The sequence below is a fragment of the Canis lupus genome, chromosome 6, assembly GCF_011100685.1.
Source record: "Canis lupus familiaris isolate Mischka breed German Shepherd chromosome 6, alternate assembly UU_Cfam_GSD_1.0, whole genome shotgun sequence".
Lineage (NCBI taxonomy): Eukaryota > Metazoa > Chordata > Mammalia > Carnivora > Canidae > Canis > Canis lupus.
The window spans coordinates 17,190,411-17,259,963 of NC_049227.1; the positions used below are offsets into that span (position 1 = coordinate 17,190,411).

At 47.1% G+C, this 69,553-nt stretch overlaps 3 protein-coding genes, 2 long non-coding RNA genes and 1 pseudogene across 9 annotated transcripts; 3 read left to right on the forward strand and 3 right to left on the reverse strand.

Moving 5' to 3' along the window:
* Positions 1 to 2,933: 2,933 nt before the first annotated feature.
* Positions 2,934 to 11,443, reverse strand: TRIM72 (tripartite motif containing 72). Of its 2 annotated transcripts, none has more exons than XM_038539741.1 (7): positions 11,297 to 11,443; positions 10,363 to 10,759; positions 7,036 to 7,131; positions 6,715 to 6,945; positions 6,206 to 6,228; positions 5,161 to 5,279; positions 2,934 to 4,245 (listed from the first exon to the last, which is right to left on the reverse strand). In XM_038539741.1, exons 2-7 carry the CDS (start codon positions 10,750 to 10,752, stop codon positions 3,671 to 3,673), a joined length of 1,434 nt encoding a protein of 477 aa, XP_038395669.1. In that variant the 5' UTR covers positions 10,753 to 10,759; positions 11,297 to 11,443; the 3' UTR covers positions 2,934 to 3,670. The 2 variants fall into 2 exon arrangements, with proteins under 2 accessions (XP_038395669.1, XP_038395668.1); XM_038539740.1 differs by having other exon boundaries at positions 11,174 to 11,391.
* LOC119872173 lies at positions 4,048 to 5,578 on the forward strand. The gene is made up of 2 exons (XR_005360717.1): positions 4,048 to 4,456; positions 4,864 to 5,578. It is a non-coding gene; the product is annotated as an uncharacterized LOC119872173 (long non-coding RNA).
* A 2,091-nt stretch (positions 11,444 to 13,534) lies between the features above and the next one.
* Positions 13,535 to 22,633, reverse strand: LOC119872172. The gene is made up of 3 exons (XR_005360716.1): positions 22,481 to 22,633; positions 14,183 to 14,342; positions 13,535 to 13,925 (listed from the first exon to the last, which is right to left on the reverse strand). It is a non-coding gene; the product is annotated as an uncharacterized LOC119872172 (long non-coding RNA).
* Positions 19,217 to 19,927, forward strand: LOC100856327 (annotated as a pseudogene).
* PYCARD (PYD and CARD domain containing) lies at positions 21,299 to 23,062 on the forward strand. Of its 2 annotated transcripts, XM_038539742.1 has the most exons (3): positions 21,398 to 21,736; positions 22,020 to 22,073; positions 22,598 to 23,061. In XM_038539742.1, exons 1-3 carry the CDS (start codon positions 21,463 to 21,465, stop codon positions 22,855 to 22,857), a joined length of 588 nt encoding a protein of 195 aa, XP_038395670.1. In that variant the 5' UTR covers positions 21,398 to 21,462; the 3' UTR covers positions 22,858 to 23,061. The 2 variants fall into 2 exon arrangements, with proteins under 2 accessions (XP_038395671.1, XP_038395670.1); XM_038539743.1 differs by lacking the exon at positions 22,020 to 22,073 and having other exon boundaries at positions 21,299 to 21,736; positions 22,598 to 23,062.
* Positions 23,063 to 31,686: 8,624 nt separating this feature from the next.
* Positions 31,687 to 43,003, reverse strand: FUS (FUS RNA binding protein). 3 transcript variants are annotated; one of them, XM_038539738.1, is made up of 15 exons: positions 42,869 to 43,003; positions 41,278 to 41,302; positions 41,030 to 41,184; positions 39,754 to 39,895; positions 39,370 to 39,560; positions 38,964 to 39,171; positions 37,320 to 37,354; positions 35,817 to 35,849; positions 34,651 to 34,754; positions 34,007 to 34,136; positions 33,429 to 33,530; positions 33,168 to 33,291; positions 32,763 to 32,863; positions 32,301 to 32,448; positions 31,687 to 32,042 (listed from the first exon to the last, which is right to left on the reverse strand). In XM_038539738.1, exons 1-15 carry the CDS (start codon positions 42,879 to 42,881, stop codon positions 32,003 to 32,005), a joined length of 1,551 nt encoding a protein of 516 aa, XP_038395666.1. In that variant the 5' UTR covers positions 42,882 to 43,003; the 3' UTR covers positions 31,687 to 32,002. The 3 variants fall into 3 exon arrangements, with proteins under 3 accessions (XP_038395666.1, XP_038395667.1, XP_038395665.1); XM_038539739.1 differs by having other exon boundaries at positions 39,394 to 39,560; positions 39,754 to 39,898; XM_038539737.1 differs by having other exon boundaries at positions 39,754 to 39,898.
* Positions 43,004 to 69,553: the final 26,550 nt, after the last annotated feature.

Sequence of the window (69,553 nt, forward strand, 5' to 3'; positions counted from 1 at the left end):
AAATAATTTTAGGAATCCATATCCCTGGGGGTCCAGAAGTCTAGATCCAAACAGCTAGTACAAATGCAAAAGTTTGTGGACATCTCTGGTTTAAACTCAAAAATTCATGCAAATTCTATACTCCATAATGTGTTTGTTTTAATATGAGTGTTTGCAATGTTTACTTATTGGTTAAATTATACAACTTTCTCACCACCAAGAATAATAATAATCTTGGTGTAAAGCTGATACTCCAAGATGCATCATGTACCTGTGGATTTGGTCATTCACAGCCATACCATCATGTTCCCAGGGATTCCTTGAACCTCAGGGAAAGAGGCAACAGAGCCAGGACACCTGGGTAGCTCAGTTGGTTAAGGGTCTGCCTTCAGCTCAGGTCATGATCTCAGGGTCCTAGGATCACCCCACTTTGGGGCTCCCTGCTCAGAGGGGAGTCTGCTTCTCCCTCTCCCTCTGCCCACCCCCATACCCTGCTCATGTGCTTAAGCACTCTCTCTCTTTCTGTTCCCCTCTCTCTCTCTTTCTCCCCCTCTCCCTCTCTCTCTCTCTCTCTCTCGCTCTCTCGCTCTCTCTCTCTCTCCCTCAAATAAAGAAATAAATATTTTTTTTTTAAATAGGCAACATAGCCTCATAGTGGCATTAGTCATTGTGAGGCCTAGCTCTATGAGGACAAATGAGATCAAATAACAAGCTCTTAACAAAGAATTTTGCTGGCAGTGTAGCACAACCCTGGCAGGTGCCAGTGTGTTCTTGTATACAAGAAAGTCAGAAGGCATAGGAAACCTCTCAGCAGCCAGTTGCTCTGGGTTCCCAGAGTCTCCATGAGGGGAAAGTACTAAAGGAGAAGATTGTGGTCTTTGGAGACACAAGTGCTGGAGGGACCCAGTTCTGTGTTCCCATTTCAGCTTCCTACATCAACAGGGAGATTCAGATGGGCCTATCTGTGGGCCTCATAAGCCTCGGAAGGGTCAGGCGGCCACCATCCAACAAGGAACACTCTGACTAGACAAATTTGCCCCATCATGACAGCCTTTGCCTCAGGGACTCCCCTCTCACTCTGTCAGCCAGAGGTCAGCTCACAGAGTTGTTTCCCTCAGGGCACACAGCTCGAGCCAAGGTAAACTTCTGTTGAAAGAACCTGCAGCGGTAGCCCTGGAAAGAAATCTTCCTGATAGAAATCCAACAAAGCGGGGCAAAGACAGGGCAGCAGCTGAAGAACCATGAGATCTACCCCCACGTCGGTGCAAGCAAGCTGCCATGGGTGGATGGGGACACAAAGGTAGGCCCACGCTGGGGACACACAGTGCTCCCTGCACGGGCAGCTGGTAAAAAAAGTCCCCACCACAAATAAAGTGGAAAGGAGAAAAAAATGAGTGGGAAATATCAGAAAGGGAGACAGGACATGAGAGACTCCTAACTCTGGGAAACGAACTAGGGGTGGTGGAAGGGGAGGTGGGCAGGGGGTGGGGGTGACTGGGTGATGGGGACTGAGGGGGGCATTTGATGGGATGAGCACTGGGTGTTATTCTATATGTTGGCAAATTGAACACCAATAAAAATAAATGTAATAAATAAATAAATAAATAAATAAATAAATAAATAAATATCCCCACCACTGTCAAGATCACTTGCCCCCAACCTTCCCTCCCTCCCTCCCTCCTCACTTGGGGTCAGACTGACATCACAATGTGACAGCCCCATTTGCTCCCACATGGGCATCTTCTGTCACAAAACCCTCACACACATAGCGCTGCCTTGGCACCTGTTTCTCAGAGTATGCAGTTCCTCAGGAAGGGGTGCTGGGCCCTCGGACACCGCAAGGCCCTTACAAGGAGTGCATTGGGATGCCCCTTGTAAGGATGCTCTGAGATCTAGAGAGGACAGGAGACAGCGGTGCTTAGGGAAACTCCTGTGGGATGAGCCGGAAGCAAAAAAAAAAAAAAAATCTGTGACAGAGACTTCTGTGGCAGCGGTGCAGGAAGCCCAAGAGTTAAGTGGGTCCAGAGTGTACATGGATGCAGGGCAGGGCCACAGGAAGAGGCTGGGGAAGAGAAGGGGATCTCAAATGCTGAACCAAAGATCTAGGGCTTTCTCCTGCAGGCAACCAGGAGTTGGGTTGCAAGTTTTGAGCAGTTGGATCCCATGAGCACATTCATGTTTTTGGAAAGATGGGATGAGTCAAGACTGAAAACCAGGTGGACAAGAAGGAGGTTACGAGGCCCACGGATAGGTGATTTGTCCCTTCACACGGATTTAATAGAATAATCTCTATATATAATTGTCTCTATCAATGCTGCTGGATTTTACATCCAATCAACCCTTTTACTTTACTTTCTAGCATAAAACAGCTTCTCAAATTAATCCTCTTTTGGGTGTCCCAGAGCTATTCTTCAGGAAACACAGCAAGGAATGTCCCCCAGCCAGATCTTGAGGCCTTTCTACCCCACCCATGCCTTCTTTTCATTCTATCTCCCAAGAAGATTCCCATATAGGCATCTGTTTCCAGGAGTCTCCAGGCCCTTGCACACATCAGCAGCTGCATCCCCTACAAGGGAGAGCTAATAGCCCCACACCATCATCTTCTCCCAGGATAGGAGGGGCAACAGCCTCCAGTCCCACCTCCCTGAGTTCCCAAAGGCCTCTCCTGCTAATGAAGAGGGACTCTCAATCTGGGCCTCAGTGGTTACTCCAGAGCCCAAGAAATGCGTCTTTGAGCTAAAACCAAAGAAGGTGTGAACCAGTGAGTAGGCAGTGAGGGGCCATCCCCAGAGAGCAAGAGGAGCTGGTTGGGCAGGGGGGGGAGCCTTCTATTCTCCACAAGCAGCAGGGCCCATCCTGGGATTAGCATCAGGCTCTTTCTCTTGGTTGGCAACTTGGGGGATTTCTTCGATGTCCAAGACACTCAGTAAACATATACTCCAGAGGCAAAGGGAAGTAGTTGGAGGTCAGTTTATTCACTCAGCATGGGCTCTGGCAGTTTTTAAATGGGTGTTGAATCTCCAGAGGAAGATAGTGTGGGTTTTCTACTCCTGAGAGCTGATAGCTATCTGATAAGTGAGTCTATGTAACAGAGAGCCCCCAGAGCAGACTGTGGTGCCTTAAGGCCATGGTTCTCCAGGTGATCTCACTTGTAACCCACAGCAACAGCATGTCCCCAGGAACTTGTTAGGAAAGCAAACATTTTGGTCTGCCCCCAGACCCAGTGAACCAGAAATTAGCACTCTGCTTTAACAAGTCACCATGACATGCTTTGAAAAAGCTGTGTTGATGCACGCCCAGGTTGGAGAACCGCTAAGGGAAAGATCTTTCCATATGGTTGAGTCTGGACCCCCTCTTCCAAGGCCGCCAAGAAGGAGGGGATGTGAGGCTGAAGGGTCTCCTTGCTCGACAGAGTTCTTCCCCCCTAGACCCCTGACCCTTTTCATTCCTTCCCTCAACTTCAATTTCTTCCTGGAACCCTTGGGCCTCCTGGTTTCCAGACTGGGACTATCTCACTGACCTGACCTTAGAGCTCTGTTCCCCACAAACTCCACCCCCAACTTCTCAGAACTCTTGAGAGTCTCCAGTCCCCAACCCCTTGGCCCTGTCTTCAACTCTGGCAACCCATGCCTGCCCCCATCTCCTTCCAGGCCTGCAGGACCCTGCACCCCTCCCCAGCCCAGCCTGCGGCTCAGGCCTCCTCGCCATCAGGCCCCACCAACAGCAGCGGCTGAGCATTTTTGCCCTTGTCGTGCCAGCATACGTCGAAGAAGGGGTACACGGGCCCGGGCAGGCGCTCGTGGAAGGCAAAGAGCAGCTCGAGGGCGTCGGGGTCACTGGCATCATAAAAGGAGAGGACTCCGTCGCCGAAGCTTAGGTAGATCCCGATGCGCGTGGGCCGCCTCTCCGGGGTGCGCAGCGCGCGCGGCTCCTTGGCTTCGACGTGCGCCTCCAGGATCTTGCCGTCCCGCAGCCCGAGCAGCCAGAGGCCCTGCGAGGGGACGGCGTGCAGCCGGCCGCGGCGGCTGGCCTGGGCCGCGATCACGCCGAGGGCCCAGCGCGGCTTCTCGCCCACCTGCACCTCCCAGTAGTGCTCGCCGTCGGACAGCACCTGCTGCGCCACCACCGCCACGGCCTTGTCGAACTGGCACGGATCCTCCCCGGCCGGCGGCGCCTTCTGGTCCGAGCACTCCACGCGGCGACCGGAGGGAGACAGCACCAGGCTCGGGTGCGCAGAGCTCGGGTCAAAGGTCAGCTCCTTTGTAACTGCCAGGAGGGGAAGTGGTCAGGCCCTGCGTGGCTACACCCGTGCAAGCTTCTCCCAACCGAGGGGCCTGCGGGTCTGCTCTAACCACCCCCCCACACACAGCCCTAGGAGGTGAATCCCTCTCTGCTTACTGGCTTGGCCCAAAGCCTGTACCTCTCCGAGCTTCAGCCGACTCAGCGGGAAAACGAGGCCATAACTGCCTCCTTCCAAGTAAGGAGGATTAGGGCCATATGAGCATTTAAGTCCGTAGCTGAGGCCCCGGTCACAAAGCAGGAGACAGGAAGCCCAGTCCTAGGCAGGCCCCTGCCTCACGCTGCTGTATGACTTCAGCGGTCTCGAGCCCATCTCTCGCTGGGGTTAGTCCTGCCTTGGAAAACAGAGCCCCCTCCCCCCACACCTCCCCCCAGGCAGGGCTATACCAGCCATGTGCCCCTGTCCTAGAGTTCTGTAACCTGTGGCTCCTCACTGTGACCTAGCTCTCAGGGAGCAGAGGCAGAGTTCTCAGGGGCCTCCCCAGAGCCGGGCCACCAGAGTCAGTGCCTGGCCTCGGCCCGTCCCCAAGGTGCCAGCTCTGCAGATCCTCGGCCTCCAATTCCATTATCACCTCTGCTGTCCAGATGGGGCAGGAACTGACCAAGGATCACACAAGGCTCAACCCCAGACCCCAGCCTCCCCTGCTTGCCAGCAGCAGCAGCAGCTTTCCTTTCAGGAAGCAGAGTCATCACCACATCAGTCACCCACCTGTAAGCCCCATGCCCTCCAAGGTCCTTCTCTGAGCCCAGATGACAAGGGTAAAGGGGCAATGGGCACCTTCTCTGATAACTTCTGGGACTGAGAGGCTCCATTACGTCGCTGGGACCTGCCTTCAACCACACAGTTACAAACGTGAACCCAGAGGTGGCCTCTCCCAGTACCTGGCATCAGAGCCCGGAACATCTTCCTCCACACCTGGAATTTGAAGTCATCTGAGATGACAGGCAGCTGGATGTCCAAACGGGCAGGCGGTGGTGATTCTGCCAGGATCTTCTGTAGCCTGGGGGCAGGGAGTGGGAAGTGGGAGCTGTCTGTGGATGGACTTCCTGGAGGAGGCATAGGGTAGGGGCAGGGCAGGAGGTTACCCCAAAGAGAGGAGGACAGGGGTCATGGTAGGGTTCCAGGCTCTCTCCTGCATCACAACCTGGCTTACAACTCTGTTGGAGTTTCAGTTCAGAAAGATGAAAATGTTCTGGAGGGAGATGGCAATGATGGTGGCAAACCAGCATGAATGTACTTAATACCATCGAATTTAAAATGTACACTTAAAAAATGGTTAAAAAGGCAAATTTTACATCATGTATGTTTTACCACAATTTTTTTAATGTATTTACTTATTAAGTCATCTCTACATCCAACATGAGGCTCAAACTCACAACCCCAAGACCAAGAGTCGCTCACTCCACCAACTGAGCCAGCCAAGTGCCCTAACTTTTTTTTTTTTTTTAAGAAGAACATTCTGTGGGGATAAGATTCAAGCTCCATAGCCCTCTGTCTGCCCTCACCCACCACACCGGCTTCATCTTCCCTCCCTCTTGCCAGTCTTGGCATTGGTTCTTCCCTCTGCCTACAGGGCCTCTTCCCCCAACTTTTCACCTCACCAATTCCCATCATTCCTCCAGCGCCCCACACAAATGTTCACTCCTCTAGGAAGCCTGCCCAGTACACCCTGCCCTTCATGACTGCACCCGCACAGAGCACATACTCATGCCTGTGTCCCCACCCACATCCATCCCCAGCATCAGTCTGGGAGATCCCTGAGGAGGAGGACCAGCTCAGGTTCATTTCTGTGCTCAACACAAATGCAGGGAGATTGTGGTGGACAGAATAGGGGTGTACAGGCTGTCTGGGATTAGAGGGTGAGCCAGCCAGTGTCCCTGAAGACTACAGAAAGTTGGGAAAAGGGGTAGACCACGTTGATCTCACCTGCTGGTCACCAGGCAGTATTTCTGGAAAGAGAGAGAAAGAAATGGAGGTGAGGCAGGGAGGGGAGACAGTGAGAACTTCTGAGGATGGGTGGACCACAGGGGATGCTAAGTGTGGGGCCAGAAAGAATCAGAAAAGCAAAAATAAACCCAGAATGTAAAGCCAACCCTAGCCCTTTATCTCTGTGTGAACTATATAAATGTACCCCCTTTCCTCAAGAGACCAATTCCACCTGGTAGAAGGACTGTCCGAATAAACATACAAACCTACAACGTCTGTGACATGAATGGTGCCACTTAGATTCAGTGTCCTTGTGCACTGTCCTAAACTGCACAACCTAAACAACCATAACAGCAGTCATGGGGCCCAGTCTCCCTCGATGTGCGACCTGGCCTAGTCCCTGTCCCTCTCTGGATGTCAAAGTCCATGTCTGACAATGGGATGGGGTCTCTAGAGACCCCCTGAACCCTGGCTGAGAAGCAGAGAGGGAAGGTCATCCAAGTGCTCACCATGAGGAACTCAGTCTGTGGCTTGTCGGCCACCTCCTCCAGCACCTTCTCCATCTGACGCAACTGCTCCAGGTAAGAGTTCAGGCTCCCCAGCTCCCGCCGCAGGGCAACCCCTGCCTCTCCCCGCACGCGCTCTGCCTCACGGTCCAAGGAGCCCTCCAGTGCAGCCAGGAACACCCGCATCTTGCCCAGCTGCTCCCCTACAGCCCCCCGGAACTGACGCACCATCTCCTGTGGGAGCAGACAGGCAAAAGGACTGAGCTGAGCGAGCCCCCCAGCCCCATGCCCAGTACCCAGGCCCTGCTGTGCTGAGCCCCTCACCTCCACTTCCATGAGCTGATGCTCCAGCAGAGCCACACTCTTCTCCTTGCGCATACATGCCTCCTGCAGCTGCAGTTTCTGCTGTGGCAGCTGTGTCTGGGGGGGTGAGGTACAAAAAGGTGATGGGGCTGATCCTTCCCCACACCTCCCACCCCAAACTTACCCTCTCTGGCTCAGCCTCAATGCCAGCTCCCCCTACAGCCAGGTGAGCATCTCAGCATTCCCCAAACTCATGTGCAGATCTCCAGGCCCTTGCTCACACTAGTCCTAATGTCTAGCATGCCTTACCCTCCCATTGTCTATTTAGGGAAGTCCTCCCTGGCTTCCCTTCCCAGTCCCATGCCCTCAGCAGTTAGCACCCCTGGCACAGGTCTTTGTGACAGTGACAAACACAAATGTGCTTTGGTGTCCTCCAGCAGAGAGGTACAGCACTGGCACACAGCAGGCCTCTCTGGGTGAGTGTAGAATGTATGAAGAAGAAATGCAACCTCCTCCTCTCCCTGGGCTTTACCCCATCCTTAAAAGCAGAACCATAGAGTGCCTGGGTGGTTAAGTCTGCCTCCGGCTCAGGTTAGGGTCAGGGTCCTGGGATCCAAGTCCCACACTGGGATCCCTGCTCAGCAGAAAGTCTGCTTCTCCCTCTGCCCTTCCCCCTCTGTTCATAATCTCTCTCTCTCTCTCTTTCTCCTTCTCTCTCTCTCTCTCTCAAAATCTTAAAAAAAAGAAAAAGGCAGAACCATAGCAAAACACCCCAGTCAACCTTCCTGCACACCCAAGGGCTGTGGGGGCAGGCCATTTAATAATGTCTGCTGTGTTGGGGCACCTGGCTGGCTCAGTCCATAGAGCGCGCGATTCTTGAACTCTGGGTGGTGAGTTCCAGCCCAGGTTGGAGGTAAAGCTTACAAAAAAAGAAAAGAAAGAAAAGAAGAAAGGAAAGAAGAAAGAAGGAAGGGAAGGGAAGGGAAGGGAAGGGAAGGGAAGGGAAGGGAAGGGAAGGGAAGGGAAGGGAAGGGAAGGGAAGGGAAGGGAAGGGAAGGGAAGGGAAGGGAAGGGAAGGGAAGGGATGTCTGCTATGTCACCAAACACACTTGTGGGCTGGATCCTACCCTGGGCCTGTCAGTTTGTGAATCCTGAAATGCAGGTGTAGGGAGACTCCTAAGAGCTCTTGACAAAGCCACCCCTTTGCAGGGGAAAGGGATCGGAGGGTTCCAGTCCCGCCCCTGTGCCTTCCAACCTCAGCTTCCTCTTTTGCAGGATGGGAGCAGTCTGCCTCACTTCATTGGTGGTGTGACAAATCCGCGGCCTCCCCCCCACTCCCCTAAGGGAAACTGAGAGACCCTCTAGGCTCTGGGGATGAGCGGAAGCCCCAGGATTGCACCACTGGGCTCATGGCCCCCTGGCCAGCCCCCAGGTCACGCTCCTTCCTGGGACGTTCTCCGGGGCCACGCCCGGCCTGCTGCAGAACAGGGCAGACCTGGTGGTTCTCAGCATGGAGCCGTCAGAGGTTCTGGGGCGACAGGACTAAGCCATGAGGAAGAAGCGTGACGCCTTCCTGGCTGCGCGGGGGCTGGGGAAGGGGGCGCGGCGGGGAACGACTTGACCACAGATGAGCTCCAGAAGTTCAAACTGAAGCTGGGGGGGAGCCGCTGCACAAAGGCTCTCAGAATGTTGCGCGGGGGCCGCTACGGCAGCCCCCAACCCACTATGCCTGGGACCCCAAAGCAGTCTGCTGCGCGTCATTGGCATGCAGGTTTCAGGCGGTCACGTCCGTCCCCCGCCCCCGGCAGATCCCGTTCGACCACTCTTGCTTGAGTCCTGGTGCACAGTCTCTGGACCCAGCCCCCTTCTTCGTGGCCAAGGACCCAGGCATTCAGCCGCGCCCCAGCCTTCCTGTCTCCTCCTTCAGATCCTTCCTTGGGTCCCTTCTTCAGAATTCCTGCCGGCGCCTCCCTGCGGTTTAGGATTGGACTAATGCAGATCCTGGCAGAAAGTATCCCGCCCCACCTGCCCCCTCAAGGCTCCTGGGTCACCTGGTGCTCTGTTCCATGTCATAGACTCTATTCCCTCTTCGCAGATCTCTCTCTCTCTCTCTCTCTCTCTCTCATTCTCTCTCTCTCTCTCGGGACCAGATTGGGAGTTCTGGGGTTACCAGCATAGGTGAGCCTGGGTTGGGAAAGCTCCTGGGAAGAGGAAGCTCCTACACTGGTCTAGGAGACCACCAACTGGCCTAGGCAGGACTGGGCAAGGCAGGAGGGGGAGGGTCGCTGAGGCTGTGTCCCTGTGGGGGGAGTCCGGTCCGGGGGCCTCAAATACCAGCTTGAGGACAGGGACATGCCCTCTTTAGAGGGGAGGGGGGCAAGCAGAAGAGCAGGGCAACGCTGATGTTCCTGGGTAAAGATAACCCGCTGAAGCACAACCCACCTATTCGCGAGAAGAGGGGGGCAGCTCCACCCCGGGGGCTAGTCCTCAGCCCCCCCCCCCTCTAGAGCCCGCCTCCTCCCGCCCCCACACCTGTCGTTTATTGTTCCGAAGCCCAACAAATTTTCCCTGATGGACCTTCCTGGGCCTGTGTTAGACTCATACTCTCCTGCAGCAACTGCGTGTGATTTGCCACACGTCTGACCTGGGCGAGCCGGCGTGTGTCTGCGTCTCTATTTGCTAATGCCTGGGTGTCTCTTCTGGGCCCCCGTGGGAACCACGAACCTTGGGGTGCGCACAACTGTGTGTGGGCTCTGGAAGCGTTCCAGACTTCCAGCCCCATCCAGAAAAGCAGCCTGGCTCTGGGTCGCGGTGCCAACCTGGGCATGCTCACGGAGGTGCGTCGCCAGGCCGGCCTTGCCCTCCCCGCTGGACGTGCCCCTCGGGCCTACACAAGCAAGTTCTGCGGCTCGGAGCAGAACGTGGACCTCAGCGAAGCAGCCTGGCGGCCGCCCGACCCCAAACGCCACCCCTCTAGTCCCAGCCTCCGGAGCCTCCGCCCAGCTGCCCGCCCGCGCCCCGGCCGCAGGCACGCGTTCTCCTCCCGGCTCAGCGCGCTCTGCCCGGAGGCCGCGGCCCCCGCATCCCCGGCCGCTCGGGTTCCCCAGCGCCCGCCCCTGAGTGCCGGTTCCAGGCTCGCCTCTCCGCCAGACTCCGCCTTCCGGGGCCAGTCCCCATTCCCGAGCGGCCTCGCCCCGCCCCCTGGAGTTCCCCGCTCCTCCAGGCGCCCCGGGCCCAGAAGCTCCGAATCCAGGTCAACGCGGCGACCCCAAGAGCGGCCCGACCCCGCTGCGGCCAACAATCCGGTCCCACCGCCCCCCGCTCCGCCGGAGGCCGCGATCCCCGCACCTTGAGGCGCGCGTGGGCTTCGGCGGCGGGCAGCAGGCGGTGGCCGCGGTGCGAGCCGAGCGAGGCGCACACGCCGCACACGAGCGCTCGATCCTGCTCGCAGTAGATGCTGAGCGGGTCTAGGTGCTCCTCGCAGTGGCCCTGCGGCACCTGCGCCAGCCCCTCCACCAGGCGCGCCAGCTGCTGGTTGGTGCTGAGCGCCTGTGGCCGCGTGAGTGCCTGGCAGCACGGGCAGGGCACGGTGCCGTCCGCCGCCGGCTCCCCAGCCACGCGGCTCAGGCAGGCGCGGCAGAAACTGTGGCCGCACTCGGCGGTCACCGGCGCGTCAAACAGCTGCAGGCAGAGCGGGCAGGACAGCTCCTGGTGCAGGAGGCCCGGCGCGGCCGACATGATGGACCTGGGTGGAGGAGAGGCCCGTCAGGGAGGCTCAGCGGAGCCACGAACTAGCCCCGGGCCAGACCAGATTGGGAGGATCCCCAGCCTATAAAGACGTCAAGTCTCAGACAGAAAGGGGCTCTGGTTCTGGCCAAGAGGAAAGGGGGACTCGGTTTCCATCCCCAAAGAAGTATCAGCTGCATTTCTCAGCCCCAGCCCCCAAAATAGTGGCTAACGGGGACCTTGTCTCATACCCAGTTCCTAAACACGAGTCCAGGGTGTGGTCTTAACCACTGACTTTCCCTTAGCTCAGCCTCAGGCCGCAGCCCCTGCCCCAAATTCCCCAGAGCCCCCACCAGCTACCCTCCTACCTCTCCAGGATCCCCAGGCCTCCCCTCCCCCACATCTCCAGGGCCACAGGACCCACAGGACTCACAGGGCTGTTTGGAGATCTTGGGCAAAAAGAGACTCCCAGGAGGCCCACTCAAGGTCAAGCCTAGCCTTAGGGAAGACAGGCAAAGGACAAGCAGCAAGCTCAGAGCAAGGGCAGGGGACTCACAGGCGAAGCCAGCAGTGGACACCACGGGTGGAAGCACAGAGTGAATAGTAGATAGACCCTCCCAGACTGAGCCCTGGCCCCAGGACTATATTTAGTTGTCCTGCCCACACTTTGCCATCACTTCTGGAAACCGTTCTAAAAGTGAAGACTGAGTGGTCAGCGGGCAAGCATCACATGTCAAGGCCACCTGTCCTGGCCCATCGCACTGTCCCCTCCCTTGCTCAGCCTGGAGCCAGAAATCACAACAAGCGGGAAGACAGGGCCTCCCATACCACAGAAAAGACAGAAACGTTTAGGAAGAGTCTCTCCTTTCTCCCTCACCCCACCTCCACGGATTCCCCAGCCTCCCCCTTCCCTGCCTGTGGCCCTTCCCCAGCTTGTCACCCACTTATTCCCCAAGTTTATGGCTCTCCCAGGTCACACTGACAGTACCAGCTCCACCTGCAGGCGGACAGGACCTCAGCCCACTCTGAAAGGTTTTCTGCCTCCCAAAGTTGAGGGGAAGGTCTCTCCAGTGCCCAGCACAGGCCCTGGGGCAAAGTGGGCCTCCCTAAGTGCTTGGGAAATGAGTGATAGAGGGACAGACGAATAAATGAAGGGACTGAACCCATAGCCTGTAGCCCAGAAGCTGATTCTGCCCTGAGAGCTTTGGGCTTTTACACGCTTAGACTTCAAATCTCAGTTTAAACTGTATTCAGGATGAAAACCAAAGTCCTCAGCACTGTGGCCTACGAGTCCCTGCTGAAGCTGAGCTCATTCTCCTCTCAGCCCTCCCCACCTGCTCACTCCAACTCCAGCCTTGGCCTTCAGACTTGTCCTCCCCCCCCATCACCACCCCCCCCCCCAGCACCTGGAACACTCCTTCAAACATGGTTCCCATCCTATTCTCCCTCCAATCTTTACCCGGGGTCACCTTTTCAGTGAGGCTTTTCCTAACTCCCTGATTTTAACTCTCACATCTCCTTTCCCTGCTCTATTTTCCCTATAACATTTATTAACATCTGACAAGCAATATTTTACTTATTGCTTTTTTTTTTTTACTGATCTCTCCTACCAGAATATAAATTTTGTACACTGCTTGTCTCCAATTTAGAATAAAGCATGAGCACACTGCAGGTGCCCAAAAAATACTCAGTGAATGAATAAACACACAAGCTCACTGGGTTCTTCTCTTTTGGCCTCTCAGACACATTTTCTTAGCCTTTCACTGGATTTGTCCATTTCTCCCTCCCTCCATCACATTCTGAGGTTCTGCTTAGGTTTCAGTGATAATCTCCCTCTTTGGACTCTTTTTTTGCCTCTCTTGGGTTTTGATGTTCACTTTTATTAATTTTATCCCAAATGTGCACACGAGGTGTTCTGGATCAAAGACAGACTTATTCCATCTCTCCTAGCAAATAGTAAACATCTGGCTCCCTGTGCCCTAGGATGATAGGATGAGAGCCAAGTTAACTGCCCCATGAGGGTAGCCAGACACCCTAGAGGTGAGCAACAAGGGAGACTTCCTTTCCCTGCTTATCAAAGAGAAGAAAGCACCTGTTCCACTCCCCTGCTTAAAGATCTTCTCACTCCAACTCTTTGGCAAATAACTAAATCTCCGCAGGAGCCAGGTAGCTCCCTACACACCTCAGCTCAAATCTTTGGGTTTTTCCTTTTGTTTTTGTTTTCTATTTCAAGAATATATTTCATTTAACCCAATGTATCCAAAATATTATCATTTGACATGTAACCAATATGAAAATTATTAATGCGGGGTGCCTGGCTGGCTCAGTGGGTAAACCATACGACTCTGGATCTCGGAGTCATAAATTCAAGCACCATGTTGGGCGTAGAGCTTACTTTTAAAAAATTATTAATGAAATATTTTACATTCTTTCATACTAAGTCTTTGAAAACAGGTATGTATATTATACTTAGAGTACATCTCATTTTAGACTAGCCTCATTGCACGTGCTCAAGAGCTGCATATTTATAGTAGCTATCAAATAGGACAGTGGGGACTCCTGGGTGGCTCAGCGGTTGGGCACCTGCCTTTGCCTCAGGTCGTGATCCCGGGATCCAGGATCAAGTCCCCCATCAGGCTCCCTGCATGGAGTCTGCTTCTCCCTCTGCCTGTGTCTCTGCCTCTCTCAGTCTGTGTCTCTCATGAATAAATAAATAAATAAGTCTTAAAAAAAAAAAACATAGGACAGCACAGCTCTATCATCTTGATGATCTTATAATTGATTAATATGAAAGATGGTCTTATTAAGTCTCGTTGATGAAATATAGATTAACTCTCATGTGCTTGATCAAAATCCTAGGAAAATGCAGACTTTGGGGAGAAAAAGCAGAGCATTCTTGTATTTACATACAAAAGTTGTATTTATGAACTGAACCTCCCATTCCTTCTAATAATGTTAAATCCCAAAGCAGTGTCTAGATAAACAATGAATTGCATTTCAAAAGCATGAGTAAACTCTAAATATGACAAGTCTTTGGGCTTGTCTCCAGGTTCTGAAGCTCATTTCTTCTTAAACACGAGGCTCTTACATGTTGCCTGTTGGCCCATTTAGGAAGCTACCCCAGGCTTCCTGGCACCTTTGGGCTTAACCTAGGAACCTTGTACAGGCTATCATCATTTAGGCCCCTGAGGAAGAGATAAGTTTTATTATTCTTTTGGATCAGAGCAACTGACAACACAAATGACTACAGATTTTACCCTCAGGATATTGAAAGTCTCAGGAAGCTACTAGAGCTTTTTACCAGAACCCTGAGAAACCCAGGGGAGTTTGATTTCCCCAAACAGGAGAGGGTAGGGATTAGAGTGTATCTGGAGCTCATCTCTGAAACCACAAACCACTTTACTTCCACTCAAAAAGTCAACATCCTGAATGTCGATCTCACCTGGAGTTTCCATCACTGGCAGGCTGAGGCTGAGGGTTATGGTCAATAGGATGTGGGTGCCCAGGACAGAAGATGACATCTCTCGCTGTAGATGGGCCAGATCTGATCTCTGACCCATGGAGGGACATTGCATGTCTACAGCCAGTTGGAGGAACCATATCTGGGAGAGGAGGAAATAAAGACTTGTGTTGCTAACTGTAAGATGGAACTCTATGAAGTCCCTGGGGCCCAGAGGCTCAAAGGGGGCAGCTTGTCCTTGTCCTATCATGCAGATCTTCCCAATGGCTGAAGTCAGAAATGCCATAGAAGGTGAAAGCTCCTTGTATTGGATAAATGCTGAAAGAAGGTGGAAATCCCCCAATCAGGACCAGAGCAAAAGCAGGTCCTGAATGCTGATGTCACAAACTCATGCTGGCTACTCTCAGGAAGATCACCTACCTTTCTGAATTCCAGGATCTTCAGCTACAATATGAAGATAAATAGGATAATAATACCATCCCTGTAGGGTTGTTATGAGGATTAAACTAGATATTATATTAAATAAATACCAGAGGGCAGCCCGGGTGGCTCAGTGGTTTAGCGCCACCTTCAGCCCAGGGTGTGATCCTGGAGACCTGGGATCAAGTCCCGCACTGAGCTCCCTGCACGGAGCCTGTTTCTCTCTCTGCCGGTGTCTCTCATGAATAAATAAACACATACATACATACATACATACATACATACATACATACATACATGCCAGAGACAGTGTGCTGGCACCCAAGGGCCTATAAGGTAGTGACTGCCACCACCAGGCTCAAATCTTGACTCCACTCTTTCCTCATGTGACTTTGGGCAAGTCACTTAACCTGATTTTTTCATTTGTAAAATGGGAATCATGTAAGGATTTTTATTAAGACTCTTAGAGGCAGGGTACCTGGATGGTTCAGTGTTTGAGCGTCTGCCTTTGGCTCAGATCGTGATCCCAGGGTCCTGGGATCAAGTTCTGCATCAGGCTCCCTGCAGGAAGCCTGCTTCTCCCTCTGTGCCTCTGCCTCTCTCTCTCTCTCTCTCTCTCTCTCTCATGAACTAATAAATAAAATCTTTTAAAAAAAGACTTAGATTGGGGCACCTGGGTGGCTCAATCAGCTGAGTATCCAACTCAAGGTTTTATCTCATCAGGGTCATGAAATCAAGCCCCATGTCAGGCTGTGCATTCAGTAGGGAGTCTGCTGGAGATTCTCCATCTCCTTCTACCTCCCCCATCCCCTACCCACCCTGCCCATTGGCGAGTGTGCTCTCTCAAATAAATCTTTTTAATTTATTCATCCATGAGAATCACAGAGAGACAGAAACACAGGCAGAGGGAGAAGCAGGCTCCATGAAAGGAGCCCGATGTGGGACTCCAGGATCATGCCCTGAGCCAAAGGCAGACGCCCAACCGCTGAGCCACCCAGGCATCCCTCAAATAAATAAATCTTAAAAAAAGAAAAAAGTCTCTTGGATTGTTATGCAGATTCAACAAGCTAATTCATATAAAGCTCTTAGAACAATGCCAAGCCCATAGAAAAATTCAATAAATATTGGCTATTGATATTATAACAATTTTTATTAATAAGTATTCCAAGGAATCTTCCCTACAACTCTGTAAGGTCAATAACATCATTCCTACTTTAGGGACTGGGAAACTGAAACTCAAAAACTTTAAAATGACCAAATCACTTACCATATGCCAGGCCTATTCCAAGCATTTAAATGTTCTTAATCTATTTATAACCTCATAATCTCATTTATAACCTCATGTAATAACCCAGCATTGTTCCTATTTTACATAGAGGCCATGAGGCGTGAGATTAAGTGGCTTGCCCAATCCTCTGGCAGTCTGTGGTCCTGGCCACAGAAGAAGCAATCTGGTTCCAGCTATCAAGGGTTACTTTTGTTGGGTGGGGAAAATCACACCCAGGAAGCATCTTACCACCACCAACAGCTCTGGCTCTAGTCCAGGGGGCAAAGGTGGGCCTAAAGTACCACCTGAAAGTTCTTTCCTTGCCAGGGATCAAAGTTTAAATCTCTTAGTACTCCCCCCAGAAATGGAGGTGTTGAGGGAGAAGGAATTATCATGGTTTCCCAAAGAGCTGCCCAAAGTTCCTACTCCCTACCTCCCCAAATGGAAATCACACTGGCAGTGTCCAGGAACAAGTAGGCTCTGCCCCTACCTCCCTAGGGGATCTTGCCCAAATCATTGCCCTTCTTGGGGTCCTGCTTCTCTCTGGGCTGATGAGGTGAATGAATTAATGTTATAGAATGTGGACCCCAGAAAGGGGCTGTGACCTCCCTAAGTCACACAACCAAGAGGATCTGGGAATCAAATCTGGCTGGGTCTGACACACTCATTTCCTGCTTTTCCCATTATTCCACAATCTTCTGAATGTACTTTGTAAGTTCTAGAGCTTTCTGCAAAGAGGAGGCAATATTATCATTACTATCATTGTAACATCAACCTTTCTAAGATGTTTGTGGACAGTCTGGAGGAGGCATGAATTTCCATATACATAATCTCTCCAAGCCATTTGTCAATGTTTGAGGAGAGTGGGAACATTTAAGATGGTGGTTGGAATTTGGGCCTAGGAGTCAGATGGTTCAATCTGTTCAATGTGTTTCCTCATTTACTACCACTGTTGGCTTCCAAAGCAACTTCTGAAAACCTCAGTTTTCTCCTTTGTAAGGTGGGATAAATACACACACCTCACAGGGATGTTGGGAGGTTTATTTTTTTTTTAAGATTTTATTTATTTATTCATGAGAGAGAAAGAGAGAGAGAGGCAGAGACACAGGCAGAGAGAGAAGCAGCCTCCATGCAGGGAGCCTGACGTGAGACTTGATCCTGGGACTCCAGGATCATGCCCTGGGCTGAAGGGAGGCACTCAACTACTCAGCCATCCAGGCATCCCAATGTTGGGAGGTTTAAATGAGATTATGCATGTTAAGTGCTTATAGTACAGTGCCTAGAACAGTAAATTCTAAAGAATGAAAGCTATTATTACTATCTCCCACCAGCACTTATCATGCAGACAGGTCTCTAGAAGATCCTTAATACATCTATTTAGAACAAAATAGGGGCACCTGGGTGGCTCAGTTGGTTAAGCCTCTGACTCTTGATTTCAGCTCAGATCATGATCTCGGAGTCATGAGATTGGGCTCCGTGCTGGGCATGAAGCCTGCTTCAGACTCTCTCCCTCTCACTCTGCTCTCCCCAACCCACTCATACACTCTCTCTAAAAAAAAAAAAAAAAAAAAAAGTGATTTATTTTTTAAACAGAATAAAATAGATTCTCGAAAGCCTTTCTTCCCTTCTGAGTTCAGAGTCTACAATATGTTCATAGAGCACATCCACCTGCCAAAAAGTGTCACTTGTTCTCACTGGGGTCCACTGGCTAGTGAAGCTTCTGTTTCTATGAAAGGAATAGCTGTCCTTCCAGCCCCTTGTCCCTTGGCTCCCTATGACATCCCACCAAAGGGATAGCTCTTGCTCTGAGATGTCAGACGAAAATCACAGCCTGATCTTCCGTGTCCCAGTCTGAATGTGTGAGCAGAAATGTGACTGGAGTTGGATGCCAGTGACAAGCTAGGCCCAGAAGGGTCCTGAGTGATGATATGCAAGGACGAGGGAAGATACAGTGTCACACCACCATGGCACACATTCTCAGTGCCATCACCCCCAGAACACCAGCTGTAAAAAGCCCATCCTCAAGGCCACGGCCATCTCATCCAAACATGGATTTAAGAGTTATAGAAAAATGGCCATGTAGCTAAGGGGTCCGTCCCTGCTCGATACGGGGGTTAAGTCAGGCAGTCGTTTTTAAAATTCCATGGTTCAAAAATCCAAAGCACTGGGATGCTCTGACAGGTCAGTCAGTTAAGCATCTAACTCTTGGTTTCGGCTCACGTCATTATCTCAGGGCCGGGAGAGAGAGCTCCACGTGGTCTTGAGTCTACTTGAGATTCTTTCCCCTCCCTCTCCCTCTGCACCTCCCCCCACCCCCTGCTGGTGTACACTCGCTCTAAAATTAAGATGGGGCACCTGGGTAGCTCAGTGGTTGAGCATCTGCCTTCGGCTCAGGATGTGATCCCAAGTCCAGGAATCAAGTCCCACATCATCGGGCTCTCCACAGGGAGCCTGCTTCTCCCTCTGCCTATGTCTCTGCCTCTCTGTGTGTCTCATGAATAAATAAGTAAATCTTTAAAAAAAATAAAAAAATCTTTTTTAAAAAAGCATTTAATATTCTACCAATGTGAAAAGAGCAGGTTTCTATGATTCTAGATGCTAGGATTCTTTCGTCATTCCATAAAGGCTGGATCTATGCCAAGCCCTGTGGTAGTTGCTATGGACCACAGTGGGTGCTCAAGGAGCTCTGAGTCTGGTGGGAAAACAGAGTGAACAGACACTGTAAGATAAAGGCCTCGTAAAGGCATCCTCCAGACATGTGAAGGAATAATTCGTTTTGCATAGAGGACAGAAAAGTCAACAAGGAGTAGACAGAGAACAAATTCAAAAGCTAGACAAACAACCTATATGACCCTCTTGGCTATATGACCTTGGGCAAGTCCTTTAATCTCTCTGAGCCTGTCTTCTCACTGGTAAAATGGGGTTACTATTTACAAAAAGGACTGTTGCCAGGCTTCAAAATAATGCATGTAAAAGATCACAGTCTAAAGAGGGAGCTCAAATTTTTATTATTTCAATGAAGTGACTCCTGATGTTGGGACAAGCAGTACCTCATCAAGTAGGCCAGAAAGGAAAAGAGGCCAAGCAGAGAACAGGTGGCACGTGTGGAAAGAAGTCCAGAGGCCAATGAGCTTAAAGGTGTACCCAAGGAGCTTGGACTTGATTCTGAGGGCACTGGGGAGTCAAAGGTTTCTGAACAGGGGTGGGATGAGATCAGTATGTGGGCTAGAAAGATGTAGCCTTTTGGCCACTGTGTACAAAATGAGCTGGAGATTCTAAAAGGATAAAGACCAGTGAAGAGGCACAAGAATAAACAACCATAACTGGGGAAGCCGCAGGATGAATGTGGGGGTGGCACACAGCGAAGTAAACCCCAACACTCGCGTGATGAATAGCCAGGGCATCTGGCTGGCCTACATCATCTTGGTAGGACTGCTGCATGTGGTTCTACTCAGCATCCCCTTCTTCAGCATACCTGTTGTCAGGACCCTGACCAACGTCATCCATAGTTTGGCTATGTATGTCTTCTTACATACAGTGAAAGGGCCACCCCTTGAGACCCCTGACCAAGGGAAGGCTCAGCTACTGACACTGGGAACAGATGGACTACGGGCTCCAATTTACCTCTTCCCACCAATTCCTCAGCAGCTCTCCTATTATACTCTACCACCTCCTGGCCAGCTTCTACACCAAGTATGATGCTGCTCACTTCATCAACACAGCCTCATTGCTTAGTGTACTGCTGCCTAAGTTACCCCAATTCCACGGGGTTCGTCTCTTTGGCATCAACAAATACTGAGGGATAGGGCTGGGGATAACACTGGACCAAAGGGCTAGAACATCCTTTCCTTCTCCGTATTGTCTTCTGTATCTTGAAAGCCTGAGAACCATATAACCTTTCCCAAACTCCAGGAAGAGAACAGATTGGAAAATGGGGCTCCCGGGGCCCAGCCCTAAGAGCAGATTTTTTTGAATCAGGAAAGGTGGGAAAGATAAGGGTTAAATCACTCTCCTTCACAGCAGGAAGCCATGTTTAAACAGCTTATTTGGTAACTGAGCAGCTTGTTTTGTGATTTTTTTCTTTCTACCCATACCACTTTCCAGCTCTGTTTTGCTGTGTATTTTCCTTATAATACTTTTTTTTCCAAAAAAAAAAAAAAAAAAGAACAAACAGCCATAAGCCAAGGAACACTGGCTGTCGGACCACAGGTGCCACCCATGGTAATACACCCGGACCATGTGCGGCAACATGCACAAGGATGGGGACTAGGTCCTGCTACCCTGCTGGAAGCTCTCCAATATAACATGCTGCGGGTAACACGGCCTTATTTATTCCTTCATTTAGCGAATCTTCACTGAGTACCTCCTGGGTATCAAGTACTCTCTTGATGCTGGGGATTCAGCAATGAACAAGACAGACAAGGTCACTGCCCTCACCAACCTCACATTCTAATAGGGGATGCCTGGAAGTGACATTTAACTGGAGACCTAAAGTCTCAAGAATATATCAGGCAAAGAGAAGAGATTTCCAGATCAAGGGGACAGCATGTTGAAAGGAGTCTACTCCTTTGCTGTGTGGCACATTTGAGGAGTGTGACACATTTGAGGAAATGAGAGGCCAGAGTGGTTGGAACTCCCTCAGATAGAGGGAGAACAGGGTGTGGCACCAGACAAGCCCAACGAGGCCCACAGGGACCAGACCAACAGGGCCTTCCCAGCCATGTCAAAGGCAAGTTAAGGATTTCAAGCACAGCTTGGGCTCCAATACCTACTCGTGCCACCTTTCACTTGCTCTTCTAGATCAAATCTCTTGGGCCCAGAGTGGCTCTCCACTCATGACTTTCCCTCAAGAAGTTTCTCAACCATTCATTACAAGTGTCTCATCATCACTTCCCTAGAAATTCAGCTCCTGGGACCCAAATCTGGCTGTCCCAGGTGCTAAGTATCTGGCAAGGTTTCAGAGGCCATCAGGTAGCCAATGCTATGCTGAAGTATTTACTAAGAAGAATTAGTGACTGTTAATGATCCCATTTTACAGATAAGGAAACTGAGGAACAGAAAAAGCACAGTTACTTTCCATCCTTTTTTTACACCTTTTCTGTCCACTATGTGGAATTTGGTAAGCTACAAGGTTCTAGCTGTTAGGATTCTAAGATTCTATGATGTGTGAGAGAGGATGCTAAGGCTCAGGGAAAATGTGTGTTAGCATTCTAGAATTCTAAGGTTCTAAACCTTGGTACTTCAATAAACCAGGTTCCTGGTCTGTGCCAGTTACTAGAAGTCTGGAAATGCAGGTGCTGCCCCACAAGCCCTTCTCTGCCCAGTCTCCCAGGTCCCACCTCACACATCAGCTGAGGATGCAATCCTGGCGCCCCCCAATGGCTGGACTATTCAGTCTGGAGACCTTGGTGGGTGGAAACCAATGGGGTAGTTGGGGCCCCTTTGCCACCGGGCAATGGGCTGGGGCAAAGGCGGGAATCGGGAGAAGGCGGGGAGTTCCAGGTCCCGCCCCGGAGCAGACTTCCTGCTCCACAGACATCCCGGGTGAACAACAGCAGCAGGGGACCCCAGAGCCATGGGGCGCATTCGCGACGCCATCCTGGATGCACTGGAGAACCTAACTGCAGAGGAGTTCAAGAAATTCAAGATGAAGCTACTTTCAGTGCCCCTGCGTGAAGGCTACGGGCGCATCCCTCGGGGGACGCTGCTGCCTATGGACGCCATGGATCTCACAGACAAGCTCGTCTCTTTCTATCTGGAAGAGTACGGTGCAGAGCTCACTGCGGTCGTGCTGCGGGACATTGGCATGCAGGAGACAGCAGAGCGGCTGCAGGAGACCTCACACAAAGGTAAGCACAACCCCTCCACACCCTGCAGGGGCCCAGATCCCTGTGCCTCCTCCTATACCCTCTCACTATACTAGCCCCCATGCCCCCACCTCAACGTTTGTCCCTAGGGTTCTTTCACTTTCTGTTCCTCATACCCTCCAAAATTAAAAAAGCTCCTCCTGCTAGGAAGGGAAGTTTCCCCTGCTCTGCCCAGACCTTGGCTTCCGGACCAAGGGGCCCCTGACCCCAGAGACTGGAGACACAGCAGTAAGGGCAAGGGATCACTTGACTAATTTCCTTACAGGCCACACTCCAGGGCCTGCTGGGATCCAGGATTACCAGACAGCAGCCAAGCCAGGTGAGGCCTTCACTCCCAGCCTCTCCAGCCACACCCCACCACACCCCAGCACTACCTGGAGCTATGTCCCACAGCCAGTAACACTGGAAGAGCAAAGCTGGGCCTAATCTTCCTACCCACCTACACACCTGTTGGGCCACACCGGGGGGGGGGGGGGGGGGGGGGGGGGCACCTGCTGAGCTCCAGGCTTAACAGATGGTAGGTAAACCAGGTGAGACCTTCACTCCCAATCTCTCCAGCCACACCCCATCACATACACACACCCACACACAGACAGCAACACTGGGAGAGCAAGGTTGGGCATACCCTTCCTACCCACTTGGGCCACACCTGGGGGGGGGGGGTTGAAAGGGAAAGAGAAAGTTATACTCAACCCACTGTATCTGTAGCACCTATGGACTGCCCACCTTGAGCCCCACCCTTTAGAGTTACAGAGCCAATTTCCGAAGAAAGCAGTGCTCAGCAGGACTGGGCCCCAGTATCCACCCTGGAACTGGCTCAGCTGCCCTCTTCCATTCTACCAGGAGCATCACACTTTGTGGACCAGCACCGGGCCGCCCTCATCACACGTGTCACAGAGGTGGATGAGGTGCTGGATGCCCTGTATGGGAAAGTCCTGTCAGAGCAACAGTACCAGGCAGTGCGGGCAGAGTCTACCAATCCAGGGAAAATGAGGAAGCTCTTCAGCTTTGCTCCAGCCTGGAACACCACCTGCAAAGATCTTCTCCTTACGGCCCTGAGGAACACCCAGCCCTACCTGGTGGCCGACCTGGAGAAAAGCTGAGGTGTTTTCCCCAGCAGCAGCCCTGCATACAATCCCTGGCAGTTCCAGCCGACTCACCCCGAATCTCTTTATATATACACAGTACATGAAAATCCACCTTGGGGAGCACCTGGGTGCCTCAGTTGGTCGACTGCCTTCCACTTGGGTCACGATCCCAGGGTCTCAGCAGAGAGCCTGCTTCTCCCTCTCCTACTCCCCCTGCTTATGCACTCCTCTCTCAAATAAGTAAATAAATCATCTTCAAGAAAAAAAAAAAAGCCCACTCATATTTGTGTATTTTTTCCAATTCTAGCCTGGAAGCACATGCAGAGCTATGCTATGTATGTAAATGCTGCCGAGGCCAAGTGAAGCTGTACTTCACTGCCTGTTCCTAGGCAGCAGGCCCCCAAACACTTCATCCTTTCTGCCTCAGTCACCATGGATTATCCCCTCATTTACCATTTGGAAGCTCCTCCAGTGCTACCCCAGAGTCTGCCTTTGAGACCATAGTTAGCCAAAATAAAGAGGTATGTACAAAGGGTCTGGAACTGTAACAGGCCAGCTATGTCAGAGACATTTGACAACAAACGAAGTCTACATATCTTCTTTCACTTTTTCCTTTAGGGAAAAAAAAAGTAAAATTAGAGTACTGAAATTTTCAAGGAGAGACAGTATCCTCTAAACATAGAAGAGCACAAGAAATCAAGCATAACTCTAGGATTCGTTGTGGCACTGACTTCAGCTGGCTTAATTGTTCTCTCTGCTCCCTGCCACCCCCTAGAGGAGTTACAGGTTATACTTTGCCCAGAAAACAAGCCAACCACAAAACTAAAACTTTGGGAATGAGTCTAGGAGCAGTTTCTTCTCGATTTAATTTTTGCCTAAAGGGAAATAGTATTTTTCTCCAAGAAACAGCACTTAAGGAGCCTTGCAAAAGCTGTTGGGGAACCAGGATCCCAGGATCACATTCTACATACCTTTCGCACCCAGATTCTTTCTGGCTTTGAAGCAGGATGGAGGTAGGTAGGGAAAGCAACAAGCAGGTACACCAGACCAGTATTCTATTCTTAGGGGTTAGATCATCAGATAGAGGGGATCCAGGCATACAGGTGCACCATGAGTGGTTCTGCACCACTCACAATGATGCACCAGCTCACAATGAACTGTGCAGACTTCACTTTGAATCTCTCACCTAGAGGACACAAGAACTAGCAAATGCAGTGTTATGCCCCACACACACGCCCTTCTAAGTCAGTGTAACACATCCCTATCCTGATTTACTGGGTCACCAGTGCAACATGAGAAGACAGGGAGTTTGCTACAAGAGGAAGCTACTAAGGTAAGATGTGGCCACCATGAAGGCCACCCTGCCATCACATGGGACTAACTACTCCTAATGCTACTTGGAAAAGCAGAGCTTTCCAAAAAGAGCAATCAGTCAAACCACTGTTTCCTGTAGGCTTGTCCTTTAGCCAGCCTCCCCATAAAATGCTGAAATGCGTTCACTTATATGTTCTGCAAGGACTTTGCCATGTCCAAAAGAGGTCACCCTTCGTCATCCCTGTATCTTGACGTAAGGCGGTATCATCTTAACTAGAAAATAAATAATAAATCCTAACACATTCCACAAAGCCCCGATTTAATCAGTCTTGCGGATACTAGCTCTTCCAACTAACTTCCAAGACTATCATCCAGAGGTGTCTGGCTGGCTCAGTCAGTGGAGCATGTGATTCTTGATCTCGGGGTTTTGAGTTCAAGCCCCATGTTGGGCATGGATCCTACTTTAAAAAAAAAAAGAAAAGAAAAAAGAACGACTAATATCCAAGACTAATAACGTTTGTGCTAGCTAGCTCATCCAACTTACATCTAACCACCTTTTCTCAAGCTCACTGCTGCCACCTGGCTTATGCCTAATGTCTTACCTGCAACAAGCTTTTTATCTGTAGTCTACCTTAAAGGGCTGGTGTGATCAAAATTGATCGCGGAAGAACACTCATTTCTAACATTAGGACATCCGAACAGTTCTTTCAGCCTGATCTTTAAGGATTCCAACCTCTATCTTCCTTTCACATCTCCCAGGATTCCAGCAATATTTGCTCATATCCTATTTCCTAGGACATGCTGTCCCCTAACTCTGGACACCTTGAAACATACATGTCCTAACATGCCCACAGGCTGATCTTTGTCTGGACTCCAGTGATCCTTCCCAGGACCGTTGTCGTAAAGCAAACCATGTTGGGTCTATTTTACACAGGACTGAGCCCTCATAAAAAGGCAAGCTTTTCAAGATCTGTACAAGTGTTTTGCATGCAAAAAGTAATCAATTGATAGCTACTGTGTATCTCTAGCGTCTAACAATTAAAAAAAAAACTCCACATGAAGATGCTCCTGGGTGACTGAGTCTCCCTTCAGCTCGTCATGATCCTGGGGTCCAGGGACTGAGCCCCACGTTGGGCTCCCTACTCAGCCAGGAGTCTGCTGCTCCTCCCTCTGCCCCTCTCCCCTGCTAGGGCTCTCACTTTCAATAAAATTCTTAGGGGAAGAAAAAAAACACGTGAAACTTTCTCAGATGATAGGACCAAGCTAACACTTTTCTTACACAACAGATATCCTAAGAGCAGTTACAGGGACACCTGGGTGGCTCAGCAGTTGACTGTCTGCCTTTGGCTCAACGCTGTGGTCCCAGGGTCCTGAGATGGAAATCCCACATCAGGTTCACCACCAGGAGCCTGCCCTTCTCTGTATTTATTCATGAGAGAGGGGCAGAGACGTAGGCAGAGTGGGGAGCAGGCTCCATGCAGGGAGCCCAATGTGGGACTCGATCCCAGGACCCTGGGATCATGCCCTGGGCTGAAGGCAGACGTTCAACCACTGAGCCACACAGAGGTCCCAAATAAATAAAATCTTAAAAAAAAAAAAAAAAAAAAAAAACCAATGCAGGCCTGAGGCAAAAGAAATAGTTCTAGGAAACTATTCCTTTAGTACTTCTTGGGAGCTTTTTTCCTTGGGGATACTGGGGTGGGAGGAGGCACAGGACAACTGAACTTTTTTAAGACTATTTTTTAGAGAGCAAGAGCAGGGGGTGGGGCAGAGGGAGAGAAAGAGAACCTCAAGCAAACCCCACACAGGGGCTCACAATCCTAAGATCACAACCTGATCCCAAAGCAAGAGTCAGACACTTTACTATGCCACCCATGCTCTGAAGAACTTATTTCTGCTTAAGTCTTTAACTACAACACATCATCATGGTCAAAGACACAAGTTCTACAGCCAAAGGATATAAACTCAAATCCCTGCTCCACTTCACATCAGTTATGAGCCTATGGCCAGTCTGTTCCTCAGCATTCCCATCTTATAGAGATAATAGGATATAACTCATCACCAGCAACAACTGGTCCATAGCCAGTACACGTTAGTGTTAATACCTCAAGATGTTTTTGTTCCTAAGCTCCCCAGTGACTTAACATAAAAAACACCTTAATCAACATTTGCACTAACCACCAATCAACAGAAGACTGAAAAAATAACGGGCATCTGGCTGGCTCAGTTGGTGGAGCACGCCATCCTTGATCTCAGGGTTTTAGGTCTGAGCCCCATGCTGGGTGTAGAAATTACTTAAAAATGGTCTTTAAAGAAAGTTATTACTGGTCTCCTTGCAAACTTGAATATGCCCCTACCCAGTACCATGCCTGATACTAAGCCCAGAACAAAGAATTCTGAAAAAAGGCAAAACCTGTGCTATTTAGCAAAATCTTTAAGCAGAACTCAACCTTCCATAGGGTGACATTTAGCTTAGCTCCTAGCTAGCACTATTTATACAGAAAGCTTTACAAAGTTCCCCCCTTCACAGGGGTAAGGTAGAGGGAAATAGCAGAAAAAGAATCTCTAGAATTATAAACTAAATGTGCAGTTGAACAAGGAACTTCCAACACTGCCACAGAATCCATGTCCCACCTGGACCTACACAGTGAATTAGAATCCACATGCTAACAAAATCCCCAAATAATTCATGTGTTCAACTTAGACACATTGCTAGAGAGGATTTGGCTCCATCTCAGTTTGTTTGCAGAGGCCATCCCATATCAGGATGTACATGTACTTTTTTACTCAGGGAGACAGTAAATAGGCTGTCCTTCTCTGAAACTCTGGAAAAATAAAAATTAAAAACCTTTAAAAAGTCCTGTCAATCTCTATCAGACAAGTTCTCACTCCCTGAAGGCGCTACAGTTAAACTCTAAGGACACAAAAGTGAACAAGTTACAATGGAATCAGCTACAGGGCACTGGTACAATTGTACAACACTGCCACCGAGGTGTGTGCAGGATGCTACCTGGAATGCTTGGCTCCTGTTCCCCTCAATGTTTATTCTTCCCATACTCATCCCACTGAGGTTCCTCCAGAGCTCTACACTTAAAGCCACCTAATTTGGTTCACACTGCAGCACAGAGAATCCCAAATCCTTAACCCAATACTTCCAGCTCCTCTCCTCTCCTCACACTAGTGGCTCTGAAGTGTTCTGTTAAAGGAGCCCTTCTGAGGGAACCTGGGTGGCTCAGTAGTTGAGCAAATGCCTTTGGTTCAGGTCATGATCCTGCAGTCCTGGAATCAAGTCCCCCATCAGGTTCTCCACAGGGAGTCTGCTGCTTCTCCCTCTGCCTAGGTCTCTGCCTAGGTCTCATGAATAAAATCTTTGAGGAAAAAAAAGACCTTCTTTCTGGGGTCCCTTGATGGCTGTCGGTTGGACATCAAACTCCATCTCGGTCATGATCTCAGGGTTGAAGCCTCTGAGTTATAAGCATAGTCTGCATGCCATTCTCTCCCTCTGCCCCTCCCTCCCACCTTGCACTCAAAAGCACACATGACCTCACTCTAAGAATCATCTTTGAGGAAAAAAAAAAAAAAAAAGCCCTTCTCCCCGGCACTACAGCCCCAAATACATCACTGTCCGAAGAGCTGTGAGAGCACTATTCCCAGACCCAAACTCCTGCTCATTAAGTACTTTTCCCCTCATCCTGCCTCAATGAGGGTTAGACTGGACAGCCTCCAAAAGTTTTTAATAGGATTTATTTGAAAAAGAGTGCTCACAAAAAAAAAAAAAAAAGAAAAAAAAAAAAAAAAAAGAAAAAGAGTGCTCACAGGAGCAGAGGAAGAGTTAAGGGGAGCAGCAGTTCCCTTGCTGAGCAGAGGCCAATGCAGGGCTCAATCCCAGAACCTAGAGATCATGATCTGAGCTTAAAGGCAGATACTTAACTGACTGAGCCACCAACATGCCCCCCGCCAAAAGCTTTTCTAACTATTAACACTATGAATCAAGGGCCCAATTATTTCTACAAGCCCTAAAGTCAATGTGCTGGCAAGATCCACTTGACATTACTTCTTTAGCTCTTAGGCATGCACCATTTAAGATCTTAAGTTCACAGAGAGATAAAGAGATTATTTTTAATACCTTAGAAGTCTAAAACTACTCCTAAATAAAAAGCTAAAGATAAGAAGGGGGCACCTGGCTGGCTCAGTCAGAAGAGCATGTGACTCTTGATGCCTGGGGACTCTTAAGCCCCACATTGTATGTACAGATTACTTAAAAATAAAATTTTAAAGTAATAAAGATAGGAGAAAGGAGGCTAAGTACTGAGGGCTCAAAGGAAGGAAACAATCTGAGTTCTGTAAAAACTGCATAGAAATGGTTGCAGATGGGACACCCCCCGCCAACCCTAGCTAACAGTCAAGGTTAGGTTCTCTTGCAGACTAGCGTCAAAGTGAGATCTAGTGACAAAACCCAAAGCAAATGATCAAGGGCCAAGAGGATGCAGTGGAGTGGGAAGAAACCTGCAGAAACAAAGATGCAACGTGTTTACTCGTAGGGGCTGGACCCAAACTAAAGACTACATCAAAGCAGGCAGCAAACACACCTTTCCTCACCCAACATCTACCTTCACCTCCCCTCTTTTTAGTTAGCCAGCCCTGATCCCAAAACAAAATTGTCAGATGCTGCAGGACAGCAGACTGTGTGGGGCGCCTGGTTGGCTCAGTTAAGTGTCTGCCTTCAGCTCAAGATCCCAGGGTCATGGGATTAGGCCTCGAGTATCAGCCTTCCCTGCTTAACAGGGAGCCTGCTTCTCCCTGTCCCTCTGCCTCTACCCCTGCTCTTGCTTTTTCTCAAAATTTTAAAAAGGGACGCCTGGGTGGCTCAGTGGTTCAGCGTCTGCCTTTGGCTCAGGGCATGATCCCAGAGTTCCAGGTTCAAGTCCCATTTCGGGCTCCCTAGAGAGAGTCTGCTTCTCCCTCTGCCGGTCTGGCTCTCTGTGCCTCTCATGAATAAATATATCAATATTTAAAAATAAATAAAAAATAAAATTTTAAAAAGCAAACTGTGGGCAGCCCGGTGGCCCAGCGGTTTAGCACCACCCTCAGCCTAGGGTGGGATTCTGGAGAGCTGGGATTGAGTCCCACGTCAGGCTCCCTGCACAGAACCTGCTTCTCCCTCTGCCTGTCTGTCATAAATAAAATCTTTAAAAAAAATAAAAGTAAAAAAGCAAATGGTTTTCCATACTTCAGTAAGATTAATGTATTCTTTAGAAAATAAAGGACTAAAAAACCTAAAACCCTCACCAGAGAAACAAGACTAGCTGCTGCTGGCCAGGCTTTGCAAAAAAGAAAGAGGGTCCAAATTCCAAAACCCCATGGATCTCATATTTTGACCCAACGCACCTGCAACCAAAACAAGCTGCTCGGAACTGAACCAATTCCCTCTGCTGGTATTTCCATCTCCATCCATTGTCCTGGAAAAGCCTCCAAACTGGATCTACCAACTCACCAGAAACCTGGGACCCTATTTCCTTTAAAAGCAAGGCCACTCATGGGCCACCTGCGTGGCTCAGTCACAGCTGAATGTCTGACTCTTGATTTCAGCTCAGGTCACGGTCTCGGGGTCCTGGGACTGTGCCCTACATCTGGCTCCTCACTCTGGGGGAATCTACTGGTCTCCCTCCTTCCCCCTGGGGCTCATGCTCTTGTTATCCCTCTTTCAAATAAATAAAAATAAATCTTAAAAAAAAATGATCACTAAACCCTTTTAAAGATATGACTGTAATGGTAAGTCTCAAGTCAGTAATCAAGTTCACAAGGAGCTCCAACCTCCTTCATCCCTTTCAACAGGGATCAAGAAACCATAACTGAACCCTAGACAGCAGAACTCTAGCAGGTGCAGCAGAAACAAACTTAACATGGATAAGGTTACTCAAACCAATCACTTAAGCAAGCAGAGCAAATAGCAGATCAAATAATAAATAGTAAAGGCACATCCTTGGCTCTAAATGAAGGCTTCTCACATGTACCAAATTCAACAGCCAAACCAAAGGACTGCCTGGGAGAACCTTAGCCATTCACAAACTACTCTTGGATTACTGAGCACCCCCACTCAGAGACAGTAAAGCAACTATTTCTTTCGACAAAGCAATCACTTCCCTGTCTCATCACCCAGTTTGATGAAGCAACCTTCCCCAGAGAACACCTTCAACATACTTGACAACTTTCAAGAGAGGAAAGCACTTCCGAAAGAAGAGTCCCAGCGACTCCACAAGCTATACTTCTGACAGCAAAATATTTTGCTACTGGCTATAATTTTCAGTTCTGTATTGACTAAAATATTCATACTCAATAACTCACTGGCAGGTAAAGTTAAGTCCTTTAAATTCATACTTGAAAACTTAAAATCAAAAATTGGAGGGGGGGTGAGGAAAGGCATATGGTAAAGTTGAGGAGAAATGTCTAAGGTTTTAACTCATTGGTCCTACCCTTCATCTCCAAAACCCTTCACTGAAAAGGGAGGGCTATCCACCATCAAGGCTCAAGCCTAAAAATCTCCAAATACTATCAGGGCATCTGGGTGGCTCAGATGGTGAGGTGTCTGCCTTTGGCTCAGGTCATCCCAGGGAGTCCCTGAGATTTGGTCCCAAGAAATTTCCTGCTCTGCAGGGAGCCTCCTGCTACCTCTCCCTGCCCCTCCCCCTGCTTGTGCTGTCAAATAGAATTTAGAGTGAAAAAAAATACCATGATCACAGCCCTGAGTCTAGGCAGGATATGAAAGTGAGGACACGGTCCTCTTACAGCACCTACCTACCCAAGCTCCACCTCAAGAAAACGGGGGGGGGGGGGGGGGGGGAGGACACACGACACATTCACCATCTAACCTTCCCTCTCTTTACCACCAATTGATTCCTGTCCCTCTTCCCTCAAATTTAGCAACCTCTTAAGACCTAAGCAAACAAAGGTTTTTGGACAGGAGTTTGTCCCCTGGAGAACACTGATTTCAGAATGAAAATGCTAAGAAATGAAAATTAAGTCCTAAGGCTAGGCCTCAGTCTTGGTTCTATCATTTTCTGATTCTGAGAGCCATGTAACTAACCCATGCAACTCCATCATCTGCCATGACGTAGGTATACACTCCTTCCTACCAAAGACCCAATTTGGCTAGGTTATGTGCCAGCCAATCTGAATACTGCCCCAGGGACACCTGAGTGGCTCAGTGGTTGAGCGTCTGCCTTCGGTTCAGGACATGATCCCGGGATCCAGGGACCGAGTCCCACATCGGGGGCTTTATATGAGCCCCATCCTTAGAAAACTGTCAAAAAGCCAAGGATCTTAAAAAAGGTAAAATTGATACAACAGTATATCAAGACCAGCATGTAAATAAACGTGGGAAAAGAAAAACTCGCATATAGTTGAACATATATTTTGAGCCACAGTCATGACCCCACACATTCACTTACCCCATTCATACATCCAATTTTTGCCAAACAGAAGTTTTAATCTCTACTTTCAAAGATGCCACTTGACTTTTTCTCCCCTGGACCAAGTTATCAAACACTTTATTCCAGTTCCTGCTAAGCAGGAACAAATTTTTCCAGTTCCTGCTAGGCAGGATGATCTGAAAGAGAAAAACTGCCCACATTCCTGACCCAGGTATCAATCCTCCAGTGGAGTGAAGAGGGGGAAGAGGAAAAAAATTAACTAAAACGATGGTTTTTAATGGGAACCAGAGATATGGTTACAATTACATAGTCCGACACAAAAAACCCGTGGGTGATCAGGAGTTGGAAGGTTACAAAATAATGAGGGTAACACTGGGTACAAGAAGAAAAGCTGTTGCAGAACCTCAGGAGCCAAGCTAATACGGCCTCTCCCTGCGATCCTGTCTGTGCTCACCCCTGCAAAAAAGAGTATCTAATTAGGTTTGAGTCGCCAACCTCTCCACCCACCCAACCCCCAAACCCCATCTTCCCCTAGGAAAGTCTTATCTCTACAATGCAAATGAGATCTACAAAGAAGTTCCCCAAGGTAATTCTCCTACCCTCCTTCCACACCCAACTATGGTTATAATCTCAGCTTTACAAACTAGCCCTCAAAATGAAACCTTCCTATCATATGACCTCTCTTCAAAGCTCACTTCAATTTAAGAGTCTTACCTGGAGTCCATCTTGCCAGGGCCAAAGCCACCTCTGTCCCCACCACCCCGGCCCCCTCGGAAGCCCCCTCGGTCCCCGCCTCGGCCTCGGTAGCCGCCCCGGTCATAGCCTCCTCTGCCACCACGACGATCATCTCCATAGTTACCCCCTAGGACAAAAGAAATATGAGATCATACACCCCTAAATCCGTCCTACCTTCCCTCCTCAAACCTCCCTACTTAAAAATAAGGGCTTTCTGGGGCACCTGGGTGTTTCAGTTTAAGCATCTGACTTTTGGTTTTGGCTCAGGTCAAGCAGAATTGTGGGATAGAGCCCTGCCTCGAGCTCCACACTGAGTGTGGAGACCGCTTGTCCCTCTCCCCAGCCTCCTCACCCCCACCAATAAGCAAACAAATAAAATCTTTAAAAAAATAAAGGGCTTTGTGATCCCAACCTCTTATTACCAGTTCTGTCCCTTCTTACCCATATGAGAGCCTCCTGGTCCCCCTCCTGGGCCATCTGGTTTAGGGGCCTTACACTGGTTGCATTCATTCCTCCAAGAAAAGTTCATGTTCTCACATATACTGAGGAAAAGACAGAAAATTTGGAAAAGTGGGAGTAAACCAACAATTAGGAAAAGATTCCAGTGACCTAAGAGAGCAGAGTGAGGAAACGGACCTCAGGCCAAAACACTTCCCAGGAGGAGCAACGGAACAGATTACTGGACCTGGTCCACTATCGTACCCACTCTAACAGCCTTAATTAGGTATGCTTTCAACCAAAGTTGTCTCCATCAGTGTGGCCTTGACAGGTCTAGAAGATCCCTGACTCTGCCCTAGTATCAAACGACACCACATTTAAAGGACTAAAAGAAAAAGTTTCACTCACGGATTAGGACACTTCCAGTCACCAGCTCGCTGTTGGCCGCCACCACCACCACCTCCACTTGGGAATCCTCCCCGGCCACCGCCACCACTGCCACCACCTCCATAGCCTCCACGGCCCATGGGTCCTAGTGTAGACAGAAATATGGGTCTGTTCCCCTTCCAGGTTTAATTTAACCCAATCTCCTTTTCCTACACAAGCCCTTTACCATCCTCTCCACTCTACCCATCACCTCTTTTTACCAACAGCAAAGTAGGTCCTCACCTCCTCGCCCTCGGCCTCCACGACCATTGCCACCACCCCGATTGAAGTCTGCTCGCCGAGTAGCAAATGAGACCTTGATGGGATTCCCAGAGAATTCTTTACCTAATGAAATAAAGATGTAAAAAGATACTATTAAGTTTGGTACACCCAAGACTCTACACCTTCCTGAAAACATTCATAATTGAAAACACGTAAGTCAAAGACAACAGTTTACCCTTGAACACAGGTTACAACTGTGCACATTTATATGTGGACTTTACAACAAATACGGCATATTAAATGAACTTCCTGTTTATATTTTAATAACAAAATACAAAACAAGTTTACCAATTCATCAAGTAAGGCTCAAGTCAACAGTAGTCAAATGACTGAGTTTCGGGAAGTCAAGTCATATGCAGATTTGGAACTGCACAAGAGGTCAGTGGCCCTAAATCCCCATGCTGTTCGAGGACCAACTGTATATACTAAAGTAGCAAGTAAAAACTATTGAAAACCTAAAAGGAACCTTCAAAATGTGACCTGTTTTCTAAGGCTAGTTGCCCTGTGCAACCCATCCCCCCCAGCCTCCTCATACACACCATCAAACCAGTCAATAGCTGCTTTAGCAGAAGGTGGGTCATCAAACGACACCGTGGCCTCTCCCTTCAGCTTGCCTGTTTCCCTGTCTGTGTACAGATTAATCATGGGCTGTCCTGTTTTCTTATTTGTCTGAAAAAAGAAACGAGATAGCATGAGTCTCAGAAGATAGCACTACCCACCTTCTACTGTTTCCTTCTCACATTAACTGGAATTTTAAGTCATCATAATGATCTCACTTGACGGCTAAAACTAAAGATTATAATCTACAAGTTCAAAAGTTTAGGACATTCTTTATCATGTGTGCCTTTCTTTTTATTTATTTACTTATTCATGAGAGAGGCAGAGACATAGGAAGAGGGAGCAGGCTCCATGCAGGGAACCCAATGCGGAACTCAATCCTGGGACTCCGGGATCACACCCTGAGCCGAACGAAGGCAAGACGCTCAACCACTAAGCCACCCAGGTATCCCTCAAGTGTGCTTTTCTGTATGAAGATGTGCTTTCTTTTAGAAAATGTCAACAGCTAGCGTTCTTTCCTCAACAAATTAGGCTGGCAATAGTTAAGATTTTTATTTTTACTAACATGGGAAATCCAAAAACCTGAAGTACCAACAGAAAAAGCAGCCACTATGCTCCACAGTACCTTAATAATACCAATCTGCTTGAAGTAATCGGCCACAGACTCAATTGTAACGTTTTCGCCCAAGCCTTGCACGAAGATGGTGTTGTTGTCTGAATTATCCTGTTCTGCTTGAACAAAAAACAATGTGAATTTGTAAACAAGCAAAGACAAAACAAGTGACTCTAAATCCAACTTTAACACTGGATATTAATTAAGCTTACAAAGAAATTTTAAGAGAACACCTGGGTGGTTCAGTTAAATGTCTGGCCTTCAGCTCAGGTCATGATCCCAGGGTCCTGGGATGGAGCCTTGCCATCAGGCTCCCAGCTCAGCAGGGAGCCTGCTTCTCTCTCTCCTTCTTGTGCTCACTCACTCTCTCAAATAAATAAAAATCTTTATTGAGAGAATAAAATTCAAGAAACAAATCTTAAGGTCAAATGAAAGAAAACCACCTCCCTTCTATTATCTGAGTGCCTGTATATTAGCCATTTCACAAATTTAAATTTAGTCTTACAACACTCCTTGGAAAATTGTTAACATCCATAAAAGAAACAGAGGCTCAGGAGTTCATTGCCTAAGATCACACAATAATCACGCTAGCGTTTGTCAATTTTCAACTGCAAACAAGATAAAAAACCTCTTTTACACTGAAATCCAAATCCTTCCCTTTAGGTCTTTTCATTTACTAATTTGGTCATGATCCACATTTTTAAAATCCACTGCAGTATGAGAACATGGTCTACACCACAGATGTATCACCATCTCCTCAGACTTGTTAGAAATGCAGATTATCAGGCTCCTCCCAAACCTACTAAATTGCTGGGGAAATAAACCACTGAGATTATTTCTGATACATGCTTGTTTATAGATCATTGTTAATTCTAACACCTAAACTCCCTTCCCTTCATTTTCCTTCTTTAACCTCCTTTTATGAAAAGATTTTACTTTTTTACCTGACAAAGCGCTCACGCACAAGCAAGGGGAGTGGCAGATAGAAGAGGCAGAAGCAGGTTCTCCACTGAGCAGAAAGCCCATTGTGGGGCTCGGGCCCAGGACCTGTGATCACAACCTGAGCCACCCAGGTACACCCCCACACCTGCTTTTTCAGATTCCTCAAGTGTCAAAGAACAGCCAACCTAAGTCCTGATGCCACATTAGCCATTCTTTCATGCCAGCTGTAGACTCACCAGAGTCATGACGTGATCCTTGGTCCCGAGGGCCTTAAGTGACATGAAAAAAAAAAAAAAAAACAAACAAGGAAAGAGAAGCTGTTAGTCAAGAAGGAGAGACAGACAAGGAAAAAATTTAACACCAATCCAAACTCTTGCAAAATGATCAGTAAATGCTCACAGCCTCATCCAAACCCTGTCCTGGGTTGCCTACCCAGAGAAACTCCTAGACAGGGCTGGGGAAGACACAGGCCCCTTAAGATCTGTATGTAACTTGAGTCCCCACAGGGACAACTCCACAGTCCAGGAAATTCTGCCTCCCCCAGCTCAGGCTGGGAAATGTCCTCAGCACAGATTGGGGGGCCAGCAGGGAGACCCATTGCAGTTAACAAAACCAACTCATAGCTTGGCCCTATTCTCTCACCCCAGAGAGAAAGGGGCTCACCACCAGCAATGTGATATGCATCCATCCAGTTTCTCCAAACTTTTAACACCAAAGACACTTATTTATCCCTTGTGGAACAAGTTTTAATTTCATCTTTACAAACCATTCTTAAAACCATGTTGTTTCCCCAACCACATGAAAATAAAAAAACATACATAATAACTATTGTATTTTTAAAGCATGTCCCAGGGAACAGACCAGAAATCTTATTTCCATAATGCAGCCTCTATTTTTTTTCCAGAGACCATCTTTGACCAAAGTTTATCTGAATTCACCATATATAAATATTGTACCCACACTCAATGACACCTAAATCATGAACCCAAGCCTTTGGCTTTAAATGTTGAGACAAATCAAGAAACCTTTTGTTAGTTAACCAAACCAGAAAAGTTCCAGCTTACTGGGAGACTTCTCAAATTTGCCATTTTTCCATGAATTCAGTTTGTGCTGTTAAGACCTGGTTATTTCCCATGAGCCACACATGCTCCCAACCTTTCTTTGTAGTTGTCCACACCTTCCTTCCCAGAGCTAGTCTCTATTTGCCCATCTGAGTTAAGTATGTATATGTAGGATTGCATTGACACCATTCAGTATTTAATATATAGATACATATATACCAACTTCACCATCCCTAGGGCAGGGCAATAGTTCACATCCCCCTTCCAGAATTAAAACATTTGGAGGTTGTTAAATACACACACACTAGCCTTGGACACAATGATCAAAAGGATCCTAAAGCCAAGTTGGCACCACGTGTTCCAGCACACTCTCCAGTTTCTCAAAATGGTGGTCACTAAGTGCCAGGTGTGGCAACACTCCTGTCAGAGGCCTACTAAACACCTCTTAGTAACCTGGGTCAAACCAATTTGGCACCAGACGACTGCCGAGTCTTACTCCCCTGCCTCCAGGTTAGCACACAACTGGCAGCAGGTGGCATTCTCCCCCACCCCTTTCTGGAGGTGGTTCTGGACACTTCAAAACCTTTTGACACTTAAAACACGCTAAAACATCTGCAAATGAACAATCAGACAAAGCATTGCTGGGAGTTGGGAATTTTGGAAACTCTGTTCACTTACCACCAAATTTATTGAAGCCACCACGGTCACTTCCGCTGGAGAAGACAAGTTAGAAGAAAGGACATGAAGCTTCCAACGGCTACAAAAGGGCGTTTTTTTGATTTTGTTTAACATTCCCCAAACATGGGTAGGTGTTTTGGGAAAAAGATACAAGTGGCTACTAAAATACATTTCCCTTCCTGACCACCCCTTGTCTGACCTTTGAGCATGTCACACACACGTGTGCAATTTCTCACACAGTTTTTAAGGATTTTGCTTTTTAAAAGGTTATAGATCTATTTCCTCTGGAAAAAAAAATGACCCATTTTCCTTGGTCGTTCTTCCGATGTAGCAGATGTTTTTTCCTCTTGTCGTGAGTGGTGGACAACCCAGTAGTTGGTTTAAAAACCCTACCCCCAATTCACCCAGAAGACATTTCACACCAGGCTGGGGTAGCCCTGAACACATTTTTGTGGTTTTTGCTTTGAAAGCAGCAAGCAGACCCAACCCCATTCCATAAAAAGTCAAAACCAAAGGCAATTTCCCCTTAAAGCAAGACAAACTTAGCTAAGCCCTATCCTAACTACTGAGCTGTTTTTGATCTCCCCCCACCCCCGGGGTCACCCCTTCTACACTGCGAGAAGAGCGGAGTATTTTGCAATGTCACCTTTCATACCTGTGGCACATAAAATGCAGAGCAAGTTAACAGTCACATAACAGTTGTTTTTCTTTTAAAGTTTTGCATTAAACACACGCACACAACAGAGTTTTCCTTATTTTCGTATGGTTTTTGAGACTGCCCCCACCCACCTCTGAATACTTACCATATACAAACTCTCATTTAAAAAACCTACTTTTTCCCAAAAAGGAGTAACACACTGACATTCCTCCCCTTTCAAAGGGAGACAGAGGAGGGTCCTTCAAATCATGTTTACCAACAGATTTGACCAATGCTTTAACATCAAATCTAAGGTTTTACTTCAATCAACTACAGCGGGAAGGGGAAGAAAGAGAAGGTCCAGCTGGACAAGTAACCAGGGGAGGGGGACAGTGGAGCAAAGAGATGGGACACCACTGTCAAGCATATTTTGTCCAAAAGGCCTGCACACTTCAGACAGCCCCATAAACCAAGTCACACACAAAATCATTACTGCCAGTCAAATTACTGCAAATCAAGCTCATGGATTCAAATGACTACAATATACGGGAAGAGTAGCCAATTCCTGGAAGCTGAAGTCATGAGGTTAAGCATTAGCAACTCCTTTAGAGGACACATGGGAATACATGTAAACAAGTTTCCCTATTACCAGGAGTGGGATCATCGGTTTCCCTTGCAGCGAAAGAAGACTTTACTTCCATGTTTTTTGCCTAGGATATCAATGACTCCAATCCACATACACCCATGTATATTTTCCCTTCTTCTTTGGAAATACAAGTGTCAGTACTCAAATCTCTATTCAGAGGTGTGGGTGGGAGTTCAGGCTCCCCAATTCTCATAAAAAAATGGGAATGTACAAAGAAACCATCAATACCCCCAACTCTAAGCCCTCACAAACCCCTAGAAAAAAAACTAACCATGCACTAAGGAACTGAGCTTCAAGGGAGATTCATGCAACCCTTCACACTCCCCACTGATGTTACGCCCTAGCTCACAAGAACACCTACCCCATGCCGCCTCTGCCTCCACGGCCACCTCCACGACCTCTGGGTTCATAGCCACCACTGCTGCGGTTGTAACCACCGCCACCGCCCCGGCCGCGGCCCCCACGGTCTTGCTGGCCTCCCCCGTAGCCACCGCCACCACCACTCTGGTCCTGATTGCCATAACCGCCGCCGCCACCACTCATGGAGGACTGATCTTGGCCATAGTTACCTGTCAGAAAACAAAGGATTCTTTAAAGAAAAAACACACGTGGCATTAAACAGTACCAAAAGATTAAGAATGATGAAAATAAAGACAGCTAAGAAACAAGAAAAAAAAATTTTAAGAATTTTTTAGAGTTAAGGGGCCAAGCAGTATATATAAATCTCTACAAAAAGTAGGAATGATGCAAAGCTCAAGACCCCTCACCTCCACCACCCCCTCCGCCACCACCTCCACTGCTACTGTTGTACTGGTTCTGCTGTCCATAGCCTTGAGGGGGATTATAGGAGCTTTGCTGCTGTCCATAGCCTTGCTGCTGTCCACTATAGCCAGACTGTTGGCCATAGCCCCCACTCTGGGGCTGCCCGTAGCCGCTGCTCTGAGAACCACTACCATAACTAAGGAAAGAGAAACAAACAGAATCAGAATGCCAGCACGTCCAAGACTTCATCTTTGGCGCATTCCATTCCCTACCCCACTCCATTACAAAGACTCCTCCCTCTCCCCCCACCTAATTGCTCCTGTTGATCACATCATTCCTTATCAATTCACCTCTAACCATATTCCAAACCTCCCCCTCAAACTCCTTACCTTCCCGAGGTGCTGCTAGGAGCTGGCTGCTGGCCATAGCCAGGATAAGAGGACTGTTGCCCATAAGATGACTGAGAACCCTGGCTACTGCCATAGCCACCAGTTGAGCCATATCCCTGGGGAGTTGACTGAGTGCCATAGCCTGCTACAAGCAAAAGAAATCATAAAGACTCTGAGAAAAAAGGCAGGAAACAAGTTAAAGAAAACTTTATGTACTACTACTGTTACCCACACTTGAAAAGTCAGCCTCTTGGAAGCTGCTTGGAAATCTTTTAAATTAAAGGTCAAAGATGCCCTTCCCCTCCCACCCTAAGGCTAATATTCTTAACTTCCACCAACTTCAGAGTTCTAATCTCATCACACCTATCCCAAAGCCAGTCTCCAGGACCATACTATTCATAACCCAAGAGATTCCTTTAAAAAAAAAAAAGTATTTCATTTATTCATGAAAGACACAAAGAGAGAGAAGCAGAGATGTAGGCAGAGGGAGAAGCAGGCTCCATGCAGGGAACCCAATGTGAGACTTGATCTCAGAGTCACGCCCTGAGCCAAAGGCAGACGCTCAACCGCTGAACCACCCAGGCATCCCATCCCAAGAGATTCCTATTCCTATTCATTAAGTATTTTAACCCTCTCAGAAGGGTGTAGTACAAATAGGGAAACCCACATTATGTACATATTAGGATCTCAAGGTACATTCTACCGTTTGTGTATCACCATGATACATAGTAATCTGACTTCAAACATCTTTAAGCAAATCATTTCCTCCCTGTATGAAAAACCTAAAACTGGGCAGCCCAGGTGGCTTGGTGGTTTAGCGCTGCCTTCAGCCCAGGGTGTGATCCTGGAGACCCGGGATTGAGTCCCGCGTTGGGTTCCCTGCGCAGAGCCTGCTTCTCCCTCTGCCTGTGTCTCTGCCTCTCTCTCTCTCCTCTGTGTTTCTCAATTAATAAATAAATAAATAAAATCTTTAAAAAAAAAAAAAAAAAACCTAAAACTTTCTCCATTTAGGGAATACTCTCCTCTCCACATTTCATTGTCATGCTGAAGGGAAATGGGAAGGAGAATATAAACAGAAAAATTCAAAGTCAGAAATAAAAGGAACCAGAATTACAAACCAATTAAATATTTGTTTGAAAAGATTCAAACTCCAAAAAAAGTTCAAGGGTTACAGACTACGAATAAAGAAATACAGTTTCAACATTTCAGCAATGTTTAAGAAAAGCAACATTCAAAGAGCAGGAAGAGGCGGGGTAACCCACTAAAAGAGACTCACTGTTCTGGGTCTGTCCATAAGAAGAACCATAGCTGCTCTGGCCGTAGCCTGAAGTGTCTGCTGACTGACCGTAACCACTGTAACTCTGCTGTCCATAGGGCTGATTGCTCTGCTGGGAATAGCCCTGCCCAGGCTGGGTGGGGTAGGCCCCATAGCTGGAAAAAAAGAAAAAAACCAGTGGAATCAAGAAAAGATACCTTAGCCACCCTTGCCACCCTACGAACTGGAAGTCCTGAAACAACACTCACCTTTGGGTTGCTTGTTGGGTATAGTCTGCAAAAGAAAATACAATTACATTACCTTCAGCCATCCTTGAGAGTATAACAGAATTAAATTTCTTAACTCAAGCCCTGGGGCCTTCAGATAGTATCAACAATGTTGCAAGAAAAGGCAGAAATTCCCTCATGACAGGAAGGACAAGATGGCAGGTCATAATCAAGTTTTCTCCCAATGGATACCAAGAAGTCTCACCAAAAACAAAACAAAAAAAAAAGAATCTTGGTGGTAAACTACAATGTTCTGTGAATTCAACTGATGTCAGGAACTGCACAAACCTACATAACATTTTATTTTCTTACCTACTCTAGGGGAAAGGTATCATCAACAGTCGAGTTAAAGTCACAAACTGGGGACAGATTTTGATGCAAGCCAAAGGCAGCAGTGAGGGGGATGCGGCCTCCACTCTCTCAACCAAGCCCAAAGAACAGATAGGTCTCAAATGAGGCCATTCTTCACCCTTTGCCTAATCTTGGAGAATGACAACGTGGGCTTTTTTAGTACAAAGCCACGTAACCAAGAGAACTCTCCGACCCCAAATAACAGAGATCATCACAGAGTTCGCTTTCGGAGGTCAATCAACTGGGACTCAAGTGCCAAGCCCCGTGCCTCCAAACGATTCCGTCTGCTCATCTGCATTGCCTTCCTCGAGGGCTGTTGGGAGTCTCGGCAAACCAAATGTCGCGAAAGCGCTTTTAAATCGCCCCCAATGAAGGCGCACCAACCCAGATCAACTCATCACCTCCTCAGTACAGGAAACGAGGCGCTTCCCCCGCAGGAAAAGGGCAAAAGATCGGGAGAGGGTGTGGCCTCGGGCGGCCGTTCCTCTCGACTCCCACCACGGAAAGCGGAAATTTAGGCGGGAAAACCCTCGGGCCCGGTCCCAAGTCCGTTAGACGACCCCCTAGGGGCCTCCCCCAAACCGTTAAGCTGGCGCACGGCCCCGATCCCGAGCCTCCGCCCCCGGCCGCGTGGCAACCGAGGCGGGAAGCAGGCGGTCCCGCCCCTTCCCGAGGGACCCCCGGGGCTAGGCCCACACCGGACGCGCGCTACGGAGCCTGCAGCGGAGAGTATCGCGACAAAAAGCAGGGCTAACACGAGGCGGGAGGGGGGTTCGCGCCGCGAGAAAGGGGGGAGGGGCCAGCAGGGCGCGTGCGCGCACCGAGTGCCCGGATGCAGCACTGCGACAAAGCGGGGCCCGAGCTCGCGGCTGGGAAGGGGGGGGGGGAGGGAAGGCTTCGGGACCGAGCGTTTCCATGCGTGCCTCACGTTTCAAATTACCAAGAAACGTCCGTGTCAAATCTCACCTCAAGTAAAGGCACTGAGACGGCAAGATCCCCTACCACGCGCAAGGCGCCGGAGAAGCGAAACAAAATGGCGACACAGGCCTCCCCCCCCCCCCTCCACCCCTCCCGTTGCTTCCCGCCACAGCGGTGCGAGAAAACCCTACACGCGATCCGCCACCCGGGTCCCATCAGAAAAGAAAAAAAAAAAAAAAAGCCCAGCTGGGAGGGACCGAAGCCCCAGGCCGGCACGCCGCCGCCGCCTCGCGCCCTTACATACCGTTGGAGGCCATGTCCGCGCACGCGCGCACAGGCCGGCAAGCAACAAGGTTCCAACACCGCAGAGCACCGACGCCTCGAGGACTGAGCGGCCCCGCCTCCTGCGTCGAGACTTATGTACGTCTCCCCCGCCTACGTACCGCGGAGGAATGCACGAAGTGCGGAGAGGGAAGGGGGGAGCGTGGCTGGACTCTGCAACCCCTCAGGGAGTACCGAGGATCCTCATAGACAGAGGGGAAGCATAGCGATTAAGAAACTTGGCAGGCAACATACATAACCCTATTTTTCCTAGCAAAGTACTCTGACTCTCCCTGCAGGACTGGCCCAAGCCTCACCTTCACCCCCTAGAAGGGCATCATGGTACGGTCCATTGACCCCTCCCACCTGGGGGTGGAGCGAGGGGCCCAGGGCGTCTGCGGACGCAAGTGTAGTCGAAGCCGGGAGTCGCGGGGCGGGAACCGAAATTCTCCCGGCTGGCCCCTTTCACTGGGCCCCACTTTCACTAGGACGGCGAGCCCCTGCGCCCCGGTGCCCTTCCACTGCACCAGATGCTTGGTCCCTGCGGCGCCAACCTCCCTCTCCGGCTCAAACGTTCCTCCCCCCCCCCCGACAACACACGCCCCGCGTCGCAGGTTCCCCCTGCCATCATCTTTCTGGTTTGCGTCTCCCTTGGTCCTTGCCAGCAATTGTGGATCGTGACGTCCGACCTGAAAGGAGCTTAACCCGGACCCCAGCCCTGATCGCCCACCAGACCTCTTCTGGATTTTGCCCTTGACTTAGCGGTGGGACGGGAAAGCCCAGGCCCTCCTGGACGTCAGAGCCGTTGAGATTAGATTAGGGTCTCCCTTACTTCTTTTACTGATGCAGAACTTTTTTTTTTTTTCCTAAAGCCCTACCAAGGAACCAACGTGGAGGGTCAGTGATAACTGATATTTATAGAGAGTGTAAGTGGTTTCAAAATGTACAATCAGGGGCGCCTGACTGGTGCAGTCAGTGGAGCGTGTGTGACTTGATCTCAGAGTTATGAGTTCCAGCCCCACGTTGGGTGTAGAGGTGACTTAAAAATAAAATCTTCAGGGGCGCCTGCATGGCTCAGTTGATTAAGCATCGGACTCGATTTCCGCTCAGGTGGTGATCTCAGGGTGGTGAGATTGAGCCCTCTCTTGGCTCTTCGCTCAGTTGGGGATGGCTTGAGGTTTCCTCTCCCTCTGCCCCTCTTCCCTGCTCCCACCTCTGCTCCTGCTCCTGCGGTGTGCCCGCTCTCTCTCTCAAATAAATAATCTTTTAAAAAGCAACGCTAATTGATTGTGTTCCCATCACCATCTTGTGAAGAAAAGGTATCTCCCATTTTATAGGCAAGAAAGCATCCAACGAAGGCCAAGCACAATCCAGATTATAGGGTGGCTAAGGGTTCGACCGGATTCCAGTCCAGGTCTGTGTGGCTGCAAAATACTGCTTTTTTTTTTTTTTTTTAAGATTTAATTTATTCATGAGAGACACACAGAGAGAGAGAGAGAGAGGCAGAGACACAGAGAAGCGGGCTCCATGCAGGGAGCCTGATGCGGGCTAGATCCAGGGTCTCCAGGATCAGACCCTGGGCTGAAGGCGGAGCCAAACCACCGAGCCACCCGAGCTACCCCAAAATACTGCTTCTGTTGATTACATGGACAATTTATAGTGTCCTGAAGCCTGTTCACTCTCTGTGAGAGCAAGGACAGAGAGTTGAATTCAAATTAACTTGCAACTTGCATTCGAATCAGCCTGGCCTAGAGAAGGAAATTTTAAAGTATTAAAACAAGGGCAGGCCCAGCGGTTTAGACCCGCCTTCAGCCGGGGGTGTGATCCTGGACACCTGGGATGGAGTTCCACTTTGGGCTCCCTGCTTCTCCCTCTGCCTGTGTCTCTGCCTTTCTCTCTGTCTCTCATGAATAAATAAATTTTTTTAAAGTATTGGGGATCCCCGGGTGGCTCAGCAGTTGAGCCCCTGCCTTCCGCCCAGGGCCTGATCCTGGAGACCAGGGATCAAGTCCCACATCAGGCTCCCTGCATGGAGCCTGCTTCTCTCTCTGCCTCTCTCTCTCCCTCTCTCTGTGTCTCTCATGAATGAATAAATAAAATCTTTAAAAAGAAAAGTATTAAAACAAGACAAATGGAGTTATTCCTGTTACACGTGCCATGCAGATATTCCTTCCCAAATCACCCTTGACCTGGGTTCCAGATTCCTTTGTAGGTTTAACACTTTTTCCTAAAGAAACAATTGAGGGCTATGCCCTAGGCCTGCCCACAAACTTCTACAATTCCTGATTTGTGACCAGTTGGTTCTTGAACACTTTGAAACCCACCCCATTGGAAGGACAGTGTGACTCTGGAGTAAGGCAAAGGGAAGCCTATGACTCATTCATTCATTCATTCTACAAATATTTAATAAACATCTACATCTACAGTGTTCCAGGCATTGTTCTGGGCACTGAGGATGCATTAGTATACAAAATACGCAATTTAATAATTAACATTTAATAATTATAATTTTAGATATACATATAAAATATATTTATAATAGTGTATTACTATAGGGACACCTAGGTGGCTCAGCAGTTGAGCATCTGCCTTTGGCTCAGGGCATGATCCCACAGTTCCGGGATTGAGTCCCACATCGGGATCCCAGCAAGGAGCCTGCTTCTTTCTCCCTCTGCCTATGTGTCTGCCTCTCTCGCTGTGTCTCTCATGAATAAATAATATCTTTAAAAAGAAATAGTGTAATACTATGATAAGGCTTATTAAGTATCAAACACTGTTTTAAGTGCTCTGAGTATAATTTAATCTTACTCTTTGGGACGCCTGAGCGGCTCACCTTCAGCTCAGGGCGTGCCCCCTAGGGATGGAGTACTACATCAGGCTCCCTGTGGGGGGGGGGGGGTGCTGCTTCTCCCTCTGCCTGTGTCTCTACCTCTCTCTCTCTCTCTCTGTCTCTGTCTCTCATGAATAAATAAAATCTTTATAATAAAATTAAATTAAGTTAAATTTAAAAATTGGGTCTAGGGGCACCTGGGTGACTCAGTCAGTTAAGCATCTGCCTTTGGGTCAGGTCATGATCTCCAGGTCCTGGGATTTAGCCCCACATCAGGCTCTCTGCTCAGTGGAGAGTTTGCTCCTCCGTTGCCCTCTGCCCCTCCCCTGCCCTCCCCCATTCTTGCTTGTGCTCTCTCCTGGGCTAGCTTACTCTCTCAAATAAATAAAATCTTGAAAAAAACAAAAATTAAAAAAAAAAAACTGGGTCTAGACAATCATAACCACATCATGCCTTCAGCTCCCTGATGTATATGTCCAGCCATAACACTCCCAATTTCATGCCTGTCTCCTGATCACCCCAGTCCAGGGCACCTGGGTGGCACAGTTGGTTAAGCCTCTGACTTGGTTTCAGCTCAGGTAGTGATCTCAGGGTTGTGAGATTGAACCAATGTGGGTTCAATGAACCCACATTGAACCCTGCATTGAGCCCCACATCAGGCTCTGCACTCAATGTGGAGTCTGCTTGGGTTTTTCTCTCCCTCTCCCTCTGTTCCTCCTGCTCATGCCCTCTCTTTCTCTCTCTAAAATAAATAAATAGGGCAGCCCAGAACCCACAAACTGGAGATAGCAACCATGTGTGGAAAGTTCAGATATTCTGGCCAGCATAGTAGCTCAAGCCTTTGGCCCTTCACAGGTAGGTAGCTCTTACAGAGGTTATAACATCCCTAGTATAATTTATGTCAATGGCATGAAGCACAGCACTGGAATTTATTTCTATTAGAAAAGTTCTGGGGGGGATCCCTGGGTGGCGCAGCGGTTTGGCGCCTGCCTTTGGCCCAGGGCGCGATCCTGGAGACCCGGGATCGAATCCCACATCAGGCTCCCGGTGCATGGAGCCTGCTTCTCCCTCTGCCTATGTCTCTGCCTCTCTCTCTCTCTGTGACTATCATAAATAAAAAATTAAAAAAAAAAAAGATTTAAGAAAAGTTCTGGGGGATCCCTGGGTGGCTCAGCGGTTTGATACTTGCCTTCGGGCGTAATCCTGGAGTCCCTGGATCGAGTCCCACATCGGACTCCCTGCATGGAGCCTGTTTCTCCCTCTGCCTGTGTCTCTGCCTCTCTCTCTCATTCTGTGTCTCTCATGAATAAATAAATAAAAATATTTTTTAAAAAGTTCTGGGTGTCTGGGTGGCTTAGTCGGTTAAACATCTGCTTCCACTCAGGTCATGATCCCAGGGTCCTGGGATTGAGCCCCTTATTGGGCTCCCTCCCAGTGGTGAGCCTGCTTCTCCCTCTCTCTCTCTGCCACTACCCCTGCTTGTGCTCTCTCACTCTCTCTGTGTCAAATAAAGTCTTTAAAAAAAAAAAGAAAGAAAAGTTCTGTGGTATCGTTGGACCTTTGGCTTGGTATGTGTTACTGGGTAGAAAGCATCCAAGCTTGACTTTGATCCTATCTGAAATTTGATAACCACTCATCATAATCTTTTTTCTGATTAAACTAAAGTGGATTACATCATCTGCAACTAAGAATTCCAATTTATACTACTGTCATTGCAGCATGGTCTATATAACAAAATATTAAAAGTCACATATGTGCCTATCCATAGGGGATCTGATCAACTTTATTATACAGCAAGATTCCTCAAGCTCAGCACCACTGGTATCTTGGGCCTTGTTGTGGGGGGACTGCATATTGAAGGATATTTAGCAGCATTCCTGGCCTCTACCCATTAAATGTTAATAACAATTTCCAGTTGTGATAACCAAAATTGTCTCCAGGCACTGCCAAATATCCCTGGGGATAGGAATAGAGGAACAGAATGCAATCGCCCCAGAATGAGAAACACCGTCTTACAGCTATACCAGGAGGTTAAAAAAAGGAAGTGGATTAAATGCACAGATACAAAGAATACCCGAGCTCTATTATTAATGGGAGGAGGAAGCAAATTGCTGGACAATGTGGGTACTATGCTATTATTTGGGTTTTGGGGTGGGGAATTAATTACTGATATATAGGTATATAGATATATGTTTATAAAATATCTGGAAGAAGAAAAAAACTAGTGACAGTGGTTATTTCTGGGGAAGGAATCTGAGAAACTTGGGGTCAAGTATATGAAGGAAACTCACTTTTCCCCCGGATCCTCTTTTATATTTTAATTTCTTACTCTGAATGTATATTGACCAATTCAAAAAAGAAATGGACTCTTACAGAGCAACACAGCAATGTGGTAAAAGGATGTTACAAGGTGGGACCACCAGGGTGGGCAGGGTGATTAGTTTTGCAGTGAGTATCATGGGATTGGCCAGCCTCCTCTGAGGTGATAAACTCCCAGATGAAAAAGGATTTGTCAGCCCAAAACCAGCAAGAACCTGAGAAGGAGGGAGGAGACAGTTTGCCTAAGCTCTTGTCTTGGCCTTGCACTTTGACTGGGTCCCTCTCTACAGAGCCCAGAAAGCATAGCTGAAAATGTCTCTCATCTCAGGAGTGTTTACTGAGCCTGAGGAACAGCGTGGAGGGATGGTGTTCAGACATTAAACCAGACCTGGGCCACTTCCATCCTGCAGTGCTAAGTAGAGAAAGTCATCCTTTTTTCCAGACTAATGCAACCAATGGGGGGTTCAAGGCTTGGGGAAAGGAGCAGGAGCTGAACTTCTTTCTTCTTTCTTTTTTAACTTCTGTCCTTTTTTTTTTTTTTTTTTTGGTAAGTAATCTCTACTCCCAACATGGGGCTCGACATTACAACTCCGAGATCATAAATTGCATGCTCTATCGACTGACCAGCCAGGCATCCCAAGAACTGAATTTTATTCATCCCCAATTAGCTGTTCTGTAGAACAAAACCCACACCATCCTAAGCAGAGACCTCCAGGCATGAAAAGACTGCTACTTTCTATCACTCAAAACAAGAAGAGAAGAAAGTGACCTTGGGGCATCTGGGTGGCTCAGTGGTTGAGCGGCTGCCTTTGGCTCAGGTCATGATCCCTGGGGTCCTCGGATCCCACATCGGGCGGGCTTCCTGCATGGAGCCTGCTTCTCCCTCTGCCTATGTCTCTGCCTCTCTCTGTGTATCTCTCATGAATAAATAAATAAAATCTTGAAAAGAAAGAAGAGAAGAGAAGAGAAGAGAAGAGAAGAGAAGAGAAGAGAAGAGAAGAGAAAAAAAGAAAAGAAAAGAAGAAAAAAAGAAAAGAAAAGAAAAGAAAAAAGAAACCTTGAAGATCAATTGCAAATATCAAATGATATTTCCATTTGCAAATCACCTGCAACTTGGCTTGGAACACAGTGGGAGGGAATAAATGTCCTTTTCTCTTTAACCCATCCTTAAAGATATATGGCTTCAAGAAAGAAATAACTGCTTTATTATTTCCTTGGGCAGGATAGGAAGTGCCCCTATGGGGCCCACTCAGGTTTTGTGTCTCTAGGAGAGGTTGTCATGGTAAACAGAACTGGGAGAGTAAATACTGGTGAGATAATTGGGCTCCGCTAAGAGAAAAGCTGTTTGCACCAGCTGCTGAAGGGCCACACAGACCTCTGGGTCTGAGCAGAAAGGGCAACGCCTCCCAGCAGGCAGGGCCAGGGAACTGAACAGATACTGAGTGAGGAGTCTGGGGACAGTGGGAACTTGTCCCATCATTGTGCCATAATCACTTCCAAATTGGTTAAATGTCCCAGGGGAACACATTGAGCATCCCCAAATTCTGGTACCCGGTTTATGAAAAATGTAACATAAAAGGCTATGGTGGGGAGCACCTGGGTGGCTCAGTGGTTGAGTGTCTGCCTTCAGTTCAGGTTGTGATCCCGGGGTCCTGGCACAGAGTCCCACATTGGGCTCCCCGCAGGGAGCCTGCTTCTTCCTCTGCCTACATCTCTGCCTCTCTCTGTATGTCTCATGAATAAATGAATTTTTTAAAAAAAGGCTCTGAGGGCATTCAGGCATCTTTGCCTTTCTCAAGGGTGCACACCATAGGGTCTTCAGCTCTAAAGACAAAGGAAAAAGAAGAAGGGAAAGAGGAACAGTGTAGAAGCTTCCTGACAAATATGCAAAAGAACCTGACGAAACTTGTTATGCCTCACTTCATGCAAAGAAGATTTGAACCCGCACAGGACAAAAATGTATATGTATTTCAGATTCATTTACATTTTCTGACAGAAAGATACAAGTAAAACCATTGATAAGACTTCTGACTTTCTCTGTGGGGCAACAAAAAAGGAAAATTATATATATGAAAAGTTTTTCTTTTTGAACAGATGTCTCAAGGGAACTATCTAGAGCAGTGTGATCCGCTTACACCCTTTACATTTTCTAAGAGGGATATTTTATTTATTTTGTTTTAAACATTTTATTTATTTAGTGAGAGGGGGAGAGAGTGAGAGAGCAGCGGGGAGGAGGAGAGGGAGAGGGACAGGCCGACTCCAGGTTCCCTCTCAGGACCCTGAGATCTCCACCTGGGCCAAAACCAAGAATCAGATGCTTAGCTTAACCAACTGAGTCACCCAAGTGCCCCTAGGAGTGACAAAGTAAAACAAATCAGTGAGATAGTTTACATAATTTTTTCCCCTACTAACTGTTTGAAGTCAGGTGGTCCCCAAAGATGAGCCTGGGAAGGCTACACACACCAAGAAAGCACAGACAGATACAAGTACACACCTAGGAGGTCATCCCTGATAATTTCCATGATGGCTTTTTCTGCTTCCTACTAAAGAGTCGTTTTTCCAACGTTGCTGTTGTTTTTAAGAATTTTGTCCTAAAGCTCTCACATTGGGTGCTTCAGGGATTTGGCACCTGCCTTCTGCCCAGGGCGTGATCCTGGAGTCCCAGGATCCAACCCCAGGATCCAGTCCCGCATCGAGCTCCCTGCATGGAGTCTGCTTCTCCCTCTGCCTATCCCTGCCTGTCTCTCTCTCTCTCTCTCTCTCATTCTCTCTCTCTCTCTCTTTCTGTGTCTCTCATGAATAAATAAAATCGTAAAAAAATAAAAAGCTCTGACATTTTAGCTGATTAGAAACCAGATAGTTCAGCAACTCCTTTCTTTAGTGAAAACTTCATATAACTCAGGAAAGCCTTGTTTGAACAAATAAGTCTGAAAAACGTGGCATAATAAAACTGGAAGATTTGCTTCTCGTTTCAGGCATTTTATTACCTGATTGTCCTTACTGAAGTAAGAAGATATTTTTATGGGTATTTGGCCTTAGTAATTTTTAGTGGAAGATGTGTTTCTTTTCTGTGGTAGGAGAAGAAAGACATTATCCCAAAAGCCTATCCACCACTGAGTGTAAAACGAGATACAGGCATGGTTTATTTTAGTCCACAGAGAAAAATAACATAATCCTGCTCAATGGAATTAATTGCTACTTTTCTATGAGAATAGGCAAAACTCTCTAGAACAATACCAAAATTGTGTAGAAATTTGCTGACAATTGTATCAAAATGTACCCAAATGTAGGGGAGTTGCAGGCTTGTAATTCACCCAGTTTTCATATTTCAGAGCTTCCTTCTACTGATCTAAGACAAGTAGTATTTACATTGAAATGGTTCAAGTAAACTCCCTGGGTGAGAATCTTCCTGTATAATCTTGAATTCGTTTCCAGAATTCTTTTCAGTGGTGTTACCTAAGGAATGTAATAACCATTTAAATACCCAAATATCAGAGAGTAATTGGAATTTATCAGGAAAATCTCAGGATAATCTAGGATACCTCCACCCAACGTGGGGCTCAAACTCATGACTCAGAAATCAAGAGTCACATGCTCTACTGACTGAGCCAGCCAAGCACTCCAAAGATACCTTTGTTCCAGCTTTGGTCTAAGCTATTTAACTATTACCAAAAGCAAATAGATGTACAGGACCTGCTTTACCTAGTAATTCTCAATAATTCATACTTTTAGTTTACCGTCTTTAAAAAAAAAAGATTTTATTTGGGGCACCTGGGTGGCTCAGTGCTTGGGCGTCTGCCTTTGGCTCAGGTCGTGATCCCAGGGTTCTGAGATCAAGTCCTGTACTGGGCTCCCCACGGCAGCTGCTTCTCCTTCTGCCTAAGTCTCTGCCTCTCTCTGTGTGTCTCTTATGAATAAATAATCATTTTTTAAAAAAGATTTTATGTGTTTATTTTATTTGAGAGAGAGAGAGGGCACATGCACTCAAGCACATGCACACAAGTTGGGGGAGGGGGAGACAGAGAGAGAATCTCAAGCAGACTCTGTGCTGAGCACGGACCCCGGCCTGGGTTGGATCCCACCACCCTGAGATCATGAACTGAGCCAAAACCAAGAGTCAGACGCTTGGCCAACTGCACCATTCAGGTGTCCCTTACTTTACCTTCTAAAATACCTGAGTAATAAAACCTTTAATCTTTAATCTTTGTACTCAGGAAACACAGAGGGCAAACGGGCACAGGCTTAAAAACAAAACATGTTTTGATTTTGAAAAGTGAGTGAAACCTTTACACAGAGATGGAAAAATAAAACACAAGGGTGTAAACTCCGCCCCCCTAAATGTAGGGAAAGGAACAATAGGAATTATCCTGTAACAGAGAGAGCCTACGATATTATAAATCAGATAATACAAAATTAGCTTCCAACAGTGCGGATTCCAGTGAGCATGCTGGCGACCTGACAGCCAGAAGTGGTTGATGTGCTGGCTGGGAGCACCGCTGGGGCCCTGAACACTGCAGAAGCGTTTCAGGATGCACAGACCACAGGAACATTGCTCTGCTTCAACAGATGTGTTGGCCATCTACTCTTTGTAAATTATGTTAGTGCTTCAGAAGCCCAAAGTGATGGCAAAGATGCTCCCCTATGGATAAAATACAAAGCTCTGGATGGCCCAGTAATTTAAAGATAGACTTGTGGGCAGCCCGGGTGGCTCAGCAGTTTAGCACCACCTTTGGCCCAGGGTGTGATCTTGGAGACCCGAGATCGAGTCCCACGTCAGGCTCCCTGCATGGAGCCTGCTTCTCCCTCTGCCTGTATCTCTGCCTCTGTGTGTGTGTGTGTGTGTGTGTGTGTCTATCATGAATAAATAAATAAAATCTAAAATAATAAAAAGCAAATAGATAAAGATAGACTTGTGTGTGATATGTCATAAAACAAATGTTTTAGGGAAATGCATATATGTATGGAAAGAAAGTAGGAAAAGGAAGGAAGAACAAAGTAACTCCAAAAAGCTTCTCTTTAGGTAGGTTACTGCTATGGCCATATTAGAAATTGATAAATTTTTAATTATCATTACACATTATGTAGTCTCTGAAATACTCTGGAGATCGAAAAAGGCAAACGACCTCTTTGTATTATTATTTTTTTAAGATTTTATTTATTTATTCATGAGACACGCAGAGAGAAAGAGAGGCAGAGACACAGGCAAAGGGAGATGCAGGCTCCATGCAGGGAGCCCAACGTGGGACTCGATCCCAGGTCTCCAGGATCACGTCCTGGGCTGAAGGTGGCGCTAAACCGCTGAGCTACCCGGGCTTCCCTCTTTGTATTATTATAAAGGTTGTTTTGATCTTACAGCCCCTCTAAAAGGGTTTGGGAACCTAGAAAGGTCCCCAGGCCTCACTTTGAAATCTACGGAGCTAGATTATTATGCTGTAGTAATAAACAACTCCAGAATCTCAGTAGTTTAACACATATAAGTTTACTTCTTGCTTATGCTTCATGTCCACTGAGGGTTCTGTTCAGTATCATCCTCATTATGGGGCCATACTGGAACGTTGCTGGTTATTGGAATGAGGGGGAAAAAGTAAGCGCCAGAAGGTCTCAGAATTAAAGCTTTGGCCCAGAATTCACAATTCTTTGGCCAGAATTAGTCACATGGCTCTCCTCAATCACAATGCCAGGAAGTATTATTTTGCCATGTGAAAATGATCCTTTCTGCTTGAAAAGATTTTTCTTTTCTTTTTTTTTAAGATTTTACTTATTTATTCATGAAAGACACACAGAGAGAAAGGCAGAAACATATGCAGAGAGAGAAGCAGGCTCCATACACAGAGCCCGATGTGAGATTCGATCCAGGGACTCCAGGATCACGACCTGAGCCGAAGGCAGATGCCCAGACGTCCCAAGACTTTTCTTTTCAATAGGAGAAGAAAGTCTTTCTCAGAAGCCCCAGCAGACTTTCCATGGGTTAGAATTTGACCAATTTCTGGTAAAGAGGAACAGCGTCAACCCCAAGAGGCTCAGAGCCATAGTCATGTACTCCTGGGCAGAGTTAGGGGACCTACATTCATGAACATATTGTTGCCTACCCAGTAGCTGAACAAAATTGGGGTCTGATTAGCAAGAAAGAAGGAAAGAAATAGCTATCACCGTCTTCCCTCTTCTTTTTTGTCTTGGTCGGCTCTCACACTAGCAATCTCAAATAGTATCTTAAAATAGGCAGGAAACATACTTAGGGTATCTCTCTCTCTCTCTCTCTCTCTGTCTCTTTTTAAGTAAACTTTAACCCCATGTGGGGCTCGAACTTATAACCCGAGATCAAGAGTCACATGCTCTACCAACTGAGTCTGCCGGATCCCTGAGGCATATCTCTTAAAAAGGAAGATTTCCATTTAGAGCAATACTTGTCTAAGAGATACCAAAACTGAATATTGTGTTTCACCACAACTGGTTCCAATAGCTGAAGCTAATAAACAGGTGTAGACTTTGAGTGACTTCCAGTTGCCAGACCCTTATGGGACCAAACTGAAGATTCCTTCCTGATTAATGAACAATGGGACTTGTTTTAACCAACCGGGTCAGACCTATGGATTCATCCCATTCTATCCAAAGTGTTCATTTTTCATTCATAATTAGCATATTACCATGAAAACCCCTTCCTAATACACAAAACTCTTGACCTTTCCCACTCAGCAACCCTCCCAGTGAATTTCTTCTTCTGTCAAACATATTCAGCTAAAAAAGCTCTTTCAAACTTTGGTGATCTTTGTTTTATTCATTGATAATCTTTAGAAATGATATAATTTAGGGGTGCCTGGGTTGCTCAGTTGGTTAAGAGGCCAACTCTTGGTTTTCAGCTCGGGTCATGATCTCATGGTCATGGGATCAAGCCCCAAGCTGGGCTTTACAATCAGTGCAGGATCTGCTTCAGATTCTCTCTCCCTCTCCCTCCAGCTCACACATACTCTCTCTCTCTCTCTCTCAAATAAATAAATAAAATCTTTTAAAATAATAATAATAATAGGGGATCCCTGGGTGGCTCAGTGGTTTAGTGCCTGCCTTTGGCCCAGGGCGCGATCCTGGAGTCCCAGAATGGAGTCCTGTGTCAGGCTCCCGGCATGGAGCCTGCTTCTCCCTCTGCCTGTGTCTCTGCCTCTCTCTCTGTGTGTGTCTATCATAAATAAATACATAAATCTTTTTAAAAATAATAATAATAATAAATAAACAAATAGGAATTTGGTCTACAAGTTGACCATCAAGAATAAGAGTATATTAAACCTTTTCTGTAAAGCATAGATAGTAAACATCTTAGGCTTTGTAAAGATCTCTGTCACAAGTACTCAACCTTGCCTTTGTAGCACAAAAGCAGCCAGAGGCAATAAGTAAATGAATGGGAGTAGCTGTGTTACAATAAAACTTTACTTACAAAAACAGGTTGATGGCTGGATTTGGCCAGAGAGCCAGTTTACCAACTCCTGAACTAGAATTAAAACCAGTGAGCTGTGGCCTATATTTTTTTTTAATTTTTTAAAGATTTTATTTATTTATTCATGAATGACACTGAGAGAGAGAGAGTGAGAGGCAAAGAACAGGCAGAGGGAGAAGCAGGATCCCCACAAGGATCCTGGTGTGGGACTCCATCCCAGACCCCGGATCACACCCTAAGCCAAAGACAACGCTCCACCACTGAGCCACCCACGTGTCCCTGAACTATGATATATTATAAAAATCAATCTGGGGCAGCCCGGGTGGCTCAGTGGTTTAGTGCCTCCTTCGGCCCGGGGTGTGATCCTGGAGACCTGGGATTGAGTCCCATGTCAGGCTCTCTTCATGGAGCCTGTTTCTCCCTCTGCCTGTGTCTCTGCCTCTCTCTCTCTCTCTCTCTCTCTCATGAATAAATAAATAAATTTTTTTTAATCAATCTGAAAGTAGGGCAAAAATCAAGTTGGAATCCCTGATTATAGCCAAATCTCTTAAGAGACGTCCTCTGTGGAACAGCAAAACGGGATCAGAAAGCCACATGGTTTCTGCTATGAGCTAATTGGAGCTAAGTACAAATGGGCCTGTCATACCCTAGACAGTTCCTGTACTAACTTAATCCAGGCAGTGGACTTCAGTGATCAGAAATTTAAGATCATTTCTAGGATAGGTCAACTACCAAAGGAGCTAACCGAATTCCAAAACCAAGATACAAAGCAGGTGCTCTTCTGTAAAGAACTATGAGAAATAATGATCTATCTGAGGGCAGAGCCAGCCAAGATCAGCTGCAGAACACCATCCATTCTAACACTCTGATCAGCCCAGCTTGAGTCAATAGTTCTGGGCCAATAACTTGCCAGGGAAGAGAGGTTGTGTCTTCCTTTTTTTTTTTTTTAAAGACTTTATTTATTTATTCATGAGAGACACAAAGAGAAAGAGGCAGAGACACAGGCAGAGGGAGAAGTAGGCTCCAGGCAGGGAGCCCGAAGCGGGACCCGATCCTGGGACTTCAGGATCATGTCCTGGGCCGAAGGCAGACCCTCAATCACTGAACCACCCAGACATCCCAAGGTTGTGTCTTCCAAAATGGCTGATAGTATGATATTGGAAAAAGGAGTGAAGGACATTTCTTCTGGGCATTGTAGGCCATATTAAGGCACTTAATTTAATTATAAGAGCCTTGAGTAGCCACAGAAGATTTTTTTTTTAGTTTATTTTTTTAGGTTTTTAAAATTTTTATTTATTTATTTTAGGGGGAGGCTAGGGAGAGGGACAAGCAGACTCCACACTGAGTGCAGAGCCCTACATGGGGCTTGATCTCATGACCTTGAAATCACAACTTGAGCTGAAACAAAAAGTCAGAAGGTTAACGAACTGAGCCACCCAGACATCCCATAAAGTTTATTTTTTTAATTAAGTAATCTTTTTTATTTAAGTAATCTTTTTTTATTTTTTTAATTTATTTATGATAGAGAGAGAGAGAGAGAGGCAGAGGGAGAAGCAGGCTCCATGCACCGGGAGCCCGATGTGGGACTCGATCCCGGGTCTCCAGGATCGCGCCCCAGGCCAAAGGCAGGCGCCAAACCGCTGCGCCACCCAGGGATCCCTATTTAAGTAATCTCTACTTAATTTTTAATTAAGTAATCTCTAAACATGGGGCTCAAAATCAGGAACCCCAGATCAAGAGTCACATGCTTTTCCAACTGCGATAGCTAGGCCCTCCACCCACAGAAAATGTTTTAAGCAGTGGCAAATAATTTTAAAATTTTATGTCATAGCCAAGATCCCACTCCTGTGGACCACGGAAGTGGATTGGAACAATGGTTATTGTAGGCTGGATAGATAATCTAGAACAGTCGCTGTCCAGTAGGACTTTCTGCAATAAAGAAATGTTCTAGGGATCCCTGGGTGGCACAGCGGTTTGGCGCCTGCCTTTGGCCCAGGGCGCGATCCTGGAGACCCGGGATCGAATCCCACATCGGGCTCCCGGTGCATGGAGCCTGCTTCTCCCTCTGCCTATGTCTCTGCCGCTCTCTCTCTCTCTCTCTCTGATATGACTATCATAAATAAATTTTAAAAAATTTTAAAAAAAGGGAAAGAAACGTTCTACATCTTTGCTGTCCAGTGTGGGAACCACTAGCCACGTGTGGTATTGGGCATTTGAGATGTGGTTAGTGTGACTAAGGAAATGGATTTCAATTTCCACTTAATCAATTTTAATTTTAATTTTAGCAGCCACATGTGGTGACCTCTGTAGTGGATAGTACAGGTCTAGAAGTCCAGCATATGTAGCTCTAGTCTTTGGGGAGCTCTTGGGATTCACTGAGACATCGTCAATATCCTGATAATGATGTACCTGTTTTTTTTTTTTTAAGATTTTATTTATTTATTCACAAGAGACACACAGAGAGGCAGAGACGTAGGCAGAGGGAGGAGCAGGATCCCCGCAAGGAGCCTGATGTGGGACTCCATCACAGACCCAGGATCACGCCTGAGCCAAATGCAAACGCTCAACTGTTGGGCCACCTAGGCATCCCTGTACCTGTTTCTGTAGTAAGATAGTCTGAATGGGTTTCTGTTACCTACAGCTTTCTTCCTCATACACTCATTTTATTTATTTATTTTTAAGTTGGCTCTAAGCCCAACGTGGGGCTTGAACTCACAATCTTGATATCAAGAGTCCCATGCTCTACTGACCGAGCCAGGCAAGTGCTCCCTCATACACTCATTTTAGACATTTAGAATTCAGAAAACAAAAACAATCAGCAGGAGAGAGAGCTGCTATGCTATGAATCTGAGCTTCCATCATGCCTCATGCCCCATGTTTACCAGAGGAGTCCAGAAATCTTCCTGGCTCAGGTCTCCAAGTCAGGGCCCTATTGCTTCAAGCCACTTCTCAAAAAATCTCACCCTCACCTCCATCCTCTCCTGGCTTCCTCTCTCACCCCCAGGGAATGCACTGGCTCAGCCACACTCATCCCTTTTGTGCAGGAGAACCTTTCTCTCTGGCTCCCTCTGCCTCTCCTCCCTTTTCTAAAATAAATAAATCTTTTAAAATAAATAAAATGAGGTACTCTTTTTTTTAAAGATTTTATTTATTTTTTCATAAGAGACACAGAGAGAGGCAGAGAAGCAAGGTCCCCGCAGGGAGCCCAATGCAAGACTCTATCCCAGGACCCCAGGATCACACCCTGAGCCCAATGCAGATACTCAACCGCTGAGCCACCCAGGTGACCCAAGGTGAGGTACTCTTAAAGCAGGGCAACTCATTGGAGACCAAAATGCTGAGTCCTAGGGCAATTTCTGGCTTCAATAGTCCTCAGCTGCTCAGGGGCTATATTGAGAGAAAGGTTGGGAGACTCCTGGGGATGTGGTACCAGCAAGATCCCTGGAGACCAGGTGATGGAGGCAGGTGGTGCTGGTGTGACAGTGAAATGGAAGTAGTAGTTACTCTTCCTGCCACAAGAGGGAGCACGAGGAGGCTCCTACCAGTTAACTAGGCTTCAGAGGACAGTCAATATGTCAACTTTATCAATAATTTTTCAAATATCCCCATTCAGAGGATCACTCCACCGAGGAACATGGACATGGACCGTGCATTTTAGATCCTACCTCAAGCAATGTTGGAGCCCACTCCAGAAAGTTTCATTCTTCCAAGCAGAAATGACAACACAGTAACTCAGCATGACAATATCATGGCCAACGTAATAGCATTGCCAGATTTAGCAAATAAAAACACAGAACAACAATTACATCTAGAGACCCCTGAGTGGCTCAGTCGTGGAGCATCTGCCTTTGGCTCAGGGAGTGATCATGGGGTCATGGGATCAAGTCCTGCATCAGGCTTCCCTACAGGGAGCCTGCTTCTCCCTCTGCCTATGTTTCTGACTCTCTCGGTGTCTCCCATGAATAAATAAATAGAGTCTTAAAGAAAATTATTAATTGATTACCTGAGGTTTAACTTAATATCCTCTATCTTATCTAGCAGCCTTCAATGGGGTTACATATGCTTTAACATTTTCCAAACTGGAATATTTGTAGGCTTGCTCTCTAATGACACTCATTCTGGGACTAATTGGAGCAGATATTCCAGATTCTTTTCTGAGAAGACATATGGTATATGGTCCTGCCCACAGGATTTTCACATAGCAACCCTGACCAGAAGTGGAATAACCTCAAATTTGTGCACATCTTCTCTTCACAAAGAGATGCAGTGCTGCCCACCTTAGCTTATGTGACCTAGATGTGGCTCTGCCCTTTACCTGTGAAACGGTCTCCTGCTCCCTCCATTCAGCACCTTTCAAAAGCTTGGCTGAGAGAAAGAATATTCTTCTTCCAGTTTTATTGAGAAGTAATTGACCTACAAGAGAAACAATATTTTTTAAAAGGATTGTCTGAAGAAGGTCTTTTTTTTTTTCTAGGTCAGTGATAATAACAACCTTCTTAGTGAGAAAGCCATTTCAGAAAATAAGTAACATGTTTCCAAATTTTTTTAAAGAAATTATCTTTTTTTATCAAGAATGTAATAGCAACAATTTTGCTTGAGCATGCTTTTATTTTTTTTAATTTTTTTTATTTATTTATGATAGTCACAGAGAGAGAGAGAGAGAGGCAGAGACACAAGCAGAGGGAGAAGCAGGCTCCATGCACCGGGAGCCCGATGTGGGATTTGATCCCGGGTCTCCAGGATCGCGCCCTGGGCCAAAGGCAGGCGCTAAACCGCTGCACCACCCAGGGATCCCCCTTGAGCATGCTTTTATTGTTTCTCCAGTTGCTAAAGGGTCTCATGATTTTGGCTAAACTTTCAGAAACTATATAACATACTCCCCTGTGTATCTGATGTAATGTGCCACCTTCTACCAAAGTTTGTGGTCTAGGAAAGCACTTTTGGATCTGGTTCAGTTTATCCTTAACTGACCTTGGAATTCACTTACTTGCAAAGTGTGTTTTGTCTCTTTTCATTCAGGCATAATAAGCAGACAGTAAAGCTCATAAAGTGTACTAATCTTAAAGGTTTAGCTTAATGAAATTTTGCATTTGTGTACACCTGTGTAGCCAACACCCAGATCAAGATATAGAATTTTCATGCACTCTAGCAAGTTCCTTTATATTCCTTCCTGGTCAATACTTCCACTGGAGGTAACCACTATTCTGACTTTTATCAATATCAATTAGTTTTGTTTGTTCTTTCTTTCGTTTTTGTTTTTTAAGATTTTATTTATTTTTTCGAGATGGAGAGAGAGTGAGGAAGAGAGAGCGGAAGTGGGGGTTACAGAGAGAGAGAGAGAGAGAGGGAAGCAAATTCCCCACTAAGTAGGAAGCCCCATTCGGGGCTCAATCCCAGTACCTGGGATAAGAATCTGAGCCGGAAAACAGACGCTTAACAGGCTGAGCCACCCAGATGCCCCTAGTTTTTCTTTTTTTTCCCCCTCTTTATTTTTTTAAGATTATTTATTTATTTATTCATGAGAGACACAGGCAGAGGGAGAAGCAGACTCATGCAGGGAGCCTGATGTGGGACTTGATCCCAGAATTTCGGGATCACGCCCTGAGCCCAAGGCAGACACTCAACCCCTGAGCCACCCAGGCTGCCCCTTTTTTCCCCTCCTCTTTAAAGATTTTATTTATTTATTCAGGAGAGACATACAGAGAAAGAGAGGCAGAGGCACAGGCAGAGGGAGAAGCAGGCTCCTCAAGGGGAGCCTGATGTGGGACTCGATCCCAGGACTCCAGGGCCACATCCTGAGCCAAAGGCAGACGTCCAACCACTGAGCCACCCAAGTGTCCTAGCTTTGCTTTTTCTTAAGTTGTATATAATCATACAGTATGATACTTCTCTTCAGTGAACATAATTTCTGTGAGATTCATTCATATTGTCACACATATCAGTGATTCTTTTTTATTGCTGCATAGTATTCCTTTGTATGAATGCACCACAATAATAAATTGTCAATTTTCCTGTTACTAGACATTTATGTTGTTTCTGGGTTTGGGCTCTTGTGAATAAAGATGCTATGGGCACTATGCTATGTTCATGTCTTTTGGTGCACTCATTTCTCTTATATGTAATCATAGAAGTATTTGGAGATCATAATACAGCTTTGCACTTAGCTTTAGCCAATACTGCTACATTTCTTTCTTTCTTTTTTTTTACATTTTATTTATTTATTTTAATTTTCAAAAAACATTTTATTTACTTATTTGAAAGAGCGCATGAGCGGGGAGGAGAGGCAGAGGGAGAAGCAGACTCCCTGCTGAACAGGGACTCCAATGTGGGGCTCAATCCCAGGACCCCGAGACCACCACCTGAGCTGAAGGCAGACACTCAACCAACTGAACCACCCCAGGTTTCCCTGTTTATTATTTATTTATATATTTATATATTTTTAAATGATTTGATTTATTTATTCATGAGAGACACACACACAGAGAAAGAAGCACAGGCAGAGAGAAAAGCAGGCTCCATGCAGGGCGTCTGATGTGGAACTCGATCCCGGTCTCAGGATCATGCCCCAGGCTGAAGGCAGCGCCAAACTGCCAAGCCACCCAGGCTGCCCCTATTTATTTATTTTTAAAGTATATTTTACCTTACATGGCAAAAAGGTCTTTGCAAATGTGATTGAGAATATGGATCTTTATTTATTTTTAAATATTTTATTTATTCATGAGAGACACAGAGAGAAGGCAGAGACATAGGCAGAGAGAGAAGCAGACTCCTCGCAGGAGCCTGATGTGGGACTCGATCCCAAAACTCCAGGATCACACCCTGGGCCAAAGGCAGATGCTCAAGCACTGAGCCACCCAAGCGTCCCGAGAGTATGGATCCAGGTGGGCCCATTAATCATGTGAATCCTTAAACTCAGAGAACCCTTCCTGATTTGGTCAGACAGAAAGATGTGAAGACAAATGAAAGGTCTTCCGAGCCACCCAGGGGTCCCTGGAGCCTACTTTTAAAAAAAAAGGTCAGAGGGACAACGCCTTGGGTGGCTCGGTGATTGAGTGTCTGCCTTGGCCTCGGGGGGTGATCCTGGGGTCCCGGGGTCGAGTCCCGCATCGGGCTCCCTGCATGGAGCCTGCTTCTCCCTCTGCCTGTGTCTCTGCCTCTCTCTCTCTCTCTCTCTGTGTGTCTCTCATGAATAAATAAATAAAATCTTTAATAAATAAAAATAAAAAAGGGTCAGAGAGATGCAACCTTGTTGGCTCCAAAGAGAAAGGGAACAAGGAGCCAATGAATGAGAGCAGCCTCTAGAAGCTGAAAAGGCAAGGAAATGGATTCTCCCTTAGCGCCTCCAGGAAGGAACTCAGCCGTGATGACACCTAGGGTGATGTTAGACCAGCAAGATCCATGTCAGATGTTTTTTTTTTATTTTTTTTTATTTTTTTTTATTTTTTTTTTTTTAATATTTTTTTTGATTTTTATTTATTTATGATAGTCACAGAGAGAGAAAGAGAGGCAGAGACACAGGCAGAGAGAAGCAGGCTCCATGTACCGGGAGCCCGATGTGGGAATCGATCCTGGGTCTCCAGGATCGTGCCCTAGGCCAAAGGCAGGCGCCAACCTGCTGCGCCACCCAGGGATCCCAGATGTTTTTTTTTTAAAGATTTTAATTATTTATTTCAGAGAGAGAGAGGGCAAGCATGATAGGTGGGGTGGGGGAGGCAGAGGGAGAAGCAGGCTCCCTGATGCAGGGCTCAATCCCAGGGCTCTGGGACTATGACCTAAACCAAAGACAGATGCTTAATCAAGTGAGCCACCCAGGCGCCGCTCCATGTTAGATTCCTAATCCTCTGAATTAGGATAACAAGCTTGCGTAGCTTTAAGCCACTAATTGTATAGTTATTTGTTACCTCGGCAATAGAAAATGAATATATTAGCTGATGTGTAATTTCCCCTTCCACTGATCCGACCAGCAGAGAACTGCGTTATGTGTCTATGTATCGCCTCTTACCCAGAGGCAACCACCATACAATTATTTTATTGACTTGTGGTTTGATTATGGGGTTACTGGCTGCCATTAAGCGGCACTATGAAAACCAGCTTCATGAAACTCTCTGTTGCTTTTGCCATAATGGTGTTGTTGGGGAAGATTTCATTACATCAGTTTCCTCTCCATTTGAACCTGCAGGAGAAAATTATCTTTTTAATAAAGATTATTTATTTATTTATTTATTTGAGAGAGAGAGAGAGAGTACAAGTGGAAGGCAGGGAAGGAAGAAGCAGGCTCTTGGCTGAGCCCAATATGGGGCTGGACCCCAAGATCCCAAGACCAGGACCTGAGCTAAGAGCAGACACTCAACCAACTGAGCCAGCCAGGCACCCCAGAAAATTATTTTCTTTCCTAGTATCTGGAAGAAAGACTCTGCTTGGGTTTCCGTATTTGTGTTTGTTGGCTGTTAGGAAGCTTAGAGCAGTGATTCTCAAGCAAGCATATCTTGGGCTAGAATAACTACCAGAATCCTCAGGGCAGCTTTTGCAAAATGTGCTTACAGCTTACACCCCTCAGAAATTTCAATCTGTCTCCCTAGAGGAAAGTGTTCCCCTTCCTCTCACAAGATCCATGGCTTTGGTGAGCCACTGTGCTATTTGATGACAGATAAAACTCTCTAAAGACTTGATATATAAGGGAAGCCATTTTAGATTTCTAAGTCAGCATGACTACATAAATTTTATTTAAACCAAAAACCAGGAGCACTTGGCTGGCTCAGGTGGTGGTAGAGTATGAGACTCTTTTTTTGTTTGTTTTTAAGAGTTACTAATCTTTAAAAAAAAAAAAAGATTTATTGGGACACCTGGGTGGCTCAGTGGTTGAGAATCTGCCTTTGGCTCAGGTCATGATCCCAGGGTTCTGGGATTGAGTCCTGCATCAGACTCCCCACAGACTCCTTGCTTCTCCCTCTGCCTGTGTCTCTGCCTCTCTCTGTGTCTCTCATGAATAAATAAAATCTTAAAAAAGAAAAAGATTTATTTATTTATTTGAGAGCAAGAGAAAGTGGGAGAGAGAATCTTCAGCAGACTCTTCACTGAGCACAGAGCCTTACATGGGGCTCCATCTCATGACCCAAAGATTGGGACCCGAGCTGAAATCAAGAGTTGGACACTCAACCAACTGAACCACCCCCCAGGTACCCTGAGCATATCACTCTTGATTTTGGAGTTGTGAGTTCGAACCCTGTGTTGGGTGTAAAGATTACTCAAAAATAAAATCTTTATAAAGATTAACACAAATAACTGAAAAAAAAAAAGATTAACACAAATAAACAAAAGCCTATTTTATGGCCCACACAGCATAAAAGAACACCTCCTTTGTAAATGAGTAGCCTAAAAGAAAGCCATCTTATTCGTAAGATATGGTCAGTGCTCCTACTCCTTGAATTTCTTGACATTAAAACTTGTGATTTCTGCCTAAATATTAATCTATAATTTTTGACTTCTATAGATGTAAAAAAGTAGATAGCCCTGTAAGAACTGTTCATTCTCTGGAGCACTTTCTTCCCTGTGAAGACTGGGAAGCCTTTCCCAAGCTGCTGTCCTAACTTGGGCTCAAATAAAATTCTCTTTCTTACTTTTAGGGATTCTGAAAGGTTTGTTCATTTTGCATCAACATACTTAAAGGAACAAACCCTATTTTTCAGGTCTGCTGAGTTGGAGAAAGGGCTAAGAATTATTGTCTTAGGGGCTTCTGAAATGACTAAGACAATAGAGCATGTGACTCTTGATCTCAGGGGCTTGAGTTTGAGACCCAAATTGGATGTAGTTTACTTAAAAAGAAAAAAATTGTTGTCTTAGAGCAGCAGTTCTCAAATATGGTCTGGGAACTTCTGAAGCGGTTCCCAAGACCATTTTAAGGGGTGCCTAAGGCCAAAAGTATTTTCATGATGTCAAGTGTACAATACAGGTTTCAAAAGGCTACTTGACTAATGATATTTCAAAAGGCTGGCTGCAAAAGCAGATATGAGAAATCCAGCTGTAGTCTATTCATCCAGACACTAGCGAGGTTTGCAAAAATGTCTCTATTTTCACTTTTTTTCTCAAAGATTTTATTTACTTTTTTTTACATATTTATTTATTTACTTATGATAGACATAGAGAGAGAGAGAGAAGCAGAGACACAGGAGGAGGGAGAAGCAGGCTCCTTGCCAGGAGCCCGACATGGGACTCGATCCCGGGACTCCAGGATCAGGCCCTGGGCCAAAGGCAGGTGCCAAACCGCTGAGCCACCCAGGGATCCCCAAGATTTTATTTATTTATTCATGAGAGACACAGAGAGAGAGAGGCAGAAGGAAAATCAGGCTCCGCATGACCTGAGCCAAAGGCAGATGCTTAACCACTAAGTCACCCAGGCTCCCCTGCTCTTTTCACTTTTAAAACAATGTCATTCTTTCACTATTTTTTTGAAAAAATATCTTTCATTAAAAATGTTACTTACATTAACCGGTAACAGATTTTTTTTAGTGAATTAATAAGTAATTTTAAGTGTTTCTGAGTTTTAATTTCAAAGGCAGTAAACATTGATAGAATCCAAATAAACAAAAATTCTGGTTTCCTCAATAATTTTTAAGATTGTACAGAGGTCCTGAAACCAAAGTGTTTGAGAACTACTGAATTGCAGTAGTTTGTAGGCTAGTGTGTTCATGGCATGCGTGTTTTGCTTTCACCAAACTATACCCTCTCTCTTCTTTCCTATCTTTGTCCATTGCCTCATTTTGCTGAGTGTTTTGTTGTATAAATGGTCCTTTATCCTTGGAGAGGCAAATGCCTACGAATGAATGTCTGAGGGGACTTAGAAACCCCAAGAATTGCAACTCTTGATCTTGGAGTTGTGAATTCAAGCCCCACGTTGGGCATAGAGCTTCTTTTAAACAAGCAAATCGAAACTCCAGGATTAAAAAAAAGGAAACTCCAGGATTGTGTTAATGAGTCTGCCACCAAGTTTACCTTCATTGTCTCCGTGGACTTGCTAAAGTTAGCAAGTTTATCAATTAACTCCAGTGGATTGTGCATCCCTGTGTTTGTATTTCCTCCCTTCCTAATCACATCTCATCCCCTCTGCTCTTGCTGCCCTGGGATTGTACCTCCCAGTAAGGCACAAACATGTGGGCTCTGCCCAGACGTCTATTTTCTAGGGAAACTGGACTACTAGAGTTGTATATTATTAGCCTATATTATTGGTAAGAAAATCAATATATGGGTATCCCATGCTTTTCAAAAGTATGCATTATGCCACTTGGCTTTTAGGAAAGGCCTACGTGAGTACTTGTTTTCGCCAACCGAAAGAAATCCAAAGAGGATCTTCACTTTTTCGAAAAAAAAAAAAAAAAGGTGAAAAGTGAAAATAGCCCTCAGTGTTTGTTTTGCAGCCAGCTGTACAGAGGCAGCAAGCACCCTGAGATCTCCTACCCTGGGAACTACACTCAGCATCTTAGCAGCAAGCTGTCATAGTGTTGAACTGTACGAGCACCTGTGCTTGATCTCAATTTATACTGTGCATTTGTTACCAAGATATGTCCTAAGGTATCAGAAAAGCCTAAGAGAGGGGTGCCTGGCTGGCTCAGTGAGTGAAGCGTGCAATTCTTGATCTCGGGGTTGTGCATTCGAGGCCCACGTTGGGTGTAGAGATCATTTCAAAACAAAATCTTTGAAAAAAAAAGAAAGAAGAGCCCAAGAGAGGTGATCTTTGGATCTGGGAATGTTAAAAATATTTTCCATATAAACTGATAGTAATTGTTTCTTTGCTTTATGCCATTTCTGCTTCCAAAAGTTTTCTTTTTTAAAAATATACTTATACATTTTTTATTTTTTAAAGACTTTATGTATTTATTCATGAGAGACACAGAGAGAGTCAGAGGGAGGAGCAGGTTCCATGCAGGGAGCCCGACACGGGACTCAGTCCTGGGTCTCCAGAATCACATCTGGGGCTGAAGGTGGTGCTAAACCACTGAGCCACCAGGGCTGCCCCAAAAGTTTTTGTAGAAATGCTTTACTTGGGAAGCCTGGGTGGCTCAGCAGTTGAGCGTCTACCTTCGGCTCAGGGCGGGATCCTGGAGTCCCGGGATCGAGTCCCACATCAGGTTCCCCTTGAGGAGTCTGCTTTTCCCTCTGCTTCTGTCTCTGCCTCTCTCTGTGTGTCTCTCGTGAATAAATAAACAAATCTTGGAGAAGAAGAAAGAAGAAGAAGAAGAAGAAGAAGAAGAAGAAGAAGAAGAAGAAGAAGAAGAAGAAGAAGAAGAAGAAGAAGAAGAAGAAGAAATGCTCTGCTGTGGGTAGCAGGGGAAACCTGAGTGTGGCTATTCTGTGACTCTCCAGGTCTACTCTCCACCCCTTCTCTATCCTGATCTGCTCCCCCAGAGCGACCTTCACAGGCCACATTGCAGGCTCCGCATCACTTTGGCTTCTGGGAAGTTTCAGGGACGGGAGGAGCTGGCAGGTGATCAGAGGGTAGGAGGAAAGTGAGATGGGGACTTTTATTTCCCAGCTCTCTGCCTACTGAGCCACAGGTTGATAAAGATTGCATTCCTCCATGGAGGGAGCTCCCGACTCATCAGCCTCTCCTCCAGCTACAGCTCTCCCTTTGGGCTTCCAGCGTGTGCTCCCTCTCTGCGTCTCCATTACTGCTAACCTCAAGATGCTTCACCATCCCTTGGTGGTTCCCTGAACCCTGCCTATACCTCTGTAAATAGTTCCTTCATTAAATTCCTCTCAATTCCTCTTTGAGGCACCACATGTTTCTTAGGTGGCCTCCTACTGAAACACACAGAGGGGTTGAGTGACTTTCCCAAGGTCACACAAAGAGTGACAACACTTGAGAGTACTCTAACACAGAAAAGGGTGCTATCTTTTTGGCTTTGCCAGCCTGCCCAGCCCCCTCCCAGAATCCTCAGCCCTGCCCAACCTGCCGGAAATCTGTGATCCTTTTGTTGGGATGGGATTGAATTCCCTAGGGCTCCCTTCCCAGACCTGGCCAGCAACTCCAGTAACCAGAGCTGTGTGAGAAGAAAGGACCAAGCCTTTGGGGTAAGGCACACCCTGAACAGAGGTGAGGTCTCAGGTGAGTCACGCCACTGAGGGGCCACCTCCTCTGTCCCCAGGGCCTGGGTTCACCCACGGCCTGGCCTCACCAAGGAGGCCTCCCACAGCACCTTGGTTGTCCTCTCCTCCCACCTTTGCCCACAGGGTTCTCCACTCTTCCATCGCCCACTCAACAGCGCCGTGGAGCTAGGACATCTGCCTCCCACCCCCACCTTGGGCCTCCAGTGATGTGAGATGCTCACAGGGCTCTGGGTGGGGCCTACAGGCTCCCTAACTTCCCCTTCCAGCCCCAGATCCTCTCAGATTGCCAGAGATGGGCTCCAGCCAGGGAGGGTGGGGCTGCTCCTGGGACCATCAGGTGTCACACGGGCTGTCTAGGCAGTGACAGAGCTGTGACTGGGAGCAGACCTTCACCCATCTCCGTGCCTCCAGCTGACTCAAATGTGCCATGTCCCACCACCTGCTCCTTCCACTGGTGATCCTCGGTAACTTCAGGAGACAGGAGATGGCTACAATGGGCCAGGGTCCTAGTATCTGGGGAGCTGGAAACCAGGACTCCTGGGTTCTGTGTGGGTAATGGGGGGGTCAGAGGAGGAAGGGGAGGAGGGAGTGAGATGTCAGAAGGGAGAGGAATAGTGTTTGAGAGGGGAAAGAGGCTTGGGTGTCATAGGGAGATGGAGCTTGCTGGGAGGGCATCAGGGAGGGCTTATCAAAGTGTAGATCTCTAGCCTCTCCCTGCTTCCCTCTTTCTAGCCATCAGCCCCATCCCAGGAGCTTTCCAGAACTCAGGTAAGGCAGTTGCGGGGTGGTGGGGAGTCATGTGGGAGGCAGCGAAGACAGGAGGGGTAACATGCCTACTGGCAGGGGACTGAACGCCCAGGGACTGGGAAGGGAAGGGGGCAGGGGCCTAAGAACAGGAAGGTGGGGCTGAGCAGTGTCGCGGGCTGGAAGTCACCAGTACCTTCCTCTCTTTACCTTCTAACCCTCAGCTCTCAGTTCCACCCAAGAAGAAC

Bases quoted from the DNA above. Each gene is read 5' to 3' on its own strand.
- PYCARD (XM_038539742.1), top strand. From the start codon at position 21,463: ATGGGGCGCATTCGCGACGCCATCCTGGATGCACTGGAGAACCTAACT. The intron at 21,737-22,019 runs GTAAGCACAACC...ATTTCCTTACAG, and splicing joins GCAGGAGACCTCACACAAAG to GCCACACTCCAGGGCCTGCT. The intron at 22,074-22,597 runs GTGAGGCCTTCA...CCATTCTACCAG, and splicing joins CCAGACAGCAGCCAAGCCAG to GAGCATCACACTTTGTGGAC.
- FUS (XM_038539737.1), bottom strand. The intron at 32,449-32,762 runs GTAAGAAGGGAC...CTTTTGTCCTAG, and splicing joins ACCAGGAGGCTCTCATATGG to GGGGTAACTATGGAGATGAT. The intron at 32,043-32,300 runs GTAAGACTCTTA...TCTTTTTTGCAG, and splicing joins CCTGGCAAGATGGACTCCAG to GGGTGAGCACAGACAGGATC.
- TRIM72 (XM_038539741.1), bottom strand. From the start codon at position 10,752: ATGTCGGCCGCGCCGGGCCTCCTGCACCAGGAGCTGTCCTGCCCGCTC. The intron at 7,132-10,362 runs GTGCGGGGATCG...TCACCCCCCCAG, and splicing joins AAGCCCACGCGCGCCTCAAG to ACACAGCTGCCACAGCAGAA. The intron at 4,246-5,160 runs GTACTGGGAGAG...CCCTCCTGGCAG, and splicing joins GTTCCGGGCTCTGATGCCAG to TTACAAAGGAGCTGACCTTT.